The sequence below is a fragment of the Protopterus annectens genome, chromosome 4.part1 (assembly GCF_019279795.1).
Source record: "Protopterus annectens isolate FY-2018-M chromosome 4.part1, PAN1.0, whole genome shotgun sequence".
Classification (NCBI taxonomy): domain Eukaryota; kingdom Metazoa; phylum Chordata; order Ceratodontiformes; family Protopteridae; genus Protopterus; species Protopterus annectens.
Window position 1 is genome coordinate 1,013,256,106 of NC_056734.1, and position 72,089 is coordinate 1,013,328,194.

Sequence of the window (72,089 nt, forward strand, 5' to 3'; positions counted from 1 at the left end):
CTGAATTACTCATTTTTTAACGAGTTTTGGGGTCCAAGTGAAGTGGTGTCACGATTCCCGAGTGGCACCCCTTCATTTCTGATTTTTCCTTTTGTTTTTCAAATTTTTATGCTGTCGGTGATGATGTCATCATGATCAGTGATGCTAGGGCTACCAGTCAGTTGGAACTGAGCTGAAGGAGTCATTTCCGGCTGGCCGCAAATGCAAGTGGGAACAGGAACAGCTCAGCTTTGAGCATTATGGTTTATATGTGAGCGAGAAAGCCGGGAACAGAATATGCTTATGCAAGCACAAGCAGGAACAAGGGACAGCTCAGCATTATGAATTAAGTCTGGTCTGCGAGCAAAAAAAATGAAGAACTTATTTATGCAGGCAGGGGAACGACTGGCTTCTTGAAGTAAGGTAATTAAATTGCTGTATGTGTGTGGGGTTTATTTCCAGTATGCAAATCAATTTAAATTGTCAACATATCCTATAAAATAAGCCCTGACATAGTCATTAAAAGTGTGGGGATTCATAGTAAAATAATAAATAATAAAGCTTGGATTCCTAACAGAGTACAAGTCATCTGTTATGGAAAACAATGCAGGGCTATGATTTGTAGCAGCTTTACAAGTGAATAAACATTTCATAAAAAATTAAAATGAAATTAAATACTTACACTTGCTCAGCTGACCTATGATACTTCAGACATGCGATCTAAGCTGTGTCTCAGAATATAACTACCTTTTTCTTTTTAGAAAGGAACTCTCTAATGTGTTATATAAGATTATGATCTTTTTTTTTTACAAATGAGTGCCCTGTGAATTACAGTGAAAATGAATGCAGCCTTTTGATACATGTTTCCACTGTAGGATGCGTATTTCATAATGAAGCTAATTATTTAATGTGGCAGCATGCTGTAAGAATGTGATAAGAGGATCTAATGTGCTGCAAGAATGAAAAGGCATCTTCCATGCTATACCACTAAACCTGTACTTTGTGTTATTGGCATCAGAACTGCTTCTAACTGGGAAAAAAATCACCCTCTTGCAGAGAATTGGTACATGTAGCTCCAGATGAAGTTTCCAGTTTTAGATTTATTTAATATTATGGTGTCATTATTTAAATGTAATACAATGCATATGTCCATACATATAATTGTGTAGTCTTAATTTGAGTATTACATATTCTAAAGTAAATGCATTGAAGATCTATATGCCAGCATGGAGAATTAACCCATACCTTTTCAAAATGCTGATCATTTGTGAAACAAAATAAATTAAAAGAAATGCTACAGAGAAACTAGTGCTTCGGTATCATTTCTACCTGTTCATTTTCCTTCATTGTGCTCTGATCATCAGCTTTGTGAAAATCTCAAGAACTTCAAAAAATGTTTAGTCTTTTCAAAAATAATTACTACAATGTTATGATTTTCTATAGACTGGTTTATTTCATTGTAGTTGAGAAAATTGTCTCAAGCAGAATGTGATTTCTTCCCTTTTAGGACAAATAGCTGGACAGGCTGCAGCTGTATTTGTAGTATGTCATTGTTGAGACAAGTTGAGGTAGAAAACACCCAGTCTACTGTTCATTTTTCTAAGCCGGTTTTATTCAAGCCATGACATCACTTACAAATCTGATATATGAACTGACAACTGAATTTGTATTCCCCAGGTTTTTTGTGCTAAGAGTTGAGAGATATAGTGAGAACTAAATTTGTATTCCCCCATCATTGGCTTTGTTTGTAGAGGTTTTTTGTGCTAAGAGGTTGACAGCTGTGGTGAGAAGAGAAATTAATTCACTAAATGATAGTCAATAAGTTTCAGTCTTCCCATTTTTCAGGAAGCTGCTAATTTAGCATAGTGGTATATTGTTTTGACTTTAGTGCATAGGGTCCTGGGTTCAAAACTTGCCACTGAAATGCATGGTGGTAACACAACTTTTTATTCTAGCAACTTTACAGAATTATACAAGCAATGTTTAAAATGTGTCCCTGGTTTTTGACCTTTTGTCCCCCCCAAATTGAAAATAAGTGTGAGACGCTGTGCAAGATCCCTATGGCTTACACTACTGTCATTCTATTTATAGTGTGGGTGTGGAAGTAGACATTTATAATGGAAATTTCTGAACTGGGCAGTTGTCATTATTGGTTCACGTGTTGTGTTTCATTGCCTATAGTACAGCCTACTGGAAAAATGTTCAAACAACAAATTTAAAACGCACTCTGTCTAACAAGTGTGTTGTATTATACAAGGAATAGAATTTAATAAAGTCAGGAAGGTGTATCAAAGAAAAGAACACATGCATGTTTCTTGTTTTGTGTGCAAGGGGCCAATTATTTGAAAACAGCCCAAAGGTAATCTTTATCCGCCAGTGGCCAGCCAGATGCATTTTCTTTGGATGTGGTGTGGGTTTCAATGCTGTTTCAATGAATGTGAATTTCAAGGGCAGAGAAGTTTTAATGCCAAGCCTATTTTCATTGTGAGACAGTATTGTTTTGTTTAGCAGATGTCTGTTAGTGTTTCTGCATTGTTGTGCTGCAAAATGTAAAAATAAAGTCCAAATAATCATTGTTGAAGTAAAGCAGTATGCACACATTAGTGTTTATGGTAAATGGGGTGTAATAGTCAAGTAATGGGACATTTGGGATGGCTGCAGGGGGACTCTGGTGCCATATTTTGGTTGTCTGTTCTTCAGTTTGCGTTTGAAAGTTGGTGTCCCACAATTCCATTGGAGTGGGTGGGGTTATGTAATTATGTATGCAAATTAGATGTTAATCAGCATACAGATTTGTACCTATTTTCCATGGGCCTTGTCCAGATTTATGACGATTCCAGGTTGAGAGGTATGCCTGACTCACATTAACACATCATATGAAAAATTGGGATAATGGGGGCATAGCAATGCCAAATTTAGAATTTTACTCAATCTCATCCATGATTAAAACAATATCTCTTTTAATGGATGATAAATATCAAGCTAAATGGAAAAAAATAATAGAAACTTTAATGGTGGACACGTTAAATAATATTAATTCACAAAAATTATCATTTATAAATGATCCCTCTATTTGGATTCTGAAAGATCAGTTCTCTACTTCTTCTACTCAAAAATTTAAAGTAATTATTTAACACACATTAAAATCTTTAAAAATTTTATACTTAAACATAATATATATAAAGACTGGTCATTTCTTCTTTTTCCCATAGCTTACACACAAGGAATTATTTTCACTTCTAATTCTATAAAAATGTCCACTTTTCAAAAGAAAATTTTTACTTTTTGGTACCAGATGATGTCTAACAATGAAGTGAAATCAATTAATTCTCTCAATACTGAATTTGAATTTTATTCCTTTTTTGGTTAGATTTGCAAGAAGGAAGGAAGTTTATTCTAAGTAATATTGAATTAATGTCTTCAACAACAAAGTAAGTAATACCTTATTTAATACAATATTTAATTTTATCAATCCAGAGTATTTCTCCAAATACTAATAAATTATCATATATATATATATATATATATATATATATATATATATATATATATATATATAGCTATAAAGTCTGACTTAGATGATTTCCCTGACAGTTATTGGAATTCTTTGTATTCCATTAATGGCCAACTTCCAACTGATAAAGATAAAATTAATATATTAAAATCATCACGTTTAACTACTTACTCTCTCAAATGGAAAATATTTACATGGAAATATTTGAATAGATATTTTATTACTCCTTTAATATTGAGTAAATTGAAAAAAAGATATGTAAATGTCTGGAGATGTAATAAGCAATTGATTGCAGATTGGTCTCATATGTTCTTTGACTGTACTGAATTAAAAAAATTTTGGGAAGATATAAATGATCTTATACAGGCAATATTTACAGATAACTTTACTTTATCTAAATCTCTGATATTATTTAATACTCCAGTACCAGTATGTATAAAAACATCCAATTACCCTTTGATTTAGTCTATATTATCTATAGCCAGGAAAAAAATTACAAGGAATTGGAAATCACAATCCTCTCTGTCATTATAAGAATTTATAAATTTACTTAATGAAATTTGTTGTTTGGAAAAACTCACAAACAAGTATAGATGTTTTAGAAATACTTCTACTTATAGTAGTTGGAACAAAATTTATGAATTGTTACAAAAATAATTTAATTTTATAGCAAATATTGTATATTTAAGAACTATTTCAGCTGATATTTAAGAACTATGGTGAACAATTTTGTATATAGTTCAATTTTGTTTAATTCTGTATATGATCATTTTTTCACATAATTTAAAATGGTTCATTCTTTATATGTTGATTGTATTTTCATCAGCACTTCTAATAAAATTGTTTTAAAAAAAAAAAGACTTGAACCAGTTGTTCGGAATTTGGGAACTTATGTGAAACTTTTGAATACATATATCTACTGTTGTAAGAAATTCCTTCTACACTGCACAGATTATAAACAAAGGGATTGTGTCTAGACCCCCCTTTACTCAGCCATCTGTAGGCAAACTGCTAAGACATGACCTGTGTTGGATATAGAAGGCAAACTCTGACCTATTTCTAATGGATTTGTGCACATCAGTAAGTCAAATGGCATTAGAAATACTTTACCTAGGGATCTAAACCTCTTTTGCAACATTAATAGAACAGTTCGAAGGGACAGGTATATTTCACAGAGTATACGCTGCTGTGGAACAGACTCCCCATCCACATAAAACAAAGTTCATCCTTGTCTGTTTTCAAGGGCAACTTAGATCTGTGGATGTGAAACAGTAAATTTACCTCAGAACTGCCACACCACATGTACTACAAATGGACAGATGCAGCTCCTAAATGCTTTATCCCATTCAGGGGTCCACTCAAATTATCTATGGTATGATCTCAGTTATTCTCATATAATTATCAACCATGGGACAGGTAAGGCCAATCTATAACCAAGTGGGATAGGTTATTTCAAACACAACAAGGGAACTTAATTAGACATAAAATGGCCTACAAGGGCAGCTAGCCTAGTACTTACCTAGGGAACCTATAATCTTACATTTGACATGCATATACAAAAATGCATTAAAAAAACCTCCCCAAAAACTCAGAATGCTTTACAGATCTAAAAACGTTCTCACCAACACAACTAAAGCAACACTTGCCACTAATAACCGCGTCCCCTCACTACTTTGTGGTGCTCCCATTCTTAACTAACTTCCAGTCAGCGAAGAAGCAAAATTTGAGCAATGCTATAATACAATGGCTAAATCTGCAGCAAATACCACTTTCAAAACCCACTACTGTATAGCACTGAAAGGATAAATTGGTTAGAACTACCCCATCAACTGACATACACACAGCTTCTTACCTATAAAATTATGCAGCATACATCTGCTTGTATAGCACTAAATAACATTCTACACAACTATGTTCAGACTCAATCATTATGATCCAGAGAGGAAAAAACCTTTCTGTCCACAAATCTATCAAATCTGCAGTGTATGCTCTATATTTATACCATGTTGCTAAGGCCTGGAACTCCTTACCCATATCCATCAGATCAATACCCCCCTCTAGCCCTTTAAAACCACTCTGAAATAGAACCCAAGCAAAATCTGTCTCTATTCTTGTTCAGCCCAGGATAATGATATTCCTAAATATGAACACTTTCCATTTCATACCTTACACCTCCTTACTCCCTCTCTTCACTCACTTCCTAACTTTATTTACCACCTACACCCAACAAAAATCATCAGACTGAAAAACAATGAAAGCAATATTACTGGGAATTCTCACTACTTCATACCACTTAACTATTCCTGATTTTGTGTCATATTATTACCCTTCTCCTTGTTAAATGTTTTGATTTTTCTGGTAAATCACTGAAGACTGTTCAGTCAGTAATGTTAGACATTCGAGTTCCATACTTCTAAATCTTTAGGAAATCCAGGTTGATGAAAACACTGTTATTCTCTTATTAACTTTTAATTGAACTAGGGTCTGTTTGTTTTTTCGACCAGTAGATTTTTATGGTGCTGAGTTGCCAGCCCGACACTCAACCTTCAGCGAAGGCACGCCCATTCACACATGTCTTTCGTAGGCTACTCGACCGCAGGGAGGACATGCAGACTCCACACAGAAGGCACTCCAGCTGAGAATCGAACAGGAGAACCTCTTGCTGTGAGGCAACAATGCTACCGCTGTACCACTGCGGCTTTAATTGAATATTTAAAAATTATCCCTGATTTTGCACTTGTAAAAACCACGGTGGTCATTAGGTTAGTAAAAACCTATGAACATATTTACCTATGTACAAAACATGGCACAAAAATACACTGAATGCATCACTCATACTTATTTCTTCATACAACGTATACTCCAAATTTAAAAGTTGACATAAATAACTAAACAGAATTTAAACAATCTCTCAAAACATAAAAACGTACACTAACCTGTAGCATCCTAGGCTTGTAAGCATGTGCCAGAATGTCTTACTGGAGCCGTGTTTTTGTGTGAAGCAGACTGTTTCAGGAAAACCTACCCTGTATCTGAGCAATAAAACATGGCCATAATCATTACCATATGCAGCACCAGGAGGTGAAACCTGAACTCAGGTTTCACAAACCCTGAACAAAACTAGTTCTACAGTTATTCTCACCATCCACAAAAGGAAAACACAATAAATATTGCATACAAAATATCAAACTAATAGGACACACTAAAACCTTCAACAATGACCACATCTTCTCAGATGAGCTACAATCCATCTGATCAAAAGAAAAAAAACTGGTAAACCTCCTGGAAAAACAGAGCCTCAAGCAATCAGGGGAAAAAAATAGCCACTTCCCAATGTAAATAACATCTATCCACCTACACACAGAGATTGCACAAAAACTAGCAACCTGTAAAAAATTGAACCTATAATACAAACTTTTACACTATATAAACCATATAACATGATAACAAGGCATTTATATCACGTTATCGAAAGATGAAAATAGAGAATGCTATTTCATCGGCCCCCAAAACATCTAAACATGAAAATATCGAACATTCAGAACAGCGAATTTTTTCCCATGGAAAAAATTAGCTGCTCCGAACCACATACACACAACACAAGCACATCAAACAAACAGCAACCACACACATACACTTAAATTCCTACATCTAACACTACACTAAACTAAACATACACTACTATGTACCCACTTACTTTAACCCAAACCCTAACCCTAAGGTCCGTCACTATCGCACACACACCTAACCCGCGCCCTAACCCTAAATCACTTAAACCGCTCCTAACCCTAAAGTCTGTCACTATCGCACACATGCCTAACCCGCGCCCTAACCCTAATTCACTTAACCCGCCCCTAACCCTAACGTACAAACAATCGCACACTTACCTGAACCCAACCCGTAACTTTCCACCACAGCGCTAAGAATAGCGAAGCCACAGAAATGGTCAACCGAATTCTTTCCCGAGGAAAGAATTCACTGTTCTGCAGCTTCGCTATTCTTAGCGTTCGCTAAATAGTGTTCGAAATCAGAACATTCAAAGTTTTAATACTTCGATGTTCTGATATAGACCCGATAACAAATACAACAGATGCATACTTTCGACTTAAATGCCTCCAGTAATTACACCAAATACAAGAGAAGCCATCAATAATATACAGTTTAAATCAGAATCTCCCAAACATAAAAATGTTCACTTACGTGTAATGTCAAAGTGGGTAGTCTAAACAAGTCTCATTAATTCTTTTATTAGCCATCTCCTACAAAGCTGACTATCTCTCCAGATGACTTGCACAGAATCTATGTTAACAGCTTATACAGCAAAATATAGCCATTATCTGTAAAATGTACTCCAATATTCAAGTCACCTATAGCAAATTATGAGTCATTTATAATCCAACTATCATCAAACACAAAAAGTAAAATTCTTTAAAAAAGTAGTAATTTATAGAAAATGGCTGCACTAACCTCTCATCCAACCTTCCATTATGACTATGAGTTCCACAACTGAGGTGAATTCTGTAAAAAGCGACACAAGTACTAGCAAGAAACTACGATCCCTCATAAAATCATCCAAGGCCAACTTTGAGAAAAAAATTGCCATAGATTCAAAAGACAATCATAAGGCCTTCTTCAGCTATGTCAGAAACCTGGGTGGAAACTCCCAGATATGCTCAGAATTAGTCCAAAATGATACAAAAATCACTGAACCCACAGACTTTGCCAACATACTGGCAGACAGGTTCCCCCTCTCCCCAAAAGGAGAGATAACTATCCCAACAGAGTGTAGCCTCCCAGACATCTCAAATGCGGTGAAAGCTGCTCTCTAAAGCTAAAACACAGCATCAATGGGACCAGATGGTGTCCCCGGCTGTGTGCTACATGAACTCAATGAAGAACTAAACCAGCACATAAGGCAGCTGTTTAATCTTAGCCTTACCACAGGATATGTGCCCAAGGAGTGGCGTACGGCAACTGTGGTCCCACTCCACAAAGGCGGTGCCTCTACGGACCCTGGTAATTACCACCCCATAAGCTTAACAAGCCTGGTCTGCAAAGCTATGGAGAGGATCATAATGGAACTCATAAACAAGGACATAGGGACTTGCAGACCTTGGACCCAACCCAGTTTGGCTTTGTCGAGGGCAGATCTTGCCTTTTGAACTTGAAACAGTTACCAAGGCCATTGATGAGGAAAGGCAGTCTATACAGCCTACCTTGACCTTGCAAAGCTTTTCACAATACCCCACGGGTATCATAGAGAAACTTACCAGCTTAAATGTAAACCCATATGTCACAAGATGGGTTGCAAACTGGCTAAAGGACAGAACCCACAGGGTTAGAGTTGCTGGAGCCATGTCAGACTCAAGCCAGTTACAAGTGGTGTCCCACAGGGCTCAGTCCTTGGCCCCTATTGTTCAGCATCTACTTCTCAAGTACAGGAAAACATAGGAAGACTATGGCTGACAAAGTTTGGATGACTGCAAACTGGGTGCCATAGTGGATAGTACATTGGACACAGACATCCTTCAGAGGGGTCTCACGGAAACTGATAGCTGGTGCCAGAGCCATGGCCTGAAGTTAAGCAAAGTGTATAGTCATACCCTCGGGAAAAACAAGGTAACCCCAAGCTACCATATAGGTGGCAACCCACTAAGCACAGAAGAGGTTATCAGGGACCTGGGTACCCAGGTTGACAGTGGCCTCTCGTTTGACACTCACATTGCTAAAGTGGTTCAAAAGACCTTCTACATTGCCCATCTGATCATGAAAGGATTCACATCCAGATCAAGTGAGGTCATTGTTCCCCTGTACTCTTCACTTATCAGACCAATGATGTACAATGCCCCATCGGGATGTATCTCACCCGACACCTGCAGCAATTGGAGAGACCCCAAAGTTCCTCACCAAAAGGATAAAGGGACTCCAAAACCTGTCATATACTGCCAGACTGAAGAAACTCCAACTCTATTCAGTTGCATACCATCTGCTCAGAGGTGACCTGTGCCTGACATACAAGGCCATGACCAACCCAGAATTAATGGACATGCTCCACCTCAAAAATCCAAATCCACCAGAACCACTAGAGCAAGTGACTTAAACCTTAGCATGGATATAAATAGGACGTGCTGGAGGGATAGATTTATCACCCAGAGACTCCCCATGCTGTGGAATAAAATCCCGGTCCATGTGAGGCAGAGCACCTCACTGGCTCTGTTCAAGAGAAATCTTGACCGGTGGATGGGAGATCATAGGTTTACCCCGGGAATCATCTCTGTGTCACTGCTGGACAGAGGCACAACAAACTAATGGGCACATTATTTCTAACATAATAGGCTTATAAATGCCTTAGGGCAGATAGCCTAGTATAAACCTATGAACCTATGAACATATAATTTTGTAAAACAGCATGCCCACCCCCAGACAATTAAGCGAGGCCTTGTCTCTCCACAGGATGCACCTAGACAATACCTGAATTTGCTATTTTGTGATGAATACATGAATCGATTACACTGGTTACCACATTCAAATAAATAAATATTCTGAGATGAATAAGACATTTTAAACAGGTCAGCATTTAAACCTGTCATGCAATGTAATGAAAAGCCAAAAACCAATGCAGTTAGCACCACATCAATTCGAACATGGCTATTTTCACCTCTGCTGACACCCATTGTTTAATCTAGTGTAGCCAAGGCTTCTCTTACCACAAACTGAGAATTATGTAACTAGTTTTTATATATTTAGTCAACCTTTTAGTTAATGTAACAAACTTTAAAAAACTGAATTTTCAGTGGAGACTGTTATCTGCAGAAAATGATAATAAGCTTTGTATACAGTTTTAAGTACCCTATTTATAGGCCTGTAACAGACAGTTATAAAAATAATTCCGTGAAAATCTAGGGAACCACAAATATCAGCTGCCTAAAAGAAGAGTTGTAGAAACAGAGGTTGGTATGAGAGGAAACACATTCATTTTAATGATGCACTTCCTCTGCAAGAACCAAAACCTCTAAACATATGAGGTGGGTTACATTTATAGAAGGAAACTCCAAATGACCAAAGCAACCAACTAAGTAACCACAAAAAGGTGCATGACCACAAACTCCAAAATGAACTTTATTAAGGTTAAGTACTTTCGTCCAACATTTAGTAAAGGAACTTCATCAGAACTAAAAAAAAATCAGTCTCCTAACTCCATTAAATACATTGGTGATTGATCAACACTTGATCGTGTGATAGGTTTTTATAGTACTTAATGGTGTCAGGGGATTGAATTTGTAGTTCTAATGAACTTCTTTAATAAAGTTCATTTTGGACTTAGTGGGCATTGACTGGTGCACTTTTTTTTTTGGGGGGGGTACTTAAGTTTACAGAACCTGGCCTCTCAAGATGGCTTGAAATACAAAAGCAAAAAGTACATTAAAGTATTTTGACTGATGTATTTGATTTTTTTTGTAGTGGCCATGTAAACATGTTATGGTCTTGCAATGCACTCACCAGTGCCCATACTGTCTGTAAAAATACCATGGATATACCTTTTGCAAAAGTCTTCTAGACACACTATAAAGATCTCACCCTTTGGCACAGACAAGGCAGCATGTACTCCTTCTCCACTCACACATACTGCAAGTCCATGCAGGTCACCCAAGAGTTACCAGGAAAGCAGGTCTAAGCATGTTATGCCCACTAACTCTGCTTCCATACAGGGATGTGACTTACTCATATGTCATGGGTCCATAGGAGTTGCACATCAGTTGAGCTGCAATAACATTTCAGCTTTCCAGTACCCACCATTAAGCCTTTCCTCCCTTTTCAGGAAGGGCTAGGCCCTTCATACAGGGATAAATTTATGAACACACAACCAGTTATCATTTTTAAAGGCAGACAGTGTGTCACACTGTTTAACCTGGAGGGATAGTTTGTTCTAGAGAAGTGGGAAATCATTGTGTTATACATCTATCCCTCCACCATGTTTATTTATTGTTGGAGTGGATTTAGAGTTATGGTCCTAGTATTAGCTGGGCTATTTCATTTATGGATGTATAAGAGTTTTTGGATTGCTGGATCCATTGTAACCAGCAAAGTCTCCATACTCCACTTTAGTAACAAGTGATAACTCTGCCTCTAACTCTAACCTGCATCTTAAGCTTAACAAAAGCTGTTTTCATAACACTATCACAACAGAAGACAGTTTTGACTGTCATCACACATGTGTGTGTGGGCAAATGCAAACACACACACACACACACACACACACACACACACAATCTATACCCTAACCTAACCCTAAACACAATCATACACACTTAATCATCCCCTTACCTAACCCTGACCCACAGGTGTTATGTCAGGTAAGTGAGTGTTTTGTAAGGGTTTTGAGTGGGAGGTAGAGTGCATGTGAGTGTGCTGATATGTTTGATGTGTGTGTGAGGGACTGGATAATGTGTGTGTGAGTTTGCTTTTGTTTGTTGTATGTGCGATCTCAGAGTTAGTATATATAAGTAGGGGGGTGTGGAGGGTGCAGGGGGGCTTGCCCCCCTGCTTATGTACATATGAGTTGTGTGTGTGCAGTTTTGTGTTTTAAATTGTGATGTGGGGGTTTTGGTGTATGTGTGGTGTGGTGTGTGTGCGGTTTGTTTGGGTTTTTGAATTTCGCGGTTTTGGGCTCGGGGTTTTGTAGTTTCGGTGTTTTGTGGATTCAGTTTCATGGTCTCAAGATACTAAAATTCGATGTTTCAGTATTTCGAGATTATGAAGTGAATCCGGTCACACACCAGGTAAGAACAGACGGATTCCTATCTCCACTACAACCAATCAACAGTGGAGTCCCACAGATTCTGTTCTGGAGTACAGGAGTATGTTTTTCAGGACAGTAGAACCAAAGGAGGCCCTGTCCCAGGAGGGCCTATCAACTTTGTAATGAGTGATGAAATGATATATTGACCAAGTGGCTGCTGCACAAATATTGTCTATAGGAAGCCTAGCACAAAAGGCAGAGGATGTGGACACTGCTCTGGTAGAATGAGCCTTAATTTTGTGTTGTAGAGGTAAATTGGCAGCTGAGTAAGTAAAAGTGATGCAACGAATAACCATTTAGATAGTGTTGTTTTTCCTTTCCCAGAATCTGAAAAGGAAACAAAAAGTTGTTCTGATCTGAATTCTTTGGTTCTATCCACATAAAATCTGAGCTGTCTGTGAACATCAAGCTTGTGCAGCATATACTCTAAGTTGTTTGTGTGTTTGGGGAAAAACACTGGCAAATCTATAATTTGGTTAAAGTTAGCTTCAGTACAAACTTTGGGTAAAAATGAAGGAGTTCTTCATAGTGAAACTCTGTCAGCATGAAAAACCAAATACGGAGGTTTTATGGACAAAGCCTGTAGTTCCGATACTCTTCTGGCAGACATGATGGCTACTAAAAAGATAGTCTTCCAAGACAAAAAATTCAAATCACACGAGGAAGCTGGCTCAGAAGGTGGGAGAATAATGTGTGAGAGCATAACATTTTAGTTCCATGCGGTATAAGGGGATTTAATTGGTGGTCTGAGGTGGAAGGTCCCTTTGAGAAAGGCTTTGGATAGCTTGTGTGATTATGTTAAATCCTCCAAAACCAAGATGAAAATTAGAGATGGCAGCAAGATGTACCTGAATTGTAGCTGCCATCACTCCTTTGTTGAAAAGCATAGTCAAAAGTTCTAATATAGAGGAATTTGTGGCTTGGTAGGGATCAATGTTATTCTGAGAAGCCCATATAGAAAATATCCTCCATTTGCTAAGGTACAACTTCCTAGTGGAGGATTTATGAGAAGATATTAAAATATGCTGTGTTTCATTTGAGAGGCTATGGAACCTGGCTATGTTGGGAATTGGAGCAGCCAAGCTGGCAATTTTAGGAACTGAAGGGAGGAATGAAGGGCCCCCGACGAATGCGTCAGAAGGTCTGGAACTGGGTCCAGAATCCAAGGCTCTTCCAACAGATGAAGTTGAAGGAAGGGGAACCAAATCTGATGAGGCCAATGAGGAGCTATTAGAATGATGGTCCTTCCCAGGGCTATTGCTTTCTGTAGTACTTTGGGTATCAGAGAACTTGGTGGGAAAGCATAGAGGAGACCCAGAGGCCAATCATGTATGAGTGCGTCCCTTGGGGAATCTCTCAGAGGGGGAATCAGGGCAAAGTACCTTCTGCATTTTATGTTTATGGGGAAGCAAAAAGATTGCAGCAAGGCTGGCCCCATCTGTGGAATATTCTCTCTGCTATATCTGTTTTGAGGGACTGCTCGTGAGGCAACAAAATTGTCCTGCTCAGTTTGTCTGCAATCATGTTGGATTTCCCCTGGATGTGAGTTACTATCAGAAAGCGCTGGGTGGATGTAGCCCACTGCCATAATCTTAGGACCTCTCGACAAAGGGGATAGGACCTGGTTCCTCTTTGTTTGTTTAATTACCAGACCACTGACATGTTGTCTGTCTGAATCGCAATTGTCCCCAGAGGGAGAGAGTCCTGAAAGTACTGCAATGCCAAGAGTACCGCTCTCATCTCCAGGACATTGATATGCAGATGTGTCTCTTGTTCGGTCCATGTGCCTTGGGCTGTTCTTCCCTGAAAATGACCCCCCCACACCTGATCAGAAAAGCATCTGTGGTCACTGTGGCCAATGGTGAGAGTAGGATAAAAGGACGATGTACCGTTACTTGAAGAGAGGTCAACCACCACTGAAGATCCTTTTTGCATGTGTTTGTTACAATTATAAGATGAGATATTGGGTGCTCTTGATAAGATCATTGCATGAACAGCAGCCATTGTAGAATCTGCATGTGCATGCGACCCAACGGAATCGCTGTTATTGCAGTTGCCATCATCCCTAACAACTTTAGCACTTCTGATGCTGGAACCTTGTCTCTGGATATGATGTTTTGAATTTGCTGATGAAGTAGTAATATCCTTTTTGATGGAAGTTTTAAAGTGGTGGTGGTGGTGTCATCCAAGTCTGCTCTGATAAAAACAATATGTTGCGATGGCGACAAGGCAGATTTTCTTGAGTTTATGGAATGCCCGGTTGACTGCAAAGATTAAGAGTGGTGTCCCTGGCTTGTATTAGCTGATGCCTGGTGGTGGTGGTGAGGAGCCAATCGTCTAAGTACGGAAACACATGGAATCCCAAACATCCATCTCAGGTGAGCCATGACCACTGCCATACATTTGGTGAACACTCTGGGGCCTGTAGTGAGACCAAAGGGCAGGGCTCAAAACTGGTAATGATTGGCTCCAAGCCGGAAGAGCAGATGATCCCTGGATGGTCTGGCCATTTTTATATGGCAGTACGCATCCTGGAGATCTGTCGAGCACATCTAATTTTCTTTCCCTAAGAAGGGAAATATTGACTGAAGCATGACCACCTGGAACTTCTCCTTCTTGACAGATCTGTTTAGTCTGCTGAGGCCCCAAAATAGGTCTCCAGTCCCCTGTATTTTTTGGAACTAAAAAGAATCTTGAGTAAGTTCCAAATCCTGTCTGGTCTGCTGGGACTGGTTGGATGACTCTTTTTCTTAGCAACGTTTGGACCTCTACTGTTGCTTGTTCCCTGTAACTGGGTGGAACATCTGGGATTTTTGTTGTCAATGGAGGAGGGACAGCAAAGAGAATAGAATATCCTCTGGAAACTATACTTTATAACCAGATGTCATTTGTTATTTTTAGCCAGGCATCTGGATAGAAAGATAAGCAACCCCCAACTGCCTCCAGAGTAGGACAGCCGAGCCTACTTTCAGGAGCGCTGGTAGGGCTTCCCAAAGAACTGGTCTCTGTCACCCTGGTTTTACGGACCCTTTCTGCCACGAGGGTGGTGTCTTCCATTATTGCCCCCTCCTCTGCCCCTGGAGGGGTGTTCACCACGTGTGTCCAGAAAGGCTCCTTGAGCTTTTCGAAACCACATCTTTCCTCCCCTTTGACCCTTGGAGTAGGGTCTAGTAGGGGTGGAAAAACAGACTTCCTTCCTGCTCACACCTGGTCAAAATTTCCTTAACTTTGGGCCCAAAAAGAGATGAGCCATCAAAAGGGGTGTTGACAAAGGATGACTTAAAGGGCTCTGCAAGGGAACATAAGCACATCCAGGAGTGTCTCCTGAGAGCAATTCCTGTACCTGCTGCCCTACTCGTTCCATCAGCTGCATATGAGATGAGATGCACAGACAATTTCACTATGGAATTAAGGGTAGCAAGCTGGGAGGTAACTTTGTCTGAAACTCCTTCAGCTACTGTACTCTGAAGAGTACCTCCAAGCCCTTTTAGGAGGTCTCTTTGCAGTCTTGTGAAATGTGTAAGATAGTTCAGTGAATGCATGGCAAAAGTCGCTGAACTATACATGCACTTCCTGTATCTATCCATGATCCTAAAGTCTCCGTTAGGAGGATGGACAGAGGAAGACGTTTCTGACATCTCCTTTATGGTGGCTGCCGCCACCACCATGGCATCAACAGGCACTCCCTTAGTGAGAAAGGACTTATCCTGAAGGGCAGAAATAAATTTATTGGGCCTCCTAGGGACAGGCTCCATGGTGTCTGGAGACTCCCATGCCCTTCGTGAAACCAGCTCCATAAGCTCATTGAAGAGCAGAGACACCCAAGAGGTGGAGGGTTGAGATCTGAAAGCTTTCAGGAGGACCGACTCATCTTCAGTAGGGTTGGTGGGCTTCCAGCCACCCTTCTGCTTAAGGATTTCCAATATATCTGCAAATGAGATATCTTCAGAGGGGGACCATGGGGACCCTTCTGATTCATCTAAGTCAGTGTCGGATGTGAGGGACTCCTGTGGGGAGTCTAGAAGCTTCCTCTTGCAAATTCTCTTCCTGGGAACCTCATCAGTGGGAACTTCTGGTGAGGTCTCGGAGGGGCAGAGGCCACCCAGTGGGGCTTCCTCAGGCTCAGGGTCTCTACGTTTCAAAGGGATATGTGAGAAGTGGACACAGGCGCTTTTAGGGAGGAGGTAGTTGATCCTGAAGTTATGGATGTCCTGGGAGACAATACTCTCCTCATGGCTTCAAAAGCACCTCTGCTCCGATGAGAAGGAACCGATGGATCCAAAGAAACAACTGGCACCGGAACAGTGGGCTCTGATCCAAAGGTAGAAGCTGAACTCATCCGAGCTGAGGCCCCAAGAGGCAAAGTCAGAATGGACTGGTCAGTCCGACTAACCTCCCTGGACCTGAACGGTGAGTGTCAGCTCCTAAACTCCTCAATGAGTGCTGAGGAAGTCTAAGTAAATGGAACCGATGGCAGTGGAGTAGGTGACAGCTCCGAAGGCTCCACAATCATGAGGTCCAACTTCTCCAGCTCTGACGGACCAGTATGGCTCTGAGGAGGAAAAGAAGTAGATGGAATAACAGTTTTCGGTTCCAAAACCCCTTGTGTCAGAACTGATAAAAATTTAGCAAACGCCAGTGCCTGTAGCAACTTCTACATCACACAATCCACATCCAAATCGGATAGGCTAATCGAGGACCGAGATGAGTAGATGGAGGATGGTACTGATTGGAGGATAGGTGATTTCAATACAGGATGCTCGGCTCTGAAAGCTGTGGAGCTGACGTTGACGGTTTCTTAGATTTTGACGAGTCCGATGAAGATGTCTTCGAGGACTTGGAGGATTTGTGAGACTGACTAGTTTTATCCTGGTTGCCCAAAGCTTCTTGAAAAGAAGATTTTAGAAATCCTCTATCAATCAATTTTCTTTTCCTTTCATGTAATACTTGGTTTGAAAAGGAATGGCGGATGGAGCAACTCTCTTGCAAGTGCAAGGCACCCAGACAACAGACACAATTTACATGACTATCAGTCACTGACATCTTTTTTCCACACTTCAGACATTTTTTAAACCCAGTCTTGGGATGTTTGTATCTTGGTCAGCCATGAAACTATCCAAATGTACACAAGCAGACTTGTAATACCAAAAAAGAATACACACACACACACACACACACACACACACACACACACACACACACACATTTTAGCAATTTTAAACTATCCTATAATATATAAAGAGTAAGCAGACATTAAAAAACAAATGGGCTCTATATGGATAAAAGTGAGCTAACTATAAATGTGTGAACACACACACACTATTTCTAAAGTCTATAAATGCTTATAAAACACACTACTAAGCTATTCCAACTATCCTAATATCTATATAAAGGCACACCAAAGAAGGGAAAGGAAATACTAAAGGACTATAAAAAAACGAAGGCCAAAAGGAGTATAAGAAACTATCAGAATTAAGCTAACAATCTAACAAGCTATTAATGATTTAAAGTTCTAAAGTTATAACTATCAATATATAAGATATAAGACAGAAATAGGAATCTTTTTGAGAAAAATTATGTTATACTGGCCCGAGCTGTGCTAGGAAACATCTGATCTGTTGCAGTGGCAAACTAGATCTGTGCTAACTCAAGGTGCATCATGGGATAGGGACTTGGCCTCAAGCTGTCTGAAGACCTCGAGCTTTGTAGTAGGCTGACTCGGAGCCGAGGATTGGCTCTGAACCCATCTGTAAGAACGAACGTCGAGATAAAAAACTTCAAATCAAAAAATTTCAAGAAATAAGCATTTGGAACAAAAGCAGGACACCCATATGTATATATAAACACACACAAACACACAGAGATATACACACAAGTATACACAAACACAAACACATAGAGATATAAACACACAAGTATATACATACACAAACACACACACATATATTTACATAGACACACATACATATGCACACTCAAAACACACGTGTGTACACACACGCATATATAAACATATAAATACATACAAACAAGTGTGTGTGCATCTATCTACATATATATATATATATATATATATATATATATATATATATGCACACTGTCAGAAAAATATGTATTAATGTTTGTATGCTTAATGGTAATTAGTAGTCAAAAGAGTTAACAAGTATTTCATTCTATTTTATATGCACTGTTTTATATATATAAATTGAGTTTCATATGAGAACTGAAAAATATGCTTTTTTGTGTGCTTTCTGAAACTTGCAAGATGCCCTCTGACCTAGTAATATCTAGCACAGCAATATTCATGTTTATGCCTTTTGGAAATGTACTTGAGAAGCAGGTGCTTATCTGCTAGGTCAGGAACGAATGAATGAACAATACTATATTCTGTAAATGTAATGATCTTAAACAATCAGCTCTGTTCGAAGTATGAGAACATGTACAGCTGCAGAAGCTTAGAGATAATGTAGACAAAGGATTATTAGAGAAATGAACTGCTAGCTTTGTGCTTGAATTAGCCACAGTACCTTGAATGGTAACATAACATGTATCTAACCGGTGGTAACCAAGGCCACGTTGTTTTCCTTAGGACGTTTCTCACAAAAATTGATAAATCAGCAGAAATTCATGAGAATGATGGTCAACAAGTGATGATGAAAAGACTTATACTTTGCTACGTCAGCTTGGTAGGCCATGTCTTATTAGAAAGTGTATAAAAATGAAAGTATTTCCTGTTTCTAGTTAGACAAACTCTGTAATAGCACGTTTTTGTCTCCTTGCTGCAAGATTAAAGTGCCTTAACCTGAACTTACCGTGTTTTGATCATTTTTAAAGTATATTTTTCCTTTGACACACACATATATGTATATATGGGTCTGCTTCTACAACCTGCTGCCCAGAAAATCGACTGTCACAATCCAGAACCCACAATCACAAAACTGCGGAACCTCGAACGTTGGTTGTTTACTCGGGTAAGTAAACTTTTGTCCAACATGCCCCTTTCTCCACTGTAGCATGATCCTGGAGTTGGTATATTTAGTTGGGGGGGGGGGCATAGCCCCCCACCTAGGTCAGTTTAACTTACCTCAGCATGAGTTTTGTTTGCATTTGGCCATCTGTTAACTTACCCTAGTAGTTTCTGGATTGTGACAGTCAATCTTCTAGGCATCAGGTTTTAGTAGTAGACCCATGTCTATCTGTCAATATCTATATATATATATATATATATATATATATATATATATATATATATATATATGTATGTGTGTGTGTGTGTGTGTGTATATATATACATATATATATACATATATATATATATATATATATATATATATATATATATATATATATATCCATACACACAGTGGTAAGAAGGGCATTCTATATTGCTCATCTCATAAGTATTTATTTATATTTATTTATTGTCATTTGTTAACTGGGTTGGTCCAACTGAGCCAAAGGCCCATTTTCAGAGGAGAACCGAGGAGAAAATCTCCAATTACAATTACAGACATGTCATAAAGCAGTAATTAATACAAAGACTAAACATTACAACAGTAATATTGACAAGAAACATTTACATAAAATAAAATCAACAAAGACAATATATTTAGTAGGAATATTTACAAGACCCTGATTGTAGATATACTGTAAAGAACAGCAAGAAAGAAAGGCAGATAAAAAGAGAGAAAAACTTAAGAGTAATCAAAAGTAGCATTTAGGAAGTAAAGGTATTGCCTCCAGAAAAAAAGAAGTTATAAACTCCCTGTACTCTTCCCTCATTAGGCCAATAACTGGGTACAATGCCCCTTTTGGTATGTGCCTTTCTATGCACCTGCAGCAATTGTAGAGACCACAAAGGTTCCTCACAAGGAAAATTCAAAGTCTTCAGCATCTGTCCTATGTAAATTGTCTAAAATCACTGCCACTTTATTGTTTCATACAGACAACTCAGAGACGATCTCTGCCTTGCATACAAGGCATTCTCTGACACTGCTTTACTGGAAATGTTGCATATCCATAACTCAAATGGTACACATTTTATTCGTTCTAAAGACCTTAATCTGGTATGTGACATTAATAGAACCTACTAGAGGGATGAGATTAAGTTACCATTTAAATGGAGAAGAAGTAGAAAAAGTAGTTAGACAAATTGTAGGTCCAGACTGGCACATGATCAGTGGCAACTGGAATCCCCGTGACGCAGAGCTCAGACCACTCCCACATAGTAATGCAGAACTGGATAACAGAGTAAAAGGTCTGACAGACCGAATCTCTGAAAAATGGAAGCCTAGGGCTGATTGGACTTGCATTAATCAATGCATTAAACAAGGTGAAACTGTTAATAGGTATTATGCTAGATTATCAGAGTGTTTTAATAACCATTGCGGAATGCAGATACCTGAAGATCAAACACATGATTCCCCATATGAGCAGCAGCTAAAGAACGCATTCTTAAAAGGTAGTATTACTCCCATTAGCAGCTTTATTACAAAGCACATGGTAGATCATCGTACAAGTAGATTACAGTCATTACTTGAATATGCAAGACATGCCGAAAGGCATTTTAATAGCAAAAAGAAAAAGAAAGCTCAAGTATTTGCAGTAGAAGTTGGGTCAGAAGTCTTTGTAGTACAAACTGGGAAAAAGGGTAAGAAAAATGCCCAGGGAAACAAACAATCTGATAAACGATCAGAAGATTTCGAAGAAAGAAAGAAAAGGGGTGAATGTTTTAAATGTGGGAAAAAAGGACATTTGGCAAGGGATTGCAGGTTAAATAAAAAGGTAACTACGGAAGATAAGGAGGGTGAGGAATGACTATATGATAGTCAGGAATCACTGCATAGGAACAAACAGGAAAAGACAAATGCGAGTGTGGTAGCAAGGGTAGAGGATGTGACAGAAGGGGTAGAGGATGTACATGAATTCATAGATAATGAAGAAAATTAAATTTTGGACTTGGCATTATTGAGCCTAGAGCTCTACTTAGCAGACACAAACCCGGAAGTTATGCTTCTGGTAGAAGGGAGGGAAGTCAAATTGTTGTGTGACTCAGGGGCTTCACGGACCCTGATACATCCTTCCAAATTACCGGAAGATTCAGAATCACCAGATTACATACTAGTGAAAGCAGCTAATGGACAGCTGTATCGGGAGCTGCTCTCCCATGACATAACAATAACTGACCCCATTTCAGGAATGACCCAGAAAAGCAAAATTGTTGTTTCTGCAAAATGTCCAGCAAATCTCTTGGGCAGAGACTTAATGCAGATATTTGGCATAGCCTAGTTCCAACCATGCAGGGTATGGAAGCACAACGACAAATGGATACTTTTGTAGTACGACCGGAGGGTGAGACATATTATTGGTACAGCCAGGACTTGGTTACGACTGGTACAGGGGCTGTAACCGAAGAACTGATGAACGTAGCCATCAGTAAATCCCCCTCCCTTGACACTGACAACAGCATTTATTGCATTGTACTCTATATTACTGTAATAGACCAGGACCTGATAAAGAATATGAGCAAGAGTTGTTTAAAAACCATGCGAACAGGCTAGTACTACGAAATTTGTACTGGGACACAGAAGGAAACAGTGTAATAAGCTGTTCATTGCCCCAGGAATTTTTAGCACTTTACAAATCTAATCGATTGCCACATGTGAGCTTAACTAAAAATAAAAATTTGAAGTGGGCAGACTTAGGAGAAAAAGTCACGAGGTGGGAAAAACAGACAGAGTTAGAACTCTCTGAACAAGGAGTACAGAAGCAGAAATTGAATTGGATAACACAGACATACCCAGCTGTGCACTCACAGGCAAGTGAGGATAGCTGAGTATTACTCTTAATGGAGGAAGAGGAAAAAGCCTTACGAGACATACCAGAGACTCTCTGGTCAACAGGGAAATCAGATGTAGTACTTATCCGTACAGCAGGACCAGTTACTATTACGCCAAAATCAGCATTCAGACCTCAAAAAAGACAGTATCCCTTAAGAAAGGATGCAGAGATAGGGATCAAACCCATAATAGCAGCTTTACTTAAGGAAGGAGTCTTAATAGAATCTCCCGATTCACCATGTAATACACCCTTATTTCCTGTTAGGAAAGCAAACGGGGAATGGTGTATGGTCCAAGATTTACAAGCTGTAAATAATGCAGTTATACCCAGAGTACCAATGGTGCCAGATCCACACACCTTATTGAATGATTTGAAACCTCAGCAGAAGTATTTTTCTGTGGTAGATATTAGCAATGCATTTTTCTCAATACCGATACACCCTGACAGCCAACATTGGTTTGCATTTACATTTCAGGGAAAATGGTAAACATATACGAGATTACCACAGGAATATTGTGAAAGTCCAACAATATTTGCACAAGAAATGGCAAGTAACCTGGCGGGATTTATCCCACCGAATGGTAGTCAGATTCTACTTTATGTAGATGACATTCTGCTGGCAGCCCCCACCCAGCAAGAATGCAGGGAGGATACCATAGCATTATTACAATTTTTAGCTACTCAAGGACACAAGGTAAACAAAAACAAACTGCAATTTTGGAGAAAACAAGTTAAATACCTGGGATATGTAATATCCAAAGAAGGCAGAATATTAGATGAAGACAGAAAAATAGCAATATTACAAGCACCTAGACCAACTACCAAGAAGGAAATTATGTCCTTCCTGGGAACTACTAACTTTTGTCAGAGTTGGATACCAAATTATGCTTTGGAATCTGCTCCGCTGGCTAATTTGATATTCAAAAAGCCGATGGCAGCACAGGATTTATTACAGTGGACACCAGAAGCAGAAGCAGCCTTCTGCAAGCTAAAACAACTGATAGCATCTTCCTTAGTTCTAGGATTACCAAACTATCATAAGCGATTTTTTCAAACTGTAGACTGTAAGCAAGGTTATATGACATCAGTGTTGACACAGCAGCATGGGGACAGACAACGCCCCATAGCTTACTATTCATCACAGTTAAACCCAGTGGCGCGATCCTTGCCCCACTGTGTACAAGCAGTAGTTGCAGCTGCAATGGCAGTGCAGGCTTCAGCCTCAGTAGTGTTGTTCCACCCTCTCACATTGAGAGTGCCTCATGCAGTCGCAATCATTTTACTACAGGAAAAAGTAGCATATCTTTCTCCTGCTAGACATCTTTCCTGTATGACTATACTGTTGAGCCAACCTCATATGACAATTGAATGATGCACAACTTTGAATCTGTCAACCTTGCTCCCAACCCCTGCAGATGGCAAACCACACTGCTGCCTGCAGGAGATTGAGCAAAAGACACTACCTAGAAAAGACCTTACAGATGTTCCCTTGGATGATGCCGAGGTGAAATACTATGTGGACGGCTCGTGCAGGAGGGGTCATACAGGACAGAACCTAGTGGGGTATGCAGTCGTTTCTGATACCGAGATTTTAGAAGCGAAGTCTCTACCACACAACTTATCTGCACAAGCAGCAGAATTGATTGCCTTGACAAGGGCATGTACCTTAGCAGAAGGTAAAAAAGTGAATATTTTTATTGACAGCCAGTATGCTTTTTCTACTGTACATGTTTTTGCGCAGCAGTGGAAAAATAGAGGAATGATAACATCTACTGGTAAACCAATTAATCATGCGCAATTTATTTTAGATTTGTTAGACTCTATTCAGTTACCTCAAAAAGTAGCTATTTGCAAATGCGTAGCTCATACCAAGCAACAGGATAGAATTTCAAAAGGTAATGCGAGGGCTGATACAGCTGCAAAACAGGCAGCTTCAGCTTCAGAAGTTTTTTCTTTTGAGCAAGGAATTACAACCTTCTGAGATTTTAGATTTAGAAATGTTAAAAACAATGCAGACACTTACTACACATGTAGAAAAACAAAAGTGGATAAAACGAGGAGCAATCCTTGAGAAGGGACTGTACATCTCCAAAGAAAAGAAACCAATCTTACCATCTAACTTGTTTAGATATGCAGCCTTGTTGAGTCATGGGCAGAGCCATGTCTCAACAGGGGGGGATGGTACAGTTAGTGAATCGAGTGTTTACGACGTATGGATTTACTAATTATACAAAAAATTTTTTTGCAGCATGCCATGTTTGTAACAAGCACCATGCACAAGGGGCATTGAAACCTAAGCAAGGGAGGTTCCCTACATCACCGTATCCGTTTCATACTATTTGTATGGATTTTATAGAACTGAACAAATGCGAAAATAAAAGGTACTGTCTTGTCATTATAGATATGTTTTCCAAATGGGTGCAAGCTTTTCCAACTAAAAATCCAGATGCAGCTACTGTTAAAAAGGTCCTTGTTAAAGAAATTATACCTAGATTTGGCATACCGGAAAAGATTTATAGTGACAATGGTACACATTTTGTAAACCAAACAATACAACAACTTAGTCGCTATTTCGGGATATCGTTGAAAAACCACTGTGTATCACCCCAATCTGCAGGATTAGTAGAGAGGCACAATGGGGTGTTGAAGAATAAGCTTAGGAAATTGATTAGTGAGACACAAAAGAACTGGGTGCACTGTTTACCTCTAGCACTGTTGAGCATGAGAACTGTTCCAAATGCAAAGGGATTAACTCCTTTTGAAGTTTTGTTTGGGAGGGCATATTATACACCTCAGTGGAAACCTCTCATGTCTGCAGTGCAGGAGGCTGACAGTTCACTTGCAGGGTATATGAAGCGATTTTTGAATAACAAACTTTTGTCTTTTAAATTCTGTTTCAGATAAAGAGCAACTGAAATCGGAAGCAGCAGTAGCCCCAGGCACCTGGGTCTGGGTGAAGATTGTGAAGAAAAAGATCGCGGAGCGAGCATCCTGGATTCATTTGACACACTGTAAATTGGTTAAGAACTTTGAACTGGACAAAAACCTTGCTACTGTTGTACAATGAGAACAAAATGGCCAGGTATAGAGTGAATAGAGACATTGAACAACCTCAGAAAACTTGCATGATCATTTTGATAGCTATGCTAATTACATTGTTCTTTTTGTTGTGGCCTTTCCTTTTTCCTGCCACAAAAGTTGAACTGATTAAACGTGATGGGCCAAACATAGACTGGCATCCGAACTTTAACACTTATCAGGCAATTACACGTGTGTATGCTGAGACTTTTAATGTTTCGAACTGCTGGATCTGCACGGCCATACCAACAGCATACGGGGGGTTATTAATGACTGCTATCCCCCTAGGGGTCAATGAGACCTGGGAAAATCTGGTTTTTGACACAGTAGCTATTAAAGCATATGATAAGGTAGCACTGTATTTGCCTGTGACACAAAAGGGAATTGTATGTTTTTATAAGAATGATACCATACAAGTGGGTTGGAGCAAGTGTAATGTAACCGTACAATATAAATGTTATACAAAAGCAAACGATTTAGATGGATCTTGTAGTACAGATTATAACTCATTTCTTAAATAAATGCATAAGACTCTTGATCAGGTACAATGTAATCCTGTACTTTTTAAACAGTTATCTGTAATAGACAGGAAAATGTTTCATGCAGGGCAGTCATTTCGTAACAAAGTAACCACTAAAGCAGAGGACTGTTATTTTGTGTGTGGTAAAAAAGCATATAAATGGTTACCTGAGAATTGGTCCAGCAGTTGTTTTTTTGGGATACCTGGTCCCGGCCATACGACACACTGCAGTCTTGCCTCAGGGAAATATTCGAAATACCCGAGATACAACCAAAAAGACTGTTAAAAAACCTGAGAATCCAGTGGGACAGATCGAGGCGGGCTGGAAAGACCATCATAGTGTGGGTACCAAACTTACACACATGGACTTGAGTGATGCTGTCATATCGTGGGCAGGTATATTACCTGCATATGGCGCAGTTAAATTGATTTTGGAGCTGCGGAAGCTGTCTAAATTTCTCGAAGTGATGAGTAATGCAACTTTTTCTGCTCTTGAACTGATAACTGATGAACTGAATGGAATGAGAACTGTAGTGCTCCAGAACCGAATGGCTCTCGATTTCACACTAGCGGCGAGGGGTGGGACGTGTGCTTTAATCAAAGAAGAATGCTGTGCGTTTATTCCAGATCATCAGCACGAGATTAATGACCATCTTGAGGTAATTCAGCAAGTGTCGGCCATGACCAAACCAGGCCCAAACCCTCTGATGGACTTTTTCCAGAATTTGTTTGGGGGGTGGGGTTCCATTCTAATGAACATTTTGATTGCCATTGGGGTGGGATTACTCCTAATAGGAGTTTGTGTTTGTTGTGGAATCCCCTGCATGAAGAAATTAATCAAAGAATTTATAGACATATCAGTTTCTGAGACCATGTACCAGAGTACTGAATTTGAAGAGCTGCTAGAATGTGAAACACTTTCATAAAGTTTAAACTAAATGACTTTCTTAACTGCAAATCCTGATTGGAAGAGGTTAGGAAAAGAAGAAAACTGTTTATCCTTTTGGAAAATAGAATTAAAAAGTATTAACAGGGGGGAAATGTCAGAAAAATATGTATTAATGTGTGTATGCTTAATGCTAATTAGTAGTCAAAAGAGTTAACACGTTTTTCATTCTATTTTATATGCACTGTTTTATATATATATAAATTGAGTTTCATATGAGAACTGAAAAATATGCTTTTTTGTGTGCTTTCTGAAACTTGCAAGATGCCCTCTGACCTAGTAATTGCTAGCACAGCAATATTCATGTTTATGCCTTTTGGAAATGTACTTGAGAAGCAGGTGCTTATCTGCTAGGTCAGGAACGAATGAATGAACAATGCTATATTCTGTAAATGTAATGATTCTAAACAATCAGCTCTGTTCGAAGTATGAGAACATGTACAGCTGCAGAAGCTTAGAGATAATGTAGACAAAGGATTATTATAGAAATGAACTGCTAGCTTTGTGCTTGAATTAGCCATAGTACCTTGAATGGTAACATAACATGTATCTAACCGGTGGTAACTAAGGCCACGTTATTTTCCTTAGGAAGTTTCTCACAAAAATTGATAAATCAGCAGAAATTCATGAGACTGATGGTCAACAAGTGATGATGAAAAGACTTATACTTTGCTACGTCAGCTTGGTAGGCAATGTCTTATTAGAAAGTGTATAAAAATGAAAGTATGTCCTGTTTCTAGTTAGACAAACTCTGTAATAGCACGTTTTTGTCTCCTTGCTGCAAGATTAAAGTGCCGTAACCTGAACCTACCGTGTTTTGATCATTTTTAAAGTATATTTTTCCTTTGACACACACATATATGTATATATGGGTCTGCTTCTACAACCTGCTGCCCAGAAGATCGACTGTCACAATCCAGAAACCACAATCACGAAACTGCGGAACCTCGAACGTTGGTTGTTTACTAGGGTAAGTAAACTTTTGTCCAACATGCCCCTTTCTCCACTGTAGCATGATCCTGGAGTTGGTATATTTAGTTGAGGGGTGTAGGGGGGGTGTGGGGGCATAGCCCCCCACCTAGGTCAGTTTAACTTACCTCAGCATGAGTTTTGTTTGCATTTGGCCATCTGTTAACTTACCCTAGTAGTTTCTGGAATGTGACAGTCAATCTTCTAGGTGTCAGGTTTTAGTAGTAGACCCATATCTATCTGTCGATATCTATATATTTATATATATATATATATATATATATATATATATATATATATATATATAATATATATATATATATATATATATATATATATATATGTATATCCATACACACAGTGGTAAGAAGGGCATTCTATATTGCTCATCTCATAAGTATTTATTTATATTTATTTATTGTCATTTGTTAACTGGGTTGGTCCAACTGAGCCAAAGGCCCATTTTCAGTGGAGAACCGAGGAGAAAATCTCCAATTACAATTACAGACATGTCAAAAAGCAGTAATTAATACAAAGACTAAACATTACAACAGTAATATTGACAAGAAACATTTACATAAAATAAAATCAATAAAGACAATATATTTAGTAGGAATATTTACAAGACCCTGATTGTAGATATACTGTAAAGAACAGCAAGAAAGAAAGGCAGATAAAAAGAGAGAAAAACTTAAGAGTAATCAAAAGTAGCATTTAGGAAGTAAAGGTATTGCCTCCAGAAAAAAAGAAGTTATAAACTCCCTGTACCCTTCCCTCATTAGGCCAATAACTGAGTACAATGCCCCTTTTGGTATGTGCCTTTCCATGCACCTGCAGCAATTGTAGAGACCACAAAGGTTCCTCACAAGGAAAATCCAAAGTCTTCAGCATCTGTCCTATGTAAATTGTCTAAAATCACTGCCACTTTATTGTTTCATACAGACAACTCAGAGGCGATCTCTGCCTTGCATACAAGGCATTCTCTGACCCTGCTTTACTGGAAATGTTGCATATCCATAAGTCAAATGGTACACAGTTTATTCGTTCTAAAGACCTTAATCTGGTATGTGACATTAGTAGAACCTACTAGAGGGACAGATTTGTCTCCCAAAGGATACTACACTTTTCCCACTTCATGTCAAACAGAGCACCTCATTGTCCCTGTTCAAATGCAATCTGGATGACTGGATGGGTAACTGTAAATTCACCCCAGGTGTTCCACTTGTGTCCCTCTTGGACAGAGACAAAAGGTGCTGATCATGTAAATAAGATTCGAACTTGGTTAGGCTTGTAAGGGACCTAGGGCCTTTGCCTAGTAACTTCCTATGATCCTACAATATGTGTGTGTCTATGTGTGTATAGATAGATACACATACATACACACACACACACACACACACACATATATATATATATATATATATATATATATATATATATATATATATATATAGGTTCCCTGTTAGAAGACCAAAGACGCATTCTTTCAAATGTGTCTTGGTCGAACTCAAAAGCCTGAAATGGCAAAATATCGAAGCAGCTTTTAAGCAAATTCTTTCCCTGGGAAAGAATTTGCTTGGCCGCTTCATTACTTTGCGATTTTCGGCACTGTAGTGCGGTCTCGGAGTTGGTATATTTAAGTAGGGGGGTGTGGGGGGTGCAAGCCCCCCTGTACCCTCCACACCCCTGCTACATTAAAATATACTAACTCCGAAATCGCACTACAGTGAGGAAAAGGTATATTCCCTTATCCCCACTGTAGTGCTCTGTTTTATTTAGATTTAGCATGCATTTAGAAACACCCTACAAATAAAAAGTCTGGGAAAACTGAACCAAAGCACACATGTATGACATAGCTCTGGGTTGCGTTAATGTGTTTTTGCTAATACAGTGCCTTTTTTAAGCTTCTTCGTGAAGTTTTTTTTTTTTTTTGCAGGTAATTAAATTTCTGAGGGTTAATTTGCCAGTAATGCAATTGACTGTAGTTTTTTTTTTTCAGTACATGCCATTTGAAGCAAAATCTGTTACTCCATTCACTTGCCCTGTTGGTCATAAAATGTTTGGTTTGAAGGTAGATTGCAGAAGCTTAGAATCTGTCAGTAATGCTACTCATTAGAGTTTTGTATGTCCTGTTGTTCAGAAAATACAGTGTGATATGACCCCTTTATCTCTGTTTACTTGTCTGCTGTCTGATGTAAAAAAGGTTGATTTTCTTGTACATCGTTGAAGATTATTATAGTGTGTCAGTAATGACAGTAATCTGAGTTCTGTGCTTGTTATTGTTAAAAAATATAAGATGATGCAGTGCTTTCTGTAAGGTTCCTGGTGTAATTTTTTTTTTTTTTTTGCAGGTAACTAATTGCTGAAGATTAATTCCGCAGTAGTGCTATTGATTATAGTTCCGTTTTTTTTTTCAGGAAATGCTAACTGACAAAACCTGTCGCTCTATTAACTTTTTAGGTGAGTTGGAATAAATTTGCCCCACAAAATTGTCCCTTATTTTCTTTGTCTCCCCCTTTTATTTTTGGCTTTGTTGAGAATTCTTATGCAAAGAAGTTGATAGGCTGCAGAAGAAGAAGAAAAGCACAACCCACAAACGAAAGGTGAAATTGCTAAAGTTAAGACTTAGAAGTGTCTTATGTTTGGACGATGAAAGCTTAACCATAATAAAGTATTTTCACCTACAGTTTATGGGGCTTATGACTACTTTTTTAATTGGAACTGGGTATCAGGAGACATGGTTTTCCCAGGGGAATCAAAACAATCCCAGAAATGTCAAAAGAAAAAGTAACGAGGGGCAAGGGGTGGGATAAACGAATGATGTCAGCTTGTGGGAGGTTCTGATTGAGTAAACTGAAAGCGGGACACTCTGCTGAACTAAAACATTAAAATGCAAAGAAAATACAGCAAAACATGAGGTAAATAAAATGTGTAATTGTTTTTATAACAAAAACTACTAATTGCCAGGAAAAATAAAAGGTTGTCTGAACACCATATCTTTAACACTTTCCCTTTAATTTCTTAGGGAGGTGCTAAAGCAACAGGGTTTAACATACATTTTCTGAAGGATTTAAAGTCTGAAACTTAGTTGTATGCCATTATCTAGTGAATGCAATCCTCAGATCACCCCAGTCATGTGACAGAAAACCATTAATTTTATGGGGAGCAGACCACAAATATAAGCCCCAAAGCTGGATATTCGTCGATAGTCTGAACAGCTGGGAGGTATGCCTGGAACAGCAATGGTGCAAACTACTGTCTGAATGATTGCTATTGGAAAGGGGTGTAGTAGCCATTAATGACTTTATAAGGTTCTTTGGAGGGAGTCACAAATAAAAAACAAAAGACCAGTTCACATTGTAAATAAAGCAGAATCATACATGTCTTGCTCAAGACACCTTGTCTGCAGCAGAGTGCTGGAATGCACATAGAAAGTACAGTTGTGTACACTTACCATAAATGTAGATGTTCGAGTGTATTCACTGTTGCAGTCATTACATTTGGGTAATCTGCTGGCAGGTTGCCCTCAGTCGGCCTGATTAACAAAGTCTTGGGTCCTGCGTCAGTTGCTGTCCCTTCTTCCATGACGTCAGGTCATCAGGGGTATAAAACATGCAGCTGTCGCCATTTACATCAGTTTTTCTTGCCCCAGATGTTAGGTGCCCCCCAAATGGGGAGCAAAAATGTATGTATATATATATATATATATATATATATATATATATATATATATATATATATATATACATACATATATGTGTGTATATAATTTAGAACACAAAAAATATACCTCCAAACAAAAGCAAATACACCAAAAAGGCTTTTAAGCATAGTAAAAGAAAATAGAGGTATAGTAAGAAAAAAATGGGGCTGGAGGGTGGGTAACCAGGACTGCAACAGCGAATACACTCAAACATCTACATTTATGGTAAGTGTACACAACTGTACTATGTTCTTCATGTTTCACTGTTGCAGTCATTACATTTGGGTAGATTCCCAAAGCTATGGTTGGGAGGATGGATTTATATGGAATTAGGAGTAGCTATAAGGCCCTGCAGGACAGCAGTGGCAAAGCCAGCTCTGGATTTAGAGAAGAGATGTAAATGGTAATGTTTGGTGAACGTATGAACTGAGCTCCAGGTAGCAGTTTCTAGAATGTCTCTGGTAGGAACCCCTCTGAGAAAGGCTGCAGACGTAGATGCAGCCCTGGTGGAATGAGATCTGATCCCCTTGGGGATAGGTTTACCATGGTGCACATAGCAGAAACGAATACAATTACTTATCCATTTGGAAACAGTCTGCTTTGAAATAGGCTTTCCCTCTGCCCCTGCAGCAAATGCCACCAATAGTTGCTCAGATTTTTTTAGAGGTTTTGTCCTGTTTAAGTAGAATCTAAGTTGTCTGTGTATATCCAATGAATGCAGAATCCACTCACCCTTGTTCTGTGGATTGGGAAAGAAAGTTGGCAGATGAATGGTCTGATTAAGAGCCACACTGGATACCACCTTAGGCATGAAAGATGGATTGGTCATGAGAGCCACCCTGTCCGGATGAAAAATAATGAAAGGCTCCACTGCCATAAGAGCCTGTAATTCTGAAATCCTTCTGGCTGAAGTGACTGCTAAAAGGAAAGCTGTTTTCCAGGAGAGAAATTTTAAATCTGCAGTAGCAGCTGGCTCAAAAGGAGGTTGAGTGAGTTTTTCCAAAACAAAATTGAGATCCTATGCAGGAGTCGGTGCTCTCCTGGGAGATCTTAAATTTGTGGCCCCTCTGAGGTACTGCTTTAGCAGAGGATGATAAAAGAGGGGAGGGTCTGTGTTGTAATGAGCTGAAATGGCAGATGCATGGATTTTTATAAAAGAAAAAGATAGGCCCTTGTGAAGCATCTCAGTTAAATATTGCAGAATCTGAGGAATATTGGGCATTGATGTGCTTATTCCTTGTGCTTGGTTTCAGGCACAGAATCTTTTCCATTTGTAAGCATAAGATTTTCTAGTACTAGGCCTTCTAGCCTCCAAAATGACATCCATCACAGTTTTGCTGAGAGATGTAACTGGTGAAATTAATTGATTAGCCATGCTGCAAGATTCAGAGTTTGGAGCTGAGTGTGCAGAATTTTATAGTTCTGCTGAGACAGTAGGTAAGGTGTCAGAGGCAGGTACCACGGAGGAAGGTGCGACATATTGCGTAGGAGTGGGTACCAGTGTTGGTGAAGCCAGTCTGGAGCAATCAGTGTCATTTTTGTTTTTTCCTGTCTGACTTTTAGTAAGACCTTGGAGAGCAGAGGCAGAGGAGGAAAGGCATAGACTGATAGGTTTTTCCAGCTGAAGGATAGAGCACCTACTTTCCAAGCTTTTTCTTGATGAATTCTTGTGCAGAATTTGTCCAACTGATAGTTTTGGGGAGAGGCAAAAAGATTTATGTCTGGACTCCCCCATTTGTGTGTCAACATGCTGAAGATTTGTGGATCCAGTTTCCATTCGTGTGGATCCATAAGATTTCTGCTTAGTTAGTCTGCCAGAGTATTTTGCTTTCCTGGCAGGAATTGCGCTTGTAGATGTATTTGATAAGTCAAGGCTGTGTTCCACAATGCCATGGCTAGTCTGTAAAGGGGGTAGGAATGGGTATCCCCCTGCTTGATTATGTACCACATGACTGTGGTGTTGTCTGTCTTTATCAGTAGTTGTCCTGGATGAAGATACTCCTTGAAGGCTGTCAGAGCATTCTGTACAGCTAGCATTTCTTTCTGGTTGATATGTAGGTGCATTTGATATGGGCTCCATTGGCCCTGAATGCATCTCCCTGACAGATGCACCCCCCCAAGCATAATCTGATGCGTCTGTAGTCAGGGTTTGGGTGGCAGGGGGTGGAATGAATGACAGTCCCTTGTTTTGGTGGCAGGCCTCTGCCCACCATAGGAACTGTAGCTGCAGACAAGGAATGATAGGAATCATTGTTTCCAGGCTGTGACAATGTTGACTCCATAAGCTTTTTAGGTACCATTGAAGTTTCCTCATATGCAGTCTTGCATATGGAATTATTAGGATGCAGGAGGCCATGAACCCCCAAGGCCTGCAGAGTTTGTCTTGCAGATAGCTGGGTTTTTGTGGCCACCTGTTTGAAATAAGTCATCAATTGAATTTGTTTGTCTGGCGTAAGGTAAGTCATCTGGGCAGTTGTATTCAAGCTTGCACCCAGGAATGTAATTATTTGAGAGGGTACCAGCTGTGATTTCTTTTCATTTATAGTGTACCCTAGACAAGTTAGAAGTCTTTTTACAAATGCAGGATGTTTTAGAAGAGTGTCCTTGTTTTCTGCCTGAATTAGACAATCGTCCAGGTATGGATAAATTTAAATATTTCTTTGCCTGAAAAATGCAATTACTGGTGCCAGGCACTTTGTGAAGACCCTGGGCACAGTAGATTAGCCAAAGGGCAGTGCAGAGAACTGGTAATGCAAATAGCCTGCTTTGAAGTGGAGGTATCTTCTGCAAGATTCCCTGACTGGGATATGCAGGTAAGCCTCTTTTAAGTCTAGAGTTACCAACCAGGCATCCTTGCCTAGCATAGGTAGTGACTGTTGTAGAGTCAGCATCTTAAATTTTGGAATGTCCAGAAATGTAAGTCCAGAATTGGACGCCATGATTTGTCTTTTCTGGGTACCAGGAAAAAGTCTTGAATAAAAACCTTGTCCCTTTTCCTTTTCTGGTACTGCCCATGACATGCTGCTGATATTTAAGCATATGAAATTGACAGTTTAAAGCCCTGATTGCCAAGGTTGCAGACGTGTAAACCTTCTTACCCCATCTATCCACCGCCCTGGAATCTCTATCAGAAGAGGTAGGATTTTTAGCAGTAGAAGCCTTAACACCCTTGGGACCCTGAGAAGTGTTTTCAGGGTCAGCAGTAGGGTTTTTAAAGAGGAATTTATGGGAGCCAGGAACCCTGTAATATCTGTCTGGCTTACAGGAGCCGGAGGCAGGGAATCAGGAGCCATACTGGATTCTGAGAAAACATCATCAACAATGTCTAGAACAGGAGGTATAGCCAAAGGCCTATGCTGAGGAAGAAGAAGGAAATCCCTAAGTCTCTTTTTAGATTCTGAGAAATCCTGACTTTCCCAGTGAAAGTGTTCCCTTAAGGTATGCAAAGTTTCTACAAAAGAAAAATCCTCAGGAGGAGAAGCAGAAGGGATGGAATATTCTGCATCAGAGTCCTCATAAGGGGGCATAGATAATTTCTGATCAGAAGAGGAATCAGAAGAAATAGAAACCTGATCTGAAGATTCATAGTCAGTACCTTGCCTAGGCCTCTTAGCAGGAGGGGGATGAGTACCCTTGATTAAGGTAATTAAATCCTCAGCCATTTTGATCATTTGTTTTTTAGGCATTAGGGCCTATACATGTGGCCCAAGCATCGGTTTTTTAGACATAGAAGTATATTTTGGCCTTAGTTTTGAAGATGGCGTTGGTTTAATGTACAAATCTTTAAGCCTGAAAACACCCTCACAAGCCAGTGCCTGCTCAGCGGCTCTGGACCCATCTAAGGTAGAGAGATCCGCGGGTTCAATACTTAAAGTATCTTGCGGCATACCGGACTCTGAATGGGTCTCAGTAGACGCCTGCGAATCAAATGTAGCGGGTATCAGGGGCTGCAAAAGCACCTTACTGAGTACCGGCGAACCGGCGACTGGCTTAGGAGAAGCGTCATTGTCTGTTTTGGATCGCGACAGTCTGTCTTTGTCTTTTTCTTTGCGTTTTTTAGGTATTCCGGTAGTCAGATTGCTAACGGACAACATTTCTGGATAGTTAAATCTTGAGCCAAAATATTTAGAAGCAAAAATATACTGACGTTTAATAGTGCGTTGATTAAATTTAGCACAAAACTGACAGCAAGGCACATTGTGGTCAGGGCCTAGGCAAGGAATACAGTACAATTGAAAATCCTTATGAGGTATTTGCTTCCCACAAGTAATTATTAAATTTTACTGACATTGGTAAGGAGCACGAAAAAGTTTCCCTAACGGGGTACTTAGCTTTTAGTTGAAGACTTCGGTTCTGAAACTCGAAAACGAAAATTTCAGGAGTCATCCAACCAGCACTTGCGAACTGCTTCTGCAAGAAAGACTGATGTAAATGGCGTTGGCTGCATGTTTTATACCCCTGTCGACCTGACGTCATGGAAGAAGGGACAGCAACCGACACCGGACCCAAGACTTTGTTAATCAGGCAGACTGAGAGCAACCTGCCAGCAGATTACCCAAATCTAATGACTGCCACAGTGAAACATGAAGAACATCTTGCAACTCTAACCACAGAACCCATAATTATGCATGAAAACAGATTTGCAGAAGTCACTTTCCCAGTGGCTGTAGTCACTACAACCACTTTCTGGTTGCAGACCATGAAACTGAACTATTAACTATAGACACTACAAATTCAACCCAAAGCCATACTTATTGGGCAACTTCAAGTACACGACAGGAACTGAATAAAATAAATGCAGGCCCACAAATTCCTGTACTTTGTCACCACAAATGCCATGACCCAGCTAGTCAACACACACACAGTATAGGTGACCATGTCCTTGCCCTAGCCATCAGTAATGTGCGATACTAATTTAACTCACATAAATGTAATGTCACCACTGATGAGGTTGGACCATAAAGATGTGTCCTTCAAAGTACTGCTAAAACATAGGACTCCAGCTAACCCTAGAATGTTTGGGAGTAACTCGTAAGCAATTTTTCTAGTGATAAGTGACACACTGACATAATCTGACATACCTTCAAACCCAGGGAAACCACTTATGCAGAAGTTTTAAATAAGAACATTTAATGATGTCCATACAGAGATAGGCAGCAGTCCCTACCCAAAATAAGTACCAGACCAACTGCAATGAAACAGCAACCATGTTGAAACACCAACATCAATATATTGTATAAAATTTGGATGACAAATCTTGGGCAAAAATAAGAAATCCAGTATCCAGAATGGTAAGAAGTCTTTCATCAAACTAAATTACATAATCTCTGGACAAAGACAATCTATCAGAGTTACATTGGAGCTGAAAGATGCCTAGAAGGCCAAGGGTAATCAGAAGGGTTTCGTCTTCTCGGTCAGCAATGTCAAAAGTAACACACCAGTAGGTGATTAACCGTTTGTGAATGGATTTCCCTATGGTTATATGCAGAATAATAGCTAATGAGCTTGCCATTTGTTGATGCTCAAATGACATTTCACTTCATCTACCCTTACATATCTCACAAATTGTTCCCATCCATAAATACAAAGCTATCAGTAGGGAACAAGTATGCTGTGCAGTATTCCAGGCCCTAAGACAGACAGCAGTGGGATGCAATACTATACCTGTAAGTCTGTCTAAAAGCATGAAACTGACTAGTATGACCCACTATAATAATACTTTCCTTGTACCCCACAAACATGCTTTGTGCAGAATAAATGTCAGACTGCAAATGTTATCTGTCAGCACTAGGGCAGGCCTTACACAGAACTGAAAAACTACTGGCTAACAAGTATAAGTAGTGTGAAATGCAAAGCCATGGAAAGAGCTGTTAGGGGTAACAGCCCAGTGGTGGGAATGTCAACAGCAGGTCATTATCAATCAACCGGGCACATTTCTTCAAGATGGTAACCAAGGCTTTGGATAAGGGACAGTTGGATACATACTGCCTACCTCTACCTGGTCACAGCATTCAATACTGTACTCCACACAAGCACTGTAGACAAGCTTTGAGACATACATAACACCTCCTATGCCATCTGCCTGATAAATAGGGCAGAAGAAATCAGGACAGGGGAGTTTACATCCACAAAATAGTTGGTATATGCTGGAGTCCTTCTGGGACTGATGCTGTTGCAGTTAATTTGTGGCATGTACTTCTCTGAAGTTGCAGTTAACTTCAAAGGCCCTTGGTTGACCAAGTTCTCAGCTAATTTCAAGCTAACTGTAGTAACTGAATCCCTCACAGACAGAAGTACTCTTGGAATAGGTGTTACCCAGACTAATATATGGGGCAACAGTCATGGCGTGAAACAATTAAAAAAAATGCCTAAAACCACACTTGAGAAAAATAGCCACCCTGAAAATGACTGGATTGAGAAACCACACCAAGAGTAGATGCAATGGTTAGTGATTATGTGATCACATAGGAAATAGACTTGGCCAGTGGTCATTGGGTGTCTACTGCCATAAGAACATCATTGCATGTTGAGAATCCTACAGGCCAGAGTGTGCTAACAAGGTCCAGCAATGCTATTAGTCTATTGTACTTGGCATGTCATTAGACAAACCTGTTAGTAAAGGGACTGTTTAGGTGTATGTGTGTGCAGCCATACACAACACCAGGATCCCTGGCAAAGATTATGCATGTAATTGAAAAAACATCTGAAGTGGAAATCTCATTGGGAACACATGGAACAAAATGGGACAGAATGCAGAAGTAGAGGTGAACTAAATATTGCTAATCCAGATTCTGCTATTGGCAAACAACTTTGTATTGCTTCATATACAAATCTAGAACATGCTGCCCATGAAGTATAAATGTATTATGCTGCATTAAAATGGATGTGCTGATGATATTGCCCTAACAGTTCCTGAGATAGATCAGCTATGAAGTAGGGAATCACTGGAAAAGAGCAACAGGCTCATAGTTAATCACTTTTCCCGCAGTCTAGGAAATGATTAAGGGGACTAGCCCACATTTCAACTTGCTTCAAAGCACTGTTGGGTTAAGTGACTTAAGCAATGCCCCGTGGTATATAAGTAAGGGTGGCAATTTTCTAACCAGGTTTTCTTGTTACCTGAAGAAACTATTTAATGTGGCAGGTCTGCAGTCCTCTGCAGTAACAGTTAAACAGAGTAACACTTTTAACTAAATGATGACATCCTTTAACAGTCTGATCTTGTAGAGAAGACAGTAGCACAGTAATTGCAGCAATGAATATATAATGTTTGCTGAAGAGTGGAGATTTCTGGTAATCACTCAAATAATGCAAACCATGTGACCAGACAAATGTCAACCTCAATACAGTTGATAGAGGCTGTAAGGAAGGTACTGCAAAAATATATTAATAAAATGAAATATATTCAGACTATATGACACTGTCCTAGCCATAGTAATGAATGTATTTATTTTTTAGTGCAATGAATAAAGTCAAACAATTAATGAAAATATAATTGATGAAGGTTTTCTTTAATAAACATCAATGTCATACTTAAATCAGTAGTAGTACTGCACATCACATACTTTTCTGGTTGGTGTCCGCAAACACGTTTCTAGGAAACGGGCAACTCATTTTGGATGAACCTAGCACTTCCCTGTCATCAAGCAAAACTATAACCTAGGACATCACTCAGTATAAGGTCAGACCTACTGGGACGGCTTGCCATGCTGTTGTAGTATATGCCTCCAATGTCAACAGAGCAAAGATTGAATTTCTCGGTATGCTTTACTCAGTTACACAGATGTTGTGTGTGTGTGTGTGTGTGTGTGTGTGTGTGTGTGTGTGTGTGTGTGTGTGTGTGTGTGTGTGTGTGTGTGTGTATATATATATATATATATATATATATATATATATATATATATATATATATATATGGATCTAGGACTTTTGATCGAAAGATCAAAAGCCCGAATCCATTACCACGGAACACACTTTAACGAAAGCGCTTTCATTGAAAAAGCACTTTTGTTAAAAAAAAACACAAATTCTACTTGAATGCAGGGGGGCAAGCCCTCCTGCACACTCCCCCTACTTTAATATTCTCACTCCGAGGTCACACTACAGTGGGGTAAAGGGAATTTTCCCTTACCGCACTGTAGTACGACCGGAACAACAAGCATACTTACGTGAAAGTGCTGCTTCGGTGAACAGCACTTTCGCTCAAGTATGCTCACCAAATTGGGATTTAGTGAAAGATGCAGTCGAGCATCTGTACGGATCCTATATATATATATATATATATATATATATATATATATATATACACACACACACACACACACACACACACACACACACACACACATATACTGTATGAGAGCAATTGCATATGGTTATGAATTGCAAATGTCTTAATCTTTGCTGTATCTCAATACTAGTAGAAGCAAATTCCTGACCCAGGTTCAGTTACACATTATTAGGATTTACTGTTCTATACCGCAACAGGAGACTAAATCACTACTTATACTAGCTCTAAGGTGCAAAGGGATGGCTCTGTCATTGTTGGAAATGATCGTTGGTCTGGAGACTGGAGGAGACAGGCAAGGAATGCTGGGATTTCACTTTTACTGAGGGAGTGCCATGTGCAGAAGGCCAAAAGTATGGTCCTCAGCATACGGTTACGAGACCATGATGGCTTTTCATCTGTAAAGAGTTCATGTATGCTATTGACATTTTCTGAGCACTGCAACTATGTAAAAGTATATACTTGTCCAGGTCTGGTATAGTGGGGATAGTGCCACTGTTGCTACTGGGCAGAAAGTGGCTGGTGGGAAACTGTTACTTGTACCTCTTTTATGTCTCCTGACACGGAAAAAAAAAAGAAGTTATGTACTCACCATATCATTCCAACTGAGTAGCTCTTCTTCATTTGTCTTCAACCTGTGGGATACTGGATCCGTATCAGATCCGAGCTGGCAATTTCACTAGCATCTGCTCTGAGCTCCAAGTTCCTCCCCTTACCCATAATACACCTCCACTACCTTCCAACCCCCAGATCAAGTTTGCTGACCCTTATACTGATAAATTGACCTGAAAAAATACTTTATGACCTACAACTGCAGCCCACAGGCTGTACATATGACAAGGTCATGGGGAAGGAGGGAGGGACGGTTGAAGACAAATGAAGTAGAGCTACTCAGATGGAATGTTATGGTGAGTACATAACTTCTTTATCTGAAGTAGTTTACTTCATTTGGTCTTCAACCTATGGACAGAGTCCCCAGCTACTAAACTCCTGGGTGGCCTGCATGGAAGGATATTCCGGAGCACCGCAGAAACAAAGGATGCTCTCCTTCTAGAAGTCAAATCCAATTTTTAGTGAGAAATAAAGGTATGAGCTGAGGACCAAGTAGCTGCAGAACAAATATCATCCAATGAGACTCTAGACCAAAAGGCCGCAGAAGTAGCCATGGACCTAGTGGAATGAGCTTTCACCTGACCTGGAGGAGACATACCTTTGTCCTTATAGACCTGAAAGATGCATGAGGAAATCCACCTAGCAATAGTGACCTTGGAGATGGGTTTACCCAAAAAGGGTTTAGAGAAGGACACAAACAGCTGAACAGATTTACGGACGTTTTTGGTCCTGTGTAAATAAAATCGTAGCTGTCTATGAACATCCAACAAGTGGAGTTTGTATTCCATTCTTTTAGCAAATTAGGAAAGAAGACAGGTAAATTAATGGTTTGATTGATATTAACTTGTGATGCCACCTTAGGAAGAAAGGACAGATTGGTCTGAACGGAAACCCTATCTTTATGGAAAATCATATATTGAACTTTGATGGACAAAGCTTACAGTTCTGAAACCCTTTTAGCAGAAGTGATAGCCACTAGGAAAGCTGTTTTCCAAGATAAAAATTTTAGATCTGTGGTTGCAGCAGGTTCAAAAGGCAGAGCGACCAAAGCTTGGAGAACCATAGTAAGGTCCCATGGGGGAACAGGATCCTTGACTGGGGGGGTGTAACAGAAAGGTCCCTTTGATAAAGGCTTTACACAGTCTGGAGGAGGCCAGTGAGGTAGAATTCTCACCCACATGAAAATGAGAAATGGCAGCCAATTGAACTTTGACAGTAGAAGAACTAGCTCCCTGTTGAAAAATATTAGCTAGGAAATCAAGAATGTCAGAAATGGGAGCCGTGATGGGGTCTAAACTCCTTTGAGAAGCCCAAAGGAAAAACGTTTCCATTTACTGCAGTAAGACTTCCTGGTTGAAGACTTATGAGCAGCCACCAGAATAGACCTAACTGAAGAGGATAATCCAGGAGTCCTAGTGATCATGGGAACAGGAGCAGCCAAGCCGTGAGCTTCAAACTGCCCAGGTTTGGATGAGAAACCCCTGATGAGTGTGAAATCAGATCCTGAATGAGATCCAAGATCCAGAGCATAGCCAGAAGATGAGAGCAAAGGAAGGGAAACCATACCTAGCTTGGCCAAAATGGGGCAATGAGGATCACTTTGCTCCCCAGTCGACGAGCTTTCTGTAGAAGCCTTGGAATAAGAGGTACTGGAGGGTAACCATACAGAAGACCGGGAGGCTAAGCATGGACTAGAGCATCTCTGGGGGACTCCCCCGGCAGGGGGTTCAGAGCAAAAAACTCACTGCACTTCGCATTGGAAGGAATATGAAGAGATCACAGCAAAGCTGACCCCACTCCAGGAAGATCTGCTCCGCTACTGAAAGATTCAGAGACCACTCATAAGGCATCAGAATAGTCCAACTTAACCTGTCCACTGGAATGTTGGACCGTCCCGGAATGTGCGTTGGTGTAAGAAAACAACCAATGGAGAACGCCCATTCCCACACTCTCATGGCCTCGCAACAAAGGGGGTAAGATCTGGTCCCTCCCTGTTTGTTAATGTACCAGACCACTGACATGTTGTCTGACTGAATTGCAATGGTTCCCAGATGAAGAAAGGCATGAAGGGCCTGCAACGCCAAAAGGACTGCTCTCATCTCTAGAACATTTATGTACAAGCTGGTCTCTACAGGGGACCACAGGCCTTGGACTGTCCTGCCCGAACAATGCCTCCCCACCCGAGTTGGGAGGCATTCATGGTCACTGTAGCTTGGACAGAGGCTGAAACAAAGGGTCGTCCTTCCAAGATCTCCGAAGAGAACATCCACCACAGAAGGGATGACATACTCGAATAGTTCTATTGGATACGATAATGGAAGTTCCAGCAGGGACCATTGTACAGCTAGTGTCCACTGTAGAATTCTCATATGTAACCGGGCACACATAAGAAGCATTATGGTCGCTGCCATTGAACCTAAGGCCCTCAACACTGATTCTGCTGATGGAAGATGAGAACGGTAGATCAGAGAGACATGCATCCTCAGGTTTTGTACTCTCTCCGAGGTCAGGAAGATTTTGCATTGTAAGGTGTCTATCCTTACCCTAATATAGTCTATCACCTGGACAGGATTTAGAAGTGATCTGGATGTATTGATTGTGATCCCCAAATGCAGAGTCAAGCTTTAGGAAATAATCCCTGGTTTGAGAAAGTAGACGCCTGGTGGGAGCAGTGAGGAACCAATCGTCCAGGTATGGATAGACATGAATCCCCTGAAGCCTCGGGTGAGACACTACTACCGCCATCACTTTGGTGAATACCCTGGGGGCTGTGGTGAAAGCAAAGGGTAGGGCTCGAAAGTGGTAATGATTGACTCCTAGCCGGAAGCGGAGGAACCTCCTGGAGCTTCTGTGCATCTTTATGTGATAGTAAACATTCTGGAGGTATAACGAGCACATCCAGTCGCTCTCTTGCAGGTACAGCATGATGGACTGTAGTGTGACCATCCATCATTTTTCTTTGGCAACTGACAGGTTCAGGGTAGATAGGTCCAGAATGGGCCTTAAGTCCCCCGTTTTCTTTGGCACCAAAAAGAACCTGGAGTAGAAACCCTATCCAGACTGATCTGGGGGGACAGGTTCGATGGCTCACTTTTCTAGCAGCTTAGAAATTTCCTCTGCTGCTGCTTCCCTTTGCATGGGTGGTGCATTCAGAAGGTGTTTGTAGGTTTGGGAGGAACCACAATGGGGACAGAGTATCCTCTGGATATGATCTGGAGCACCCAGCAGTCTGATGTTATGGACTCTCATGCCGCCAGATGCAATGACAATCATCCCCCAACTTCCTCCAGAGGAGAGTAGTCGGGCAACCCCTCAGGGCTGCTGTCCTGGTCTGTCTGAGAAAGGTTCTCGAGACCCAAAATTCCTCAGACCCCCTCTGCCTCTGGGTCGGCGTCCATTCTGTCACCCTCTGCCTCTGGGGGAAGAAGAGCCCTGTGTGTTTCAGGAATACTATGACTTCCAGAACCACATCTTCTTTTGCCCTCTCTGATTCTGGGAAAAGGATCTTTGAGGGTTCGAGAAGCAGATTCTGATGGCAGACAGTGTCTTCCTGTCCTTCTCACTCTGGACTAAAGTCCCTTTGATGGTCTTACCAAAGACAGTAGAGCCGTCATAAGGGGCATTGGCAAAGGACGCCTTGAAAGGTTCCAAATACTGACATAGTCTGAGCCAGGCGTTGCACCTCATGGACATGCCAGACCCAGCTGCCCTAGCTGCTCCTTCAGTAGTATGTGAGAGGAGTCGCATGGATGTGTTGGAGACTGCTTTCAAAGTGGCCATCCTCACAGAGAACTAATCCCTGTCCTCCTGTGACATGGACTTAGGGGGAAACTCAGCTAGTTCCTTGCCAGGTCATGCTGGAGTCTTGTGATGTGGGCCAGGTAGTTCAGTGCCCTAATGGAAAAGGTTGCTGATGCATAAACCCGCTTCCCTAAGAGATCCATCATCCACAAATCTCGGTCAAGAGGATGAACCGAGGAACTCTCTTGGGCTAGTTCCTTCTTTGTGGCTGCCACTACCACCATTACATCTACGGGGGAGCCCTTGTTCCACGCTGGCATATCTGATGGTGGACTTAAGATCTTATCAGGACGTTTAAGGGTTGGTTCCATGGTGTCCGGCTTCTTCCAGGCCCGCGAGGTGACCAGGTCCACCAGGGGATCTGCGGGAGTGGACACCCAGGAAGTAGATGGACCCATGGCGAAAGCCTCCATTAACATGGACTCGTCCGAAGAAGGTTTGGGGGTGGACCAACCTCCCTGTTGCTGAAGGATTTCCTTGGGAGGTGACCTGGGGGAACCTTCCCCATCATCCAAATCCATATCCTCGGTGAGAGACTTGGGGGAGTCCAAGTGCCTCCTCTTAAACATATGCTTGGGAGGCATGTCTTCGGTAGGGCCCTCCGGGGGGAACTCGCAAGCCACTTGTTCCTCAGGGAGAACCGTCTGGGGCTCCTCGAGCATGGGCTGTCCCTCTGGTAAAATGATGGGATTCATAGATAGAGCTGAGGGGGGTGGGGTGGAGTCCGAGGGGATAGTCAAGGGTCTTGTTCCAGCAGAGAGAACCCTTTCTACCACGTCAAATGGCCAAGGGAGAACAAACCCCCTGGGGAACCAATAAGGAAGCCGGTCTCCCTGGATCCGACATGAGAATCGAAGCTGGGCCCGAAGTGGATGGAGCTCCGAGGGAGGGAACTTGGCCCGACAAAGGTGAAGCCGATGAAAAAAGTTCCGCTCCCTCGGATCTGACACCCAAGCTCTGGCTCCAATAGCCGCTCCAATCCGAACTGATCATATCCGACTAATTCCAGGCAGCTGCTGGCATTGAGGAAGCTGGTACTGTAGGAGCCGACCCCCTGACTAAGGCCATCCTTGAATCCAAGTACTCTGAACCCGGTGGACAGATTGGAGAAGGAGAAATCGGTGTAAAATAAAGGAAGCAAGCTCCCACCTCCAGAGGGAGAGGGGGCTGGCAAGACCCCCATCTGGATCAGAATACGAATGAACCTCCTCATCATTTTATCCATGTCGGCTTCCTTTAAGCTCTGCATGGACCTCGACGAGGCCATGAACTCCATCCTGGTGGGTCGAAGAACCAAGGTCCTAGATGGAGGACGTGTCTCCTCCAGCTCCAGGGAAAATCTCGGAGATTGGAGCTGAGGGGAGTAACAGATCCTATCCTGACTTTTGGCAGGAGTAGAAGGAAGGTCCGGAGACCTCTTGCGTTTCGCTAGCTTAGAAGAATGCTTGTCCTTGTGCTCTCTCTTCTTCTCTCTGCCCCTTTTCCACTCCACTTCCACAGGCTTAGAAGTGGGTGGTTGAGTTCCAGCTTGGAAGGGAGGAGAAGCAAGGGTAAGAGAGGAAGGAGAGGCAGCCACAGCAGCTGCTGTGACTGAAGCCGTGGACGAGGCAGCCGCCTCAGAAGTGGAAAGAAGGCCTTTGAGGGCCAACTTAGCCTTCCTGTCCTTAATAGCATGTGAGTTAAAACTCGCTCAGATAGTACAGTCTGTACTCAAGTGGGCAACGCCCAAGCACATCACACAAAGAGTGTGGCCATCTGCAGGAGACAATTTATGGCCACACTCAGTGCATCTTTTAAATACAGGCTTGGGGTCAGCCATGACTGTACAAGAAAACACACTAGAGAAGGAAAAAGGAGAAGAAAAATAACCAATTTCCCACTCACAAACCACTCACCACACACTCAAGGCACACAGAACACTGAGGGGGGAGGAGAAGCAATACAGACTAAAAAACGAACACTAAATCTACTTAGGAAACTTTCTAACAAACAACGTACCAGCAAGGGGAGGAGGAGAGGGAACCTACACTAAACACCTACACTGAAATCTTTAGAAAAAGGTTGCTTAAAAAAGCAAAAAACCCACTCACTAACTCAGAGCTCAGGAGATCATGATGCTTCAGGCAAGCTGCAGCAAACGAGATCTGGGGGTTGGAAGGTAGTGGAGGTGTATTACTGATGTGGGGAGGAGCTTGGAGCTCGGAGCAGATGCTAGTGAAATTGCCGGCTCAGATCTGATATGGATCCGGTATCCCACAGGTTGAAGACCAAATGAAGTAAACTACTCCAGATAGAGAATAAAAAATATATAAAATATCCACAACTAAAACTCATATAAGATCTCAAAGCCAAATAGCAAATCAGAAATTGCAGGATGGTTCTGCAGATAGACTTATGCATTTATTTGCAGTGGTTATAATTTTGATTTCAATAAGCTGCTAAGTTGGATTCAGCATACATTGTCACCACCCCAACTACAACCCCTGTCCTTCAAGAAGCATATGTCTAAGAAACCGTTAACTACAGAGTCCAAGTACAAGCAGCACATCAGACTACCTTTGTTTGCTTACTGTCAACTCTGTGCAGTTAATGTTTCTAATAAGCTACACTCACACTATGTGGTATTCATGCATAATGAGACAAGAGACTGAACGATTTCAGAATTGCACAGAACTGTTGTCAAGGTTATGATGTCATAACTTTTTCAAATCCCATGTCTGGATTGTGCATTTTATAATAGTGAAGCAATATCAAGATGTGTTGCTCTGAAATAAAAATAATAAATTCCCAAAACAATCCGCTGAAATGCATTTTTATTTGCTGTATCTACTATACTATGAAGTATAACTTCACTTACCTAGTATCTACCATCACTGCTGCCATCCAGACCTTTGCAAATATTGAGCAATCCACACTGGGCAGAAACTGTGCAATATTTATGTAAAGGAAAAAGCCAAATTAATCAATATAAAGAATGCAGCCCCAAGGATATTTGAAAAAAATACAGGCAAAGGCATCTGGATATGGAAAATTTCACAATAAAAAAAAATATCACAAAGATGGAACGTACAAAAGGAGATTACTAAAGTAGGAGTTAAAAAAAAAGAACTTGAAGTTATGGAGTGCCTGCAATGTGAAGGATTTGGTGAAGAAGATCTAACACAGGTTATATAAGAGCATGATGGAGTGAGTACCCAAAGTAAGGAGAAACAGGAAGATCAGGAGACATCTGAAGAAGAAATATGGACATAGGAAAGAAAAAGAGATTTAATATGGTGTAATATTTATGCAAAGGAGAAAGCAAAACTAACCAATACAAAAAGAGCAGCACCAAAGATATTTTAAGAGAAATACAGGCAAAGGAATCCGAACATGGAAAACTTTACAATACAAAAAATAAGAAGACAAAGAGGAAAAGTAGAAAAGGAGATCAGTAATGGAGGAGTTAAAGAAACAGAAACTGAGATCACAAAGTGCCTCCAAAGTGAAGGATTCAGTGTAGAAAATCTAATTCAGAAAGCACAACAACAGGATAGAGCAATGGATATCTAGATTAAGGGGAAACCAGTGGAACAGGAAGCAATTGGTCAGGCACCATATCAAGATATTTTGGAACCTTCCACAAGAAACAAGTATAAACATTCACTTGAAGCTAGACAGCAAGGAAAGCAACAGGAAACTGTGGAAACTGATGCAGTCAATGGTGAGGAGTGATAGGCCAGTGAGTTCCCATATGACAGAGCAATGAATGACATGGGATGAAATTGAAGAAAAGGTGTCACAAGAAGATGCAAAATAACTTTCTATAGAAAGCCTGGAGGAAATAGAAAACAAGGGATGTGCCCTCAGCTTGGAAGAAAATGAGCTAAGAGAAGGGTTTCTTGATTTAATACACATGGATAGATATATTAAGATCAATGACAGAAACAGACTGCAGAAGGTCAATAAAACCCAAAAAGTCAGAAGGCTGATAAAACAAATGAATGCAGTAATTAAGACTGTCCATAGAGATCCATGCGACATAACAGAAGTAAGAGGCTATATTACTGTGCTGCTAAATTAATAACTGATAAAGTTCTACCACAACAACATAGGATAGCTATGAAAAGGAAGGGGAGAAATTGAATACATCATGGAATTATCGAATAGAGAAAATTATAACACAATTAAGACAAGAAGTGTCATTGTTAGAAGACTATAGAAGAAGGAATAGATCAACAAAAATACTAAGAAAGATAGATGTGATAAAAGCAATGTACAGTATTAGAACACAGTCCGTGTGGATTGTGTTCTGGCTCTACCTTCTAGTCCTTTTGGTTTTTATTTTATTGTGGTTATTTTTGTCAATTTGTGGTTTACATTTGGACTGATTGGTAGGCTGCAAATATGTCTGGGACACAAACAGAACATCTTTCATCGCTGGCTGAATTTTGGAAGGAGAGAGATGCCAAGTTAGCTTCCGGCGATCCATGGTTCTTGGTGGAAGTGGATGAGCACAACGCTTTTTCCAACTGGAGAAACTGCTCACAAAAGAGGTAACGCTGTGTTATGATACCAAGGCAAAAAGAGAAAGTTAGATCGGGACATAAAGGACTATAAAAACAATCTGTTATTTTCATGGCAAAGAAAACCCAGAAGAAGGAGACAGTGTAGGCAGAGAACAGGTCTTGCGAGGCATGAGACTCTTCACTTTCGTCGGTGGATACAACATCAAGTAGAAAGAGCATATCGTTTGAAAATCTGAACAAGGAGGGAGCCAATAGACAAGAACAATGAACTAATCACTACCAAACCAGGAGCCGTGGTCGTAAATGGCAGGTTAAGGGATTTAACAACAATGCCGGTAGAAAAGGAAAGAACTGACTTTTTTGGTGATAATGTAACTCCGAATTTCCAACAAGGAGGTTTGGGACTTTGGAACAATGAACCTTGTCAACAGCATCTAATGGGCAAAAATGTGGAAGGTTTGTTAAATTACTTTAAAATAGTAAATTTGTCTGACCTACTTTTAAATGCTCATATGGAAGCAGTTCTAGTTAAAGGAATGAAATTTGTGCCTACTAAACTTCCTAGTTTGGCTGACTTGTTTTTTGAGGTCAGTAGGTTTTGAAGAAAACTGCATTTGAAAGTATTTTTTTCAGAACAAAAAAGACAATGAATTGGTCTGTATTATTAATGAAACAATGCATGATGGTGAAATTATTTTAGATGATTTACTTTTAAACTTGTCAGGTTACGAAAATGAAATGTTTGATTTGGTGGAGGAAACTGTGGAAGATGTGGGTGTGGGTCACAAAACAACTGGTTCGGCATTTTTTACAGGATATGGTAAATTTCAATTGCCTGCTTTACCTTATGTTAGTAATTTCATGCCTCTTTAGTTGTCCACAGCAATTTGCACATTTGAGAATACACTGTACAAACAGTTGCGAGTGGAATATAGTAAAAGTAGGATGAATTTCAGGAATTATAATATGAATATGAGTGAATGGAAGGCCCTACAAAATTTAAGGGATGTGAATGATAAATACATATTCACTCAAGTGGGCAAAGGGGGCAATTGGGTGATTTTTTTTCTAAAAGTAAATATGATGATATAGCTGAGAATTTACTTTCTCATGTTTTGGTGTATGAGAAATTGAGGGGTAATCCAATTTTGGAATGTAACATGGGGTTATTGGAACTCTTAGAAAGGGGCAAAAGATTGGGCTTTTTTTCTGCTGCTGACATTAAGAAATTGCATGTGAAGAACCCCAGAGATGTGACATTTTTCATTATTCCAAAAATACATAAATCTGTTGTGAATCCCCCCTGGGTTGACCTATAGTCTTGGGGAGGGAATCATATTTACAAAACTTGGGTATTTTTTTTTTTTTATCATCAACTGAATGGGCATCTTGCAAAGGTCACTTCTCATATTAAAAACATTAAGGAACTCTGTGATCTTGTTGGTAGAAAATGTTGGAAAATAAATTTCTATTGGGCTTGTGTGGATGCGAAGGCTCTATACACAAGCATTAAGAATGTCTGGGGTTTGGTGGCTATAAAATCAATGTTAGGTGAAGGCCCAAGAACAAGTTATTTGTTACAACTCTTGGAATTCTCCCCCACACATAACTGTTTTAGGTTTGGTGAACAATATTTTTTTACAAAAAGAGGGGACAGCGATGGGGCATCATATGCTCCAGCATATGCTATTGTGTTCATGAATTTCTTTGAAAACAGACATATGTATAACACCAGCCTTTTTATCCACTATGTTATCTCATATAAAAGATTTATTGATGATTTGTTTTTTGTTTGTGAGGGGGATCCAGCTGAGTTTAAGAGTTTTATAGAACAGATGAATAAGAACCCGTGGGACCTGGAATTCACTTTTGAGATCAGTGAGATTACAATCCAATTTTTGGATGTGGAATTTTTTGTATCAGACGAAAAGATACAATTCAGACCTTTTACTAAGAGAACAGCCGCTAGCAACTTGTTGTCGGCTGAGAGCATGCACCCACCACACTTGTTAATATCACTTCCATATGGAGAATATAAGTGTATTTTTAATAATACATATGACAAACCACTGATTTCAGGGGAATTTTTGAAGGTCAGACAAAAATTATTTAATAAGGGGTACACATTAGGTTGTTTGGATAAAGCTGAAAGTAAAGTTTTGGGCACAACTGGTTTAGGGGAAGCTGGTGATAGGAGAACAGCATTTGGACGATCGAGAATGGAGGATAAAGAAAATAGAATGTTTTTTGTTTCCAATTTTTCTCCCTTATTGGCAATGCTTAGAAAACTTGTGGACAGATTTTGGCCCATTGTTTGTGTAGATGAAAATGTGGGGCATTTGTTCCCGAAGAGGGTAGTTTTCTCTTATAGCAAGTTCCTTAATTTAAAGGAATTGCTAAATATGAGGAGACCCATGGTTAATGTGAACTGGAGGGGCAGGTCTGTATGTGGTAGTTGTAAGGTTTGCAGTAGATTAAAGCATCTAAATGGGACTAAAATCAATAATATTAGGTATGTAGCTAGGGACCATTTTAATTGCAGATCATGTGGGGTAGTTTACATACTTGGTTGTGGATGTACACCAACCAGGTGGTATATAGGACACACCAAGATGATGGTCAAAAACAGGGTAATGGAACACCTGGGAGACATCAGAAATCATAGGTTGGACAGTCCAATAGCCCATCATTTCCACATGGTTCATGGGAGTTCAGAGGTTAGTTTATTTTTTTGCATTTTGGCAAAGCCTTTGCATACACAGGGAAAGGATTTTTTGAAAAAGCTAATGCAATTGAAGACAAACTTTATTATTAACTTTAACACACTTTACCCTAAGGGATTGAACCAGGAATTAAATGTTAATATGTTTTAATCCTTTGGTTTATACAAGTTATATAAACTGCTTCCATTTGACCGGATTCTTTGTTCTTTTTCATTATGTTCACGTATATCTTTTTTAAGGGATTTAATTAAATAATTGTATAATTAATGTATTAGTACATGATTAAATAATTTGGAGGCTTTATAAAAAATGGATGTATTGGTATGGATTTTCATTCCCGCTGAAGGCTTGTTAGCCGTGGTACCAGGAAGCACCAATAAACTTGTTACATCTGTTTGTTGGAGTTCGTGTGGATTGTGTTCTGGCTCTACCTTCCAGTCCTTTTGGTTTCTATTTTACAGTATTAGAACAGACAAGTATCTATCATGCAGTATCACAAATAAACTAAAACGTTCAGCAGAGGTGGAAAAACTTAGAAGATACACAGATAAATATAAAGGGAAAGTACAAAATAAGCAATTTATTGATGACCCAAAAAAGTTTTATAGAGAATTGGGAAATAAAGTAAAAGGAATTGAAAGACCACCAAAAAAAAGAGGAAATATATACATTTTGGAGAAGTATCTATGACGATTCTGTTGAACATAACAAAGATGCTAAATGGGGAGAAGAAGTAAAAGAAAGAATAAAAAGCTTAAAGGTGCAGGATATGAAATGGGATGAAATAACAGCCAGAGAGAGATTGAAACAAAGTTAAGAAAAAAATCTAATTGGAAAACTCCAGGCCCAGATGCAGTACCTAACTTTTGGTTAAAAGTATTAACATCTTTGCACGAAGATTTAGCCATGAGTAAGCACTATTTATTTGTGCACCCCAAACAGGCACCAAGCTGGTTATCAACAGGCAAAACAATGCTACTATTTAAGAGTGAACCTGCAAGCTACCCTAAAAGTTATAGACTAATAACTTGCCTCATGACTACGTATAAACTATACACAGGAATTGATGCTGACAGGATTTATAGTCATTTAGAAGAAAACTCAATTATGGCAGTAGAACAAAGGGGAAATAAAAGAAAGTCATATGGAACAAAGGATCATTTGTTGTAAATAAAGTCATAGTGGAGAACTGTAAAAGGGGGAAGACTCTAAGTATGGCATGGATTGACTATAAAAAAGCATTTGATAGTATCCCACATTCATGGATAAAAGAGTGCTTTAAAATGTATAAGATACATCCTACACTGATTGACTACATTACAGTGACCATGAAATAGTGGCAGACAACTTTGCAATTAAGCCATGAGAAAGGACAGATTATTATCCCAGGGATAAAAATTCAAAGGGGGATATTCCAGGGTGACTCTTTGTCACTGCTGCTCTTCTGTCTTGCCCTTAACCCATTAAGCTGTCTACTTAGCTTAGGCCATGACTACAATTTGGCTCCTAGAAAACAATAAAGTGTAAGGACTTATCTTCTCTTTGTCGATGATTTAAAACTGTATAGCTCCTCAGATGAGGAACTGAAAGCACCATTGCAGGTTGTCAAAATGATATAAGAATGTCATTTGGTCTTGATAAATGTGCAAAAGCAACCTTTAAAGCAGAAAACTGCAGCACCAGGAAAATATCAGTTTGGGACAAGAATATGATATCAGCTGTGATACCAATTTGCTCTTCCTGTCCTAACTTACAATTTTGGAGTGATTGACTGGCCCCAAAATGTGATGGATAAATTATACAGGAAAACAAGAAGGATGCTTCATGCTCACCAAATGTTTTTAGAAAAATCGGTGTATACCAAGATTATATATTCCCCATTCCAAAGGAGTGATGGGCCTCCCTGAAATTGATTATATGTATAGATCTGCAATTGTGGGACTCCACACATACCTGCTGACCTCATAAGACCCAAACATACTGAAAGCTTTGAAATATGAGGAGAATAAATCTAAGATGACTTCTCTGCTTAATCTAGCAGAATCATATCATGCCAAACAGGAATGGAAATCACACCAGAAGTAGATAAAAATCAGGCAGCAACTGAATGTGCCAAAAAAAAAAACAAAAGAAAGAATATAAGGTGAAGGACCAGATGAGAAGGCAAGAAATATGGAAAAAGCATAAATATAATTGCACTAGTTTATAAAGTCCATTGAGCATGTGGACAGGAAATGTAGGTTTTGTAAAACTGAATTGGAGACAGTTGCACACCTTGTTGCTGGTTACAACATACTAATGGCAGTAGACTATATAATGAAAGGCATAATAATGTGGCAAGACTGTTGCAGCGGGGATTATGCAAACATTATGGAATTGAAGTGGCGGAAAAACACTGAAAACATGAGTCACAAAGCATTATAGAAAATTATGAAGTTTATATCACATAGGATCACCCATTACCAGCAGTTCAAATGATAGATGCTAGAAAACCGGATATAGTGGTCCAAGAAAAGAAGACAAGAGTAGCATTGATCATTGAAATCGCTACACCAAGTGACTACAGTGTCTCACACACAGAGACACACAAAAGCATAAAATATCAGGATCTGCAGGCAGAAATGAGAGCTATCTGAAAGAAAGATACCGAGACAGTTCCAATAGTAGTAGGTGCAATGGGTCTTATAAAAAAGAATCTATAATTTTATCTAGATGTGTCACCAATCCATGTAACCTGGTACAAATTGCAGAAGGAGTCATTACTGGGCACATTGTGAGTGCTGCAAAGAGCACTTTTGGCTGACATCAAAGAGTAAAACAATACTAATTTCATGATATGCACATCACAGCTCATTCTGTTTTCTAAGCTACATGCTGCTTTCTCCTTGTACAGTTATCAGTAAGATGTGCACACTCCCCATTTTTGACATTTTGTTTTTCTGTATTATTAACTGAAATTTCAAGTTTAAATTATACCAGTCAATGTATTTTAATAATCTATAAGCAATAATGAACCAAATATCACTCACCTTCCTATTTCCACACATCCCTGTTCACACCTGAAAGCAGAAAGGTCATTTTTCCACCTCTCAGATTTCAACCAAACAGGCTTGTGTTAAGCTCACACAAAGGTAGTTACACAAACACACACACGCATATATATATATATATATATATATATATATATATACACATACATACACATATATACATGGTTACACTTCAGAAGATCGAACGGCTGAAATATCGAAGAACATATGGTCGAGACCATATGATCGATTCAGAAGATTGATCTTCTGAAATTGTAAAAAAATAAATAAATAAAAAATAAAAGAAGAGGTTACTGCAGGGGGCAAGCCCCCCTGCATCACCCATGTGGGGGTCTGCGCCCCCCACACACCCCCTGCTTAAATATACCAACTTCAAGATCGCGCTACAGCAGGGAATAGGAAATTTTCCCATTCTGCACTGTATTGTCAGTGTAGTGCGACCTCTGAGTTGGTATATTTAAGTAGGGTGTGTTTGGGGTGCAGTGGAGCTTGCCCACCTGCAGTAACCTCTTCTTTTATTTGTTTTTTTTTTTTTTTACAATTTCAGAAGATCGATCTTCTGAAATATCGATCATATGGTCTTGACCATATGTTCTTCGATATTTCAGCTGTTCGAACTTCTGAAGTGTAACTATATATATATATATATATATATATATATATATATACACACACACACACACACACACACACACACACACACACACACAGACAGCATTGTACATGCAGGTCAGCAATAGGGTTGCCACCTTTTCAAATGCCCAAAGTGGGACATTTTCTGTAGAAATGTCAGATTTTCCAAGACAAAACATACCTACAGCCATGCATAGTACAGAACTTTACTTTTTTGCACAAATAAAAGCTTATTCTAGTAACATTTGAATTGCTTATGTACTTCACATAACATATAGAAGTTTCATATATAAAATAACTGTTTTATGCAACTATTAAAGAAAACTTAGGAAATATTTTTGTCCTGAAATGTCAGGACATTTGCTATTTTTTTATTTTTTTCACAGGACACAACTGCCTAAAGAGAGATTGTCCCTCACAAAGTGGGACAGGTGGTAACCCTAGTCAGCAAATACTGTACTTTCTAAGATAAGGCTCAGAGCTGAGCAGTCAACCACACATAGCTGGCCCATGATATTTAAAACATAAAGTTAGCAGGAGTATGAATTCAGCATTTTTTCATGTACTGCCAAAGTTGCTAATACCTTTATTTTAGGATAGCAATATTGTCAGTTTTGTGTTTAATGCCACTTGTCTGCACTGCATGAATTAATTTCTAACATTACGTCATCCAGTAGAAAAGAGAGAAAAATGAAAAGAAGTCAGTTCAGATTTAAGCTGAGTGTAAAACGCATCCAGTATATATTGTGAGTGCTAATTAAGCCTGTATACAATCCATCATCGTCAACCTTGAATATTACATCCGCATTCTTATATGACACATACAAAGGAACTAAAAACCAATTAAGAATGGGAATCAAAGGGTTTAGAAAAGCAACATTGTAACAAGCTTGGCCTTTTGTGTGAAAGTTCAATTTATACGTAGAAGGAGCACGTAGATTCAGTGTGCACAGTGCAGGCATAAAATATTAATACCTTGATGCTCCAACTGAAATACATATGGACGTAGTTCATAATGTTAGTTATGTATACAAAGAAATACCACCAGGGTACACTGATTTATACTTGCTGCTCAGTATGAACAGAAGAAAATACACACGCAGACGGTTAGCATACCGATAAAGCACATTATGTGACGGTGGCAAGTCCAAATGCCAGCTAGTCTGATGGAAAACAAGGTGAAAAATGTCGCAGAGACTTGCCAATTAAGAATTGTTGCATACAAATAGTTATAAGATTGCCTCTCCCCCAACACACAGTAGCAAGACTAGAGATATATAAAATGGAGTCGCATAACCTTGATTTATAAATAATATAAAATAAAACAAACCACTAGACTGCTACAATGGGTAGAAAAGCATTTATAACAATGCCCAAAGAAAAGAACGGTACAGCGATGCAACTTATCTTGTCTGTCAGATTAAAGTTTCTCAAGAATACTCTAATGTATCCTGAATATTACAAGTGCAGAAAGTTCCAACTTTGTTTACTAGTAAGTAGCATTTAATGCTACAGATGATCGGCATGATTTCTCTTTGATATGCACTGCATCAAGGTGGTTATAGTAAGGGATCGGTACCCCAGGAAGCCCAGTTGCAAAAAATGTATACCTCCCTGCAAGGAGCGCTTCAGTCTCAGCTCTCCCATTTCAGTTAAAAAAAAACTATGATGCAGCAAACAGCTGCTATAGTGTAGTCTACTGTGTAGACCACACAACGAACATACTGTACGTGGATGTACAGTACACTGGGGACCATTAGGGTAGTTACATTAAGCGATCGACACACCAGGCAGCTCGGTCGCTACTGTGTATACCTCTCTGCACAGAGCGCTTCAGTTTTAGCTTTCCGGTTTTAATTAATAAAAAAAAAAAAACAGAAAAAGGTTTATCAAGTACTTACGATGCAGCAAACAGCTGCTATAGTGTACACTTCTGCTTTACAGTACAGAACAGAAGGCTTTATACTTTACAGTACAGTTACAGCAAGAGATCGGCACCATACATTTCATACCTCTTAGTGCAATAAATCTGGACTAAGCCATGACTAAAAGTGGGGCGAAGGTGCAAAATAGGGAAACTTTTTAAATATTCCTCTTACAAACTTCGAAAGTTGATAGAGTAACAGGTTTTGCTTTAGAATGATTTGTCTGCGTGGAGCGCTTCAGTTTCTGCTCTACCATTTTAGTTATAGCTAGGATGCAGCAAACAGCTGCTATAGTGTAGACCGCACAACGGACATGCTGTGCGGGGATGTACAGTACACTGGGGAGCATTAGGGTAGTTATATTAAGGTATCGGCACCCAAGGCAGCCCAGTTGGTGCAGTGTATTCCTGCCTACATGGAGCGCTTCAATTTCATCTCTCCAGTTTTCCTTAAAAAAAAAAGTTTGGCAAATAGCTATAATGTAGAAAACAGCTGCTATAGTGTACACTGATGCTTTACAGTACAGAACACTGGGGATCAGCAAAAATTTTCTCTGAATTGCATTACATCAAGTTAGTTACCTCAAGAGATCGGCACCGTACATTTCATACCTCTTAGAGCAAGAAATCTAGACTAAGCCATTTCTAAAAGTGGGGCGAAGGTCCAAAATAAGGAAACTTTTTAAATATGTCTCTTACAAACTTCAAAACTTGGTGGAATACCAGCTTGTGCATTAACATGATTTGTCTGAAAGGTATCACATCTGAAACTAAAACATCTGTCTTTTTTTAATAAAATCATTAATGGTTTGCCTGTAACTTGACAATTTTATGAAAGAAGGAGCAAAAAGATGAGGCAGAAATCTGGGCATTCAGCGATATTCTTGTCAGTTGGGAAGTATGATCTGCACATAAAAGTTTGAACGTACGGAGCAGGTTATTCAACATGCATAAATACTTCTTTAAAAGAAAGGATCGAAACCACAGCAGGGTTGTGTTCTTTTTCCCAAGGGTAGGAAATACCTCTCAACTGTCCCTGATTTTAAGGGATGTCCATGATTTTGACTCAGATGTTAGCTCTGTCCCTCTTAATCCTTCCTAAAACTAGTGACTTTTGGAGAAAAGGTGGTGAATTACACTTAATGAATAATGACAATAATTAAGAGTTATAGACTTTTTTTACTTCAGAAAATGTGTATTAATTCATATGCTCTGATTCTGTCAATGTTTCAAGTTAATAGCATTAATATTTTAAAAGTGTCCCTGATTGTCCCTGATTTTTTCGTGACTTGTCCCTGTTTCTGTTGAAATTTGTCCCCGATTGGTTGAGAGGCCTGGAAATAGTGCTGGGAAAGGTCATATTTAAAGAGCTGAGGGTAGGGAAGGGGGTTTGTATGCTAACGTCACACTGAAGGTGGTACTATCCTAGCCAGACTGAGAGCGGGACGCTCCTGGAGTAAAAAGAGCAAAATTTATAAAAAACTAAGGGGAAAGGTACAGAAAGAGTGGCACAGATGCATTGTATACTACTTAAAGTATGCATTGGTGGGGGAAAAAAGGAAGTGTTCTTGAGGCTGCATCTTTGACACTCACCCTTTAAGCCCAGAAGTAAGACACAGTCCACAGGGTATTCAAAGACAAAAAAAAATTACAGTCTCTGTACCTCAGTGTTGTGTATGTCTAGGACTTCCTTTGGTAAAACAAGTGAGAATGTGTACCAGAATCACTCTGGTTATGCAAGCATCCAAGTATCCAGTACCAGGATGTCACTGACTATTATGAACCACTTGCTGGACTCCTGTCTCAGAGCTAACTGCTCCAGCCTCTGTCAGTCTTTCTTTCAGCAAAACAATGCCACAGACATATTCCACTGCGGCAGATTCTCCCAAACAACTTTGGTAACTTTCTTTGCTTTTTGCCCTAAAAAGTGTAGGCAACCAGGTGATTTCAGACACCCTGGCTGCATCCTATGTATAAAGGTCATTCCCTATAACTCGTATACTTCTAAAGGGTGTGGAGTACAAAGAAGAAAAAAATGTAAGAGTATGCATTTTATTTTAATATGCTTTCATTACAAGATGGATTCCTAAGTGATTTTCAGTATGTGTCTGATGATTTACTTCCTGCCAAACATTAAAAATGCTAGCATGACAAAAAATGTTGAAAGTCCTGTTCTTTGTAGAAAGTTCTTTTATGAAATTCAGAACTCATGCCTAATATGGAAAGTCCTAAACACAGAGTCAGGAGATCTCAGTCAGCAGAATTAATGCTGTAGTGTTCATTTTTAACTAGTCAGTGGTTGTTCTAAGATTGATGCAATAATGATGCTTTTAATCAAAAAAGCTATAAAGAATGTCTGTTTCTGCTGCTTGGGCAGACAAGACCTTGATTTCTTAGTCTCCCATGTTTGTGCCTTTCTTTGCAATAAAGAAGATTATTATTCTCTGCTGAACTGTGTTGTATGAAAGTTATTTGGTACCTTTAACAGTTTGGTACCTTATACTCAGATTTCTGAGTCTTTTGTGTGTTGCTGCATTAGAGATTGCTCCTGGACCCATTGTGACAGGTTTTCTGTCAGGAAAGTTTCTGGTGTACCAATACATAATTTATTTCTTTGCTATCAGCAAAGTGTAAAGTCTCTACAGGTAAGCTTCACTAATAATCTCTCCATTAGATTTAATTGTATGTGAGCAGGTAAACTGTATGCGTCTGAGAAATGGTATGTATGTGCAATTAACTATACTAACAGCATAAAGTTTCACTCACTGTGTGCTAGCGGGGTCTAATCAATAAGTACAGAGTATCCTTGTCAGTAAGACAGATTATCCTTCTCAGTTGTGACAGCGGGTTCTAATCAAATTTAAAGAAAAGGAATAGAGAGAATTCTATTATTAAAAACATAAGTGAATATATAATTATAGTTGCATATCTAGCCCTTTGGTATGAGAGTGAGTTTTTATACAGGGTGTGGGCTAAAACAGCCAGAGTAAGGGAAGCCAGGCAGGTATATGTTTAATAAATATGGAAGAGACAGTTGTAATTATTTGGCAAAATGGTCTGAGCTAAAAGGCTAGCACTTTACATTTTCTGGAAAAAGGTACTTTTAATAAGAAATTTTTAGAAAATTTTAAAAATAAACTCAAACAAAAAGGTAATAATATACCAGCCTCTTGTTGGTCTGCCTTTAATGATCGGCAATAAGCAGCTAAGAATAAGGAAAGGAATCTGTAGTTACATGTCTAATATATAACTCAGCAAAATTAAAGTCACAGCTGCAGGCAGCTATTTACAAAAATGATCAGATGAGAAATCCCATTTCTGGGGTATACATCCATTAAGACAATTAAAAAATTTAGTTAAACAGCCAGAATCATCAGATGATGACTGCCCTCCACTGCCTTCTGCACCATGTGTTCTCAGCCCACTGTTATTCACAATCCTGACCCACGACTGCTATGCTAAGCACAAGTACAATCATATCATCAAGTTTGCTGATGGCACCACAGTCATTGGGCTCATCTGAAATGAGGATGAAAAGGCGTACAGAGAGGAAGTGGCATCTCTGATCAGTTGGTGTAAGGGGAACAACCTTGATCTTAATGTAAGCAAGACCAAAGAGATTATAATCGATTTCAGGAAAAGGAGAACAAACCACCCAGTGCTCAGAATCAATGGTGAGAATCTGGAAAGGGTTAAGTGTACAAAATTCCTGGGTGTACACATATCAGAGGATCTCTCGTGGTCAGGAAACATTAGCCAACTGGTCAAGAAAGTGCACCAATGCCTCCACTTTTTAAATAGGCCGAAAAAAGCTAAGCTTCTTCCTCATATTTTTTCCACCTTCTATAGAGGTGTAATAGAGAGCATCCTCACCTACAACTTCACAGTGTGGTTTGGAAGCTGCACAGTTACAGAAAGGAAGCTGCTACAGAGTGGTGAGGGTTGCAGGGAAGGTAACAGGTTCCAGTCTTCCATCAGTACAACATCTTTATTCTGCAAGAAGCATCCAAAAGGACACCAGATAATACAGGACAACAGATATCTTGCACATGGAATGTTTAACCATCTGGATCGGGCAGGAGATATTGCAGCATCCACTACAGGACTACAGGATTCAGTAACACAGTAACAGTGATTAGACTTCTGAACTCAGGCACTAGTCCCAAGGGTCTGGACACATAATAAGTTAATTTTTATTTATTTGTGCAACATATACTTACATATATTCTGAGTAAGTGCAATATTTATTTATTATATCCAGAGTCAGTATTATTTAACTCACTCGAGTGCAATATTAGACAAATAACAGGCATTTTAATCTGTAATGTGTTTTGTTTTACTTTAAATAGGGTAGTTAATTTAACTCACGGGAGGATATTCTTTTCATATATGAGTGTTGGTAAATGTCTCTGCTCTTTCTTGCGTGTATTGGGAGTAGTATTGTATTTATTAGCTATCCCTCTACTTGTATGTGTTGTTTCACTTTCCTTTGTAATCTCAAGAATTGAGCTGATACACAAAATTTTGTTTAGGCTACATGTGTGTCGTTCTAAATGACAATAACGTTTACTTTGACCCTCCCCTTATGGCCTCTTTGTGCCTCAAGAAGCTGATAATTCTCCTTCTCTGAGAGAGAGGGTAGAGGTAAACACAGCAGAAACAACTACCACTTTCTTGAATACAGCCCAAGTTACTTCCAGCACTTCTAATCATTCCTCTGGCTTGGTTTATGACACCAGATTAGGTCAGCAGTAACATTCAGTACCTACTGTAACACCATCCAATCAAATGTTGATGTGAATAGGTTCATAGAGTAGTACTAGACTAACTGCCTTTGTGTGCCATTTTAAGCCTAGCCAATTACCCCCACCTAATAGCTAATAAAGGGAAATAAATGTATCAGAAACATAAATATGTAACTAGTGCTAAGCATGTAGGAAAATTAAAAAAAGATTTCCTAATAAAAGTTGTCCTCCAAAAATTAACACTTTGAAAAAGATTAAGCAAATTATTATCCAATTCTCAACTCTCATAGATGGGGAGGAACGTCACTGGACACCACAGATGTTGATTCTTTCACTGATCCTGACATCCATCCTACACAAATGCAGCCATTATGAGAAGTACTGGGTCCAGCAGCAGCTCAAGTGAGCAAGGCTGAACATACTATAAGAACACTACACTCATGGACTGCAATGGATTTTCAGACTACTGTAGATTTGTTTCCCTTCTAATGGGATACATTCTACAATATATGCAAAGATCTTAAATGGACATATGCAACTACAAAACTCAACTATTTAAGACTTGACAGCAGTATTAAAGGCCTCTACATCTCCTCCTGACATTTTCAGAAACATCTGGGAAATATCTAATATAGGCAATAAGACCCCAAAATACATAGATGACAGATTTTTGACTGCTAGTAGTAACTTATTACAAGCCATAACCACAACACACCCCAAACCTAACTGGACAAGAATCAAAGCTATTCTGCAAAAGGAAAATTAAACTATTGATGTGTATTTGCAGTGCATGATAGATGTGTTTGAAGACTTCTCTGGACATCTAGAACCTACAGAAGGTGCTTCAGCCAGTGGGTTGTAAGCAGGTTTTGTAGCGGGCTTGTTACCTCCCATGTAAGAGCAAATTAAAGAAGTTTGTTTAAACTGGCCAAGTCTGGGTATTCATGAAATTATGAATCAAGCACAAAATATGTCAGACAGTATACTTAGGGAAGGAAAGGAACAAAAAAAGTTAGTTGATATTTAGTTCCAATAGTATGCTACTGACTCATGAGGATGGGGAAGGAGAAGGAGAAGAAGAAATCGTGGGGGAAGAGGTAAATTACTTTTCCAAACACAACCACCAGGACAATATCAGCAAAATTATTATCCTTCTGCATTACCCCAGTCACCTCCAGGAGTACCATGTTTAAATGCTTGTTTTAATTGTGACCAATATGGATACTGGTAAAATAAATGTCTGATGTCTGTACAGCAAACAAATTTGCCAAACTTTCAGGCACCACAATAAGCTGAAAGAAATCCTCCTGTATGAAATACTGCTTGGCACCCACCAGCATGACAACAAAACATTTATAACAACCATGAGAAGGAACCACAGTTATTTCCCTTGGTAAAGATTGATCAGGATATTCTTTTGTCAATATTACAGTACAAAATTCATCTGTACCAATTCTCATTGATAAAGGAGTTACCAGGCTGAATACCTTTCACTTTCTGAACATACAATTCAGGGTGTAGGAGTGTTTGGAGCCCTTTTGGAGTATCCAGAAACAAAACCTGCTCCCATTCAAATTCGTCCATTAAAAGAAAAGTGTGTTTTTATTGTGGGAAATTCTACCCTTCTAAATCTGTTACACAGAGATTTGTTCAGAAGCATAGCTGGCTCAACCAGTACCCAACCCTCACAGCTCTTAAAGCGAAGAGCAAAAAAAAGCACTTTAGTTTATTAAGCAATCAGCTTATAACAGATCCATGCCCCCCCAGCTCTTCCACTGATGAGCAAAAACAAAACAAAACAAAAAAAAGATATTCCTTCCAACCAGATGGCCAGATGCTCAACACCCTGCCCCCCCCAGCCATTCAGGTCCCGTTTCTGTGCTCTGCCCTGACCCTCCACCGCTGCATTCAAACCTAAGCACTGTGGTCATCCTTGTGTAGGCTAAACTATAGCAACTGCTTGTTACAATGTAGCAAACAGTTTGCTGCAATTTAAAAGTAATACATTTTTTTTTCATTTTTTACTAAATCCTGAGCACCATAGCACTCTGTGCAGGCAGGGTATAAACTGCAGCAACTGTTTACAGTTTACACCCTGCCTGCACAGAGCACTACAATGCTCAAGATATAGTTAAAAAAAAATCTTCTTATACAAGCTACAGTTTATGTCCTGCTTATGTTTTAGTTAAAAAAAGAGATTTTTTTTTTCTATTTTTAAACTTGTAGCAAACTGTTTGCTACAATGTAGCATGCAGTTGCTACAGTTTAGACCACAGACAGAGCGCTACAGCACTCAGGTTTGACCACAAATGCAATATTGGCTTTTAAAAGTCGGTATTGCATTAGTGATCAGGATTGGCTGACTGCACCACCCCAGCATTTTACATCGGGGGCAGTTGTCCCTCTTGACCCACTGTAGCTACAGTACTGGATTTGTTATGCAAATGAACATGCACCGTTTATTGTACACCTGATGGTGTATTTCTAGATGTTCCTAGTGAATCCATAGGATTTCATTTGAATAACATCTGTAGAGGTGAAGATGCCCTTTTTGTTATTCTAACCTCAGAATGCGATGTAGAAAATGCTGACTTGGACAAATTAAAATTAATCCCTCCACAGCTCTGGACTACCCATGGAAATGCATCAGGGCTCATAAAAGATGCAGTATCCGTGCATATAACATCAAAGCCCTATGACTACCTGCCTATGGTAGTTCAGTATTCTTTGTAGGCAGTAGAATACAGAAAAAAAAAATTTATTTCTGTCTTGTTACAATAAGGTATCACTGTCCCAACTCAAAGTCACTGTGACACTCCTATTTTACCAGTTAAGAAACTAGGGGAAATACATACAGACTTGTGCAAGATTTACCAGCAGAGAATGGAGTAGTAATACCATCCTTTCTAGTAGTCCCTAATCCTAGAGCAATACTAAGTTCTATTCCTTCAGACGCTACCACCTTCTCAGTGATAGACATTTCATCTGCCTTCTTTTCTATTTCTATACATCCAGATAGTCAATATCTGTTTACATTTACATATAGAGGGCATAATTACACTTAGACTAGATTACTGCAGGAATATGTGGAATGACTCACTCTTTTCTCCAAAGAAATGAAAAAATCAGCTGGACAAGAATACATTTCCTTGTGATTCCACTCTAATTCAATATGTAGATGATTTAAGAAATATAGCCAACAGCACTCTGGACCATTGGATTAAATGTAAAAAAAAAAACTTTAAGCATAAAAAAATTTTATTTTGCTTTTCATCCCAGGGACTTCATCAGAAATTTGGACAGACTTGGTTCACCTTAGTGTTGGTCCATTTTGCTGCTAGACAGATCTTGCCTTCACACATTGCTGCAATACGAACTGCACAATATCCTACTACACTGAAATGGTTGTGAGCTCTTTAGGGACTAACAGATTGCTGTCGATAATGAATTTCTAATTGGGCAGAAGTAGAGATACCTTTAATAGAATTATTAAGGAAATATACCCCTGAATCTTTAGTCTGGCAGGACTATTATGAATAATTTTGTACAACTGAAAACATTACTTTTGAACCCTCCTGCACTTTGGTTGCCAGATTATTCTAAGATATTTTTTTTCTTGTTTTGTAGTGAAGGAAATAATGTAGCAATAGGATTATTAGCACAACATAGAAATGATGCATATAGACCTATCCCTTATTTCGGTACAAATCTTGATCCTGTAACAACAGATTTCCACCATTGCCTTAGGGCAGTGGCCACAATGACGTGACTAGTGGAAATGGTGGCTGTCCTGACTCTTGAGCACAAGACTTAAGTAGTCGTTCTGCATTCCATAGAGGCAAAGACTAAAACACAATACCTATCTATAGCATGGTTGTCTAAATATGAGTTGTCTTTCATTCCTACAGTAGATGAAGGAGAACTTCACAGCTGTGTAGTCATTAACACTGTGCTTCCTCCTAGGTTATATTTAAAAGATTTTCCCTTGCAGAATCCATATTTAATTCTTTTCATGGATGGCTCCTGTCTTTGAAGAGACAATGGTAAATTCATAGCAGCCTTTTCCATTTGTACATCAGACAGAATCTTATTAAGTGGATACTTAAATCAAAATGTGTCTGCTCAAGTAGCCAAACTTGTAGCTATTACCAAAGCCTGTAAGACTGGCAAAGATCAATCAATAGCAATTTTCACAGATTCATGTTATGCTTATGGAGTAGTTAATGATTTTGGAACACTTTAGAAGGAGCAAGGTTATTTGACTTCAGCAGGAACTGTTATTAAAAATGCCATTTATGTTAATGATTTATAAGATGCCTTATTACTGCCAAGAGAGGTTGCTGTGGTTAAATATGCCAGCCATAAAAATAATGATTCATTTATAACTAAGGGAAACAGTTTTGCAGATATGGTATGAAGACAGGCTGCATTGTCTTATCCTGTTCAAGCTTTATTGTTGCAGCAACTGAATGAAACTAAAAACAATTTTTTTCACAGGAGTTGTTATATTTTCAGAATTAAACAGAGGCCTCTAACATAACAACATGTATAAATGATAACTGCAGCCAGTCTCCAGAACATCTGTGATGCCACCCGGACAGATGGCTAGTAGTCCTACAAAATTTCTTAACCCATTTGGTCAAACCTTACCATTTACCTTTTCATTTGGACAAAAAAATATTTAAAAAAAAAAAAAGATTTCCAATGGCTGGTATGGCCCTCATCTTTCAGAAGTTGCTCAACATTTTGTAAATATGTCTGCAGTTTGCTTAGAGTACAATGTGATATTGCAGTTTCATTGTCCCTATAGACCACAATAATAAGAGATAGTAGAAAGAGCTAACCAAACTATAAGACTCAATTAGCTAATGTTTATGAGGAGATTGTTCTTAAATGGCCAGAAGTTTTACCCTGAGTTTTATTCAGTATGAGAACTGCAGTTAGTACACCAAAGGATTTCCCCTAATGAAATTCTTCTGGACAGATCCATAAAAATGCTTTCTACACCCCTTCCCCATAATTTAAAATTACAAGATGATGAATCCATTTTCTTGGATTGTAAATCTTTTTCTTCTGTTTTGCAGAAATATAAAACTGTTCTGAATGCAGAACAACAACCTACAGAATAAGAAAGTCATAAATTGCAGCCTGGAGATTTTGTCTTCATTAAGGTACAGTCCCGAAGAAACATGTTCAGCCCCAGCTGGAAGGAATCCTAATTGCGTTTACTCACAACTGCTACTGCCATCCATTGCTGAAAGCCTCTCCATCTGGATCCACATGTGCAACTGAGACTACATTGACATCATTCTACTTGATCCTGCAGAACCAGACAAAATACGGGGACAGAGCTACATCTGAAGTGACAACCAATGATGATTTTCTATCCAGAATTCTTGCTCTAACATGTTGAGAGGTATGCCAATGACTGATAATGAATTTTGTATTATTTTTCTCCATAAAAATAAAAAGGCCAAACCTGCTTTTACCCCTTTACAATAATACCAAGAACATGTTTGCTATAGTAAAAATGGAGTATTTTTGTTGGAAACAATGTCTGTAATTTCACCTGGAGAATTTATGATGGAGCTAGAAGGCAGGGTATGGCAGCATTGCATGAGTATTATAACATTTGTGGAGATCAAGTTTATCCTTAGTTACCTACAGACTGGTTTGGTTGTTGTTATACTATATGACATACAGTGGTTTTACCTGAAAGAAAAGTTTGTAATGCTTGCCACAGGAGAGTCATTGAAGCTATTCCAAACCCAGTTGGAAAAATAGATGCCTCCTGGGTTTATTATAATACTATTTGAAAGACATCTTTTAAAAGACATGCTGACATGGATCTTGGTGATAAGATCATTTCTGTAGCAGGAATTATACCCATTTATGGACAATCAAATCCATTTGGGAGCAGAAAAAGTTGCCTAAGCTTTTAGAAATTTTAAGTAACTCCACCTTTGAGTCCATTAACTTAATTATTCAACAGATAACTGCCATGTTCAGCGTGGTGCTACAGAATTGAATGACAATTTCACTCTCACTTCTAAAGGGAGTACATGTGAACTCATCAAAACAGAGTGCTGCTCATTTATTCCTGATAATACTGGTGCCATTCATAATCAACAAGAAATAATTCCAAAAGTTACTGAATGTTCACATGCCATAGAAGCTGATAGTTCTCAGTGAGCAGAGTTAACTAATCTTTTTTCCAGGTGGGGAGGAAGTATTTTGAAGTTATATATGCTTACAGCTATTACTGTAGTGCATGGACCATGCTGATTACGCTCCAATATTTGGAAAAAGACCAACCAGTTAAGTGTCAGAATAGTGGCAACCCAACCTTAAGCAATGGTAAGCACCCCCTGGAACAGTTGCTAAGGTTGGGTCCCACACTAGGCAGTAACATCTCCCTGTACTTACTAGCAAATAGCACCAGAATAAAAATAGTTTGTGCCTGCTGTCCATTCTGGTAACGTGTCCCTAAGTTCCTGTAATGAACTTAGAGACTTGCTAGAATAATAGGATCTGTGTTCATATGTATTTTCTGAAGGATTCAAACTCTGAAAGTCCAATGAATGTCATTATTTAGTGACTTCAGTCCTCACTAATTTGTCTGAAAACACAGATTTTATGAGGAACAAACCAAAAATACGAAGCAATCTGGACATTCTGCAAAAAATATGAACAGTGGAGAAGCAAGAAAGGTAAGTGTAAATGTGATGCACAGCATTGCACTGACTTTCTGACAGCATCTGTTAAGTGTTTTATGGCTTTGAAAGCTGGCAAAACACTTTGCAACTTTTTTCCCCATAGCTAGTAGTACATGGAACAGATAAAGCTCCATTAACTATAAAGAATTACAATCATAACCCTAAATTATGTGTTCATGACATGGATGCCAAGATTCACCTCCTGAACTTTGTTGCATAAAATTTGCTCATGTCATTGACTAAAGAAAATTGCATGTAAAGAGTGTCTGATAGCAAGTGAAAAAAGTGCTCATCTAAAAACCTGCAGCCATTTTCCAGTCATAAAAGAAATACATGATTTGGCTGATGCTTTACAGAATCAGATGGAAGAATATGAAAGGTGAGGAGTACAGAGGAGGAAAATGTTAAAGTATGCATTTTATTGTAATATGCTTAAAGTACAAGATTAATTTCTGAGGGGTTTTTAGTATGTATCTGATAATTTACTTCCTGCAAGATATGAAAAATGTTAGTGTGATGCCCACCACTGCTACCAGTATGTGATGGCCACCAATAAGTGTTGTCCTCATGCTGTGCCAGTAATCAAGGAGCCTCAATCCTTACCACTGACACTGGAGAGGGACATGAACTTGGAATACAAATGGATACACTCAGTACTTCCAGATGCAGACCTCTCTGCATCAAGTATTATTTCCCTCAAGAACACACAGGGAACACACTCAGCCCAGGGTTGGATGTCTCTATATCTGTCGCCATCCAGGTCCCCAAAAAGTATAGCTGTAGGGTAAGGTTCTCAGCCAAGTGTCCAAGCCAAATCCTCCAGCACCCTCTCTTTAATCCCAGTGCTTTGTGTCCTGCCTCAAGTAGCTGACACACATATTCTTTAAGATTTAATCTTCAAACACACACTCCTGGGAAAGGCTGGCACAGGTTACCCACCCTACTAACTTTGCTCAGACTATAAGGTAATTATCACTGCCACCAAACAGTACTATAAGGCTCTTAACAAAGGGTGTCCAATTATACTGTGTAATATTAATACTAATACAAATGGTAGTAGTTCACCAAGATGGCTAGACCTTCTGGAGTTGGCCCACACAGTGTCATCAAATGAATATAAGTACTCTCAAAGGTTAGATATTTTCTACACAGATCAGCCACAATAAAAGTTTATTTATTTTACTTATTTAATTTACATTTGTTTACTGGGAAAGCCCAACTTGGATACAAACCCATTTTCAGCACAGGTCTGGGGAGAAAAGCTCCACATGCAACAATAGCAAAGTCTAGCACTACAAACTAACAATTCATAACATACAAGTTTTGGTTTTACAGCTTGTTAGTTTTTTACACTTGACAATTATAAAAAAACTATTTCTGTGGAACAATAGAGAGATTATGTGAAGACAGTAGAGCCATAGCATAATACATCGAGGCAGCTGAAAAAAGAATGTTAGGAGCTTAGATAGCATCAGTTGTAGAATGCATGGACAAGCCAAAGAGTTGAAGAGTTAGAGGTAGTCAGGGGGGATTTCTAAGGATAAGATGGTATTTATGTAGCCACTCCACCTGGACTGGTACAGGAACAAAGCCAAGAGTCATTTAGGAACTGTTTTAGAGCATGTTTGAAGTAAATTAAGTTGAATGTGGATCTAATGGAATGAGGGAGTGAGTTCCAGGTGTTTGCTATTCGGTGTGAGAATAGGGAGTTACCTGTGGTATTATTGGATTTGGATACTTGTAGTAGAGATTTATTTATTGAATGTAAGCTACAGTTGGTGGTGTGGAGTTGAAAGATGTTTAGTAGGGCAAGTTTTTTGGGCTGATATACAAGTTTGTGTGCCATAGTTACTTGGTTGTAAGATAGTAGCTGTGGTAGTTCTAACCAGGACAGTTTTTTTTAAGATATGACAATGGTGGGTGCAGTGTGGGCCATCACTAGCAAATTTAACTATTTTATTATAGCATGTTTCCATTTTTTTTTTTTGACTGTCTTCTTAAGGTTAATGAGAATAGTGGAGGCATAAAGTAGTGTTGATAGGAGGTGTGTTCTTGCGATGGCTACCCTAGTAGTGTCAGTTAGATACCTTTTGTTTCTATACAAGGTGCCCATTTTTTGTGAACATTTTAATTGTCCATGATATATGTAGGTCAAATTTTAGGTTATCAGTTGTGACTCCTTGTACTTTTGTCCTTGAGTCTGGATAGACTATTGTACTGTTGCTGGCAGTGATGTAGAAGGAGGTAGGGGGAGAGATGATCTTGTGGGTTGGAATATCATAAGTTTTGTTTTATTTGGGTTACGTATGAGCTAGTGGTTTGATATCCATAGATCAGTTTCTGGGAATGTCTGTGTTACGATCTGGAGGTGATCTAAGGTGGATACTGCACAAATAAGTGTTGAATCGTCTGCATATTGTATAATTGAGGCTAGTGGGGTGGCGGTACTCAGATTGTTTGTAAAGATACTAAAAAGTAGTGGCCCAAGAATGGAGCCCTGTGGAACTCCTAGTGTGACTGGGAGTGGGGATGAAAGGGTGTTTTGCCATTTTCTTGATTGTTGGCGACCATCTATATAGCTTTGGAACCATAGGAGAGCAGAAGGGTTAAGGTTCAGAGTGAAAACAGTAGAAAGTAATTTGGGATGGGAAATGGTATCAAAGGCCTTGGACGTGTCTAGGAATGCTGCAGAGATGTGTTTTCCATCATTTCTGAGTTGGTTGATGGTATTGTAAAGCTAATTAGTGCTTTTGGGGTGTTGTGGTGGGGCCTGAAACCATGTTGGGTCTGTGATCGTAGCTTGATGGTGGTAAGATATTGGAGTAGTTGTCAGTCAATAAATTTTTCAAGGATTTTTGATAGTGCGAATAGTATGGTGATGGGTCTATAGTTGGTGAGCTCTGTGGAATTACCCCCTTTTGAAGGGGGAATTATGTGAGCAATTTTCCAAGTTTGTGGAACATATTGCTTTGCTATGGACCTCAATAAGAATTGACACAGGAAAGGATATGGCTTCAGCTGTTAGCTTTAAGTACTCATTTGGCAAGTTATCAGCTGAAGGTGTGGTGAGTCTGAGTTTCTTGATAAGTTTTTCTATGCTAGTTCATAGGTAGGTACCAGGCTATCTGCCTGAAGGCATTTATAAGCTTAGCCGGAATGTGTTGGCTTTCGCCGCCCCCTTAGATTAGTTCCCTGTGCTTCTGTCCAGCAGAGCCATTGAAGTGATCCCTGGGGTAAACTTTCTGTTGCCCATCCACTTGTCAAGGTTTCTCTTTAGAGGGTTAATGAGGAGCTCTGCCTAACGTAGATTGGAATCTTGTTCCAGAGCATGGGAAGTCTCTGGGACAGGAATCTATCCCTCCAGCTCATCCTATTTATTGTTGTGGTGAGTTTTAGATCCCTGGAGCATGTGGCTCGAGGGGATATGGTTTTCTTTAGGTGGAGCATGTCCATCAATTCTGGGTTGAACATGGCCTTGTATGTCAGGCAGAGATCACCTATGAGTAGGCAGTATGCAACCAAGTACAGCTGGAGTTTCTTCAGTCGAGCTGCATAGGGCATCTGCTTGAGACCAGTGATCCTCTTGGTGAGGAACTTCTGTGGTCTTTCCAGTTGTTGCAGGTGTCTTGTAAGGTACATCCCAAATGGGGCATTGTACTCTATGATGGATCTGATGAGTGATGTGTAGAGGTGCCCAATGACCTCTTTCAATCTGGATGCAAACCCTTTTGTGATTAGGTG